Genomic DNA, 55,173 nt, shown 5'->3' on the forward strand with positions numbered 1-55,173 from the left:
AACCCCCTTGAGATTTCAGATTTCATATATTTAAGTTGATTTTTAACAGACTTCAAAAAAGGAGGAGGTTCTCAATTCGACTGAATGTTTTTTTTTTTATTTATTTATTTTTTTTTTTTTTGTATGTATGTTACTCGATATCTCCGAGAATCGTGGACCGATTTTCAAAATTTTTTTTTTGATCGAACCGGTATAACCCCGAGATGGTCCCATTGGCACCAAGTCAGGGTCTGATGATGGGATCCTGGAGAAATCGAGGGAACTCTTCAAATGTTATAGGCACATGTAATGTTTTTAGTCTATTTTTCAAAGGTACACCAGTATTTACGTCTGATGGTAATAATTTTATGTGGCTGAGCTGATGATGGAAGGTCAACTCCTCAATGGTTAGGAGTTAAAGGATAATTCTTTCACTACTGTACATGTATTCGGACTGATACATATAATATCACTAGGAACCACTAAAAATCAACAAATAAATAAACTTTTTAACAAAAAATAAAACCGCCTTCAAAAATAAGCGCGTTACAAAACACGCAGAAACTAAAAAGCCAAAAATAATAAACCTTTCAATTCAGATTTCTTATCGTATTGCAATAAGCTAAACATCCAAATTATAAACAAATCAATTATTTTTGGAGTCGGTACCAGCCTGTGTATGGTTGGGTGGGGCAAACAGGCAATAGCAAGGCGACGAATAGGTCTGGTACCGACTACAAAAATAATTGATTTGTTTATAATTTGGATGTTTAGCTTATTGCAATACGATAAGAAATCTGAATTGAAAGGTTTATTATTTTTGGCTTTTTAGTTTCTGCGTGTTTTGTAACGCGCTTATTTTTGAAGGCGGTTTTATTTTTCGGTTAAAAACCTCTACTATAAAGGGAGTTACAATATAATATCATAATGAAAAAATAAAACAATTGTTTTTATAATAGTGTATTTTTGTAACGATATTGTATAAAACTATCACATTTAGGGAATTATAAATTTCTGTACATATTTTTTTATACTTCCTAATTAAATTCATGAATATTACCTATTTATAAGCTATATAAAAAAACCGGTCAAGTGCGAGTTGGACTCGCCCACCGAGGGTTCCGTACAAACTTTCAAACTCCCCAGTTAAAATAATCTCATGTTTTCACATAACTCTAACGACTTGACTAGAAGACAAAAGCATAGGTACTAATGAGCATTATTGTGTACAGCGCCATCTCTCGGTGAATTCGCTAACTAATTTGCGCGACCATAGTATGTTGGTTTTTTAGGGACTATTCTTTATAATGTTAACCGATTTAAACAATTTTTACTTTATTGGAAAGAAGATGATTTACATAACATCTCGTATTAATTTGAAGTACTATATACATCCGCAAAGGTGGGTAAATTAAAAGTAAAAATGTGAAAAGTTTTTTGTGAATTAAAAAAAAAGTTTTCAAGATACAAACACGATTATATTTTTCCTGTAATATTTAGCATAAAACCAATGTTTCCTAAAATTTTCATAATTTTTCGTTGGTAAACTTCGGAGATAAGGGGGGGGGAACGGTATTTTTTTTACATTTTCCTTCAAAATTCTTTTTTTTTCCACAACAAAAAAATTATAAAAAATAGTTTATTTACGTTCAATTTAAGCTCTTTCTAACGATACCCCACTTGACCTAGTAACTTGAAATTTACAGTTTGCCCCCCTTTCATTTTGGCCATTTTCTACAATTAAAATTCATAAATTTAAAAAAATTATACCTTCTATTTGTAGAGGTTCACAATGTTCACAACTATTCCAAATTTCAAGTTGATAGCATTAGTAGTTCTCGAGATATTTAGGAATGTGACAGACGGACAGAGTCGCACCATAAGGGTTCCTGTTGTACCTTTTTGGTACGGAACCCTAAAAACTAAGCACGTTCGTGTTCTTACAACGCCTATATTGGCCAGGAAAACATTCTCAGTCCTCGTAATTAAGATTATATCATTCCATTATACTAGTAGTTTGGTGTTAAGTGTCACTTTCGACATAGATTTAATTTAAGGCTCGAAAGTGACGCCAATCTAGGTACTAGTAATCGATGGCAACAAGGCATTTTTTTTTGGTGGCGCCATCTACTTTTCACACGTCTTTAGGCAGTCGCATTTTAATGTATGGGTTGTATCTTCTTATATTTGGGCCATTTTTTTCAAAGTTGTCCACCCCACTTTTTTTGGATTTAGAATTTTTTATGTGGTTTTCCACTCAGAATCGTGAGCTCTTTCAATTCTAATAGGAGAAAAAGTGTCCCAGGGTTCTTTTCCCATTCCGTTACCATTTTTTCATACATTTTGTATGGCGGTAACGGAATGGAAAGTTCGAAATAATAATAATCTTGGGACATTTTTTTTCTCCTATCAGGATCGAAAGAGCTCGCGATTCTGAGTATTAATCGCGTAAAAAATACCCATGTTACAAAAAAAGTGGGGTGGACAACTTTGAAAAAAATGGCCCATTTAATTTATGTCCTCGTGTACAATTTTTTGTATACATATTCCAAAATTTATTTGGAATTTTTATTGAGTAGGTAACAGTAACAAATTCAAAAACAAAACAAATACACTGGTCAAAAAGAGAAATAAAAAAACAAAGTGTGATGTAAAGCTGCATTTTTGATATGTTATTTGGGGTCCTTGGGGGAATATAGGACTATATTTTGCAAGCAAAAAAATGGTGTGCTAACTTCGTAATTTAAAAAAAAAAGTAAAAAAATCAGACTTTTTTTGGTTTTTGCCGTTTTATTAAAAAACTATGCATTTTTGGTCAAAAGTTGCTATGTAATGTTGAAAGCACATTAAATTTCAAACAGTTGGACATCTTTTTTATCAATGTCCGTCAAATATTTTTTGAGATATGAAGCGTCAAAAAAAGAGCATTTTTCCCCTTTCTATGAAAATATTCGTTTTGCTAATATTTTGAGACAGATATCAGCAAAACAACTCAGGCTATTACATAAATTGTAAAATAAAAATGTAGGAAATTTTACTAGCTTTCATTTAAGACCAAAAGAGTGCCAGTTATTTAAAAAAAATAGGATTATATCATAAGTCTAACTGGATCAGAAATAATCGGTGGATGGTAATGGCCAAATGGGATAGTTTTATGTAAACTTACAGGAGGCGTAGCGGAGAACGAATTATTATTATTTGGGGGCTGTTCAAGTATTACTCAGACACATATTTGCGTATATCAAATCAACATTTATTAAGTAAGTTAAGTTTACGGTCAGAAAGACCTCAGGATCGCCGCTTGGCGGAAAAAAATATTTACGAGTAGAAAACCCTCATTAATTGAATCAGATTGTTCCGAAATTGTTCTTGTATGGACTGGTTTTTAAAGCATATCAGTCATATCACTGAGGGTCAATAACATCGATGCAATCTCACGAGCGTTGTCGTTGTCGAATCATAGTATTCTTCGTTTAACGAAATATCAGTACATAGTATGTGTTGTATTGCACGCGCAGGTCTCTCACCGCCGCGTAAGTGTAGTCGGACCATAACTCGACAGTTTACACGCTTGTACAAAAACTGAGGAACAGCTGTCTTTTTACGCTACATTTGGCGAATCTTCTAGCCAACATGTTTGCCCTTACTGCGGTGGCTCGCCTCTGCCTTTCTATGTCCTCCTGGTCTTTTAAACTGGACAACAAGATGTGGCCAAGATATTTGACTTCGTGTACTCTCCGCAATTGAACTCCATCAAGCAAAAGAGGTGGTACATGTGTGGGCATATGTGCTGCCTCCATGAGCATAAATTCAGACTTGTCCGGATTGTATCTCATGTTATGCTGGCTGGTGTATCTCTCGTATTCTGCAAGTAACTTACGCATAGCTCCCACAGATGGTGCTAGTAGGACCATATCGTCTGCATATGCGATGTGATTTATCATTTGCCCATTGATGGAGCAGCCAACCTCGGTACTGGTCAAAGCCTGCGACAGCCCATCCATGTATACGCTGAAGAGAGCCGGAGACATACTGCCTCCTTGTCTCACGCCACAGTTTAGCCCGCTGGCTGTGGACAGAGTTGACTTCCATCTTACTACGTTCTTCTGCTGGGAATACCACTTCTCCAGTATCTTAATAATTGGCGTGGGCGCTTTCCGTTCCCGTAGTTTATTCCACAGCAATTGGTGGTCAAATACAACTCAAGTGCATTTTCTATCACTACAGGAGTTGTGCCATCAAGATGCAGAACCAGGACCCTCAAAAAGGAAAAAGTAAAATGTAACTAATTCTGTTTTATTTTTCTAATTTACTAAACTTCAAAATTTTACTGTATTTTATTTCTTCATTAGTAATAGTCAAATCGATGCAAAGTTAGCTTTTGCATCGATTTGACTTTTTTCAGATAAACGGATATCAAGGAAAGTAAGATCGAATAGATAGCACTTTCAACCTGAAACTTTTAGCGTAAACTATTTTACCTTAACCAATCTACCAGACTCTTGGCTTCTCTATTTATAGATTTTTTTTGTTTACCAAAGTAACTATTCGACTTACTGACCTTTATTTGCACTAAAACTAAAGCAAAATAAATTTTATACAATGTTATATTGCAATATATATCATATCATGAAGTATTTTGCAGATATTTGTCTAAAAATATTGGCAAAACGCTACTTTTTATAAATGCGTCAAAAATTAACCTTTTTTGACGCTTCATATCTCGAAAACTATTTGACGGACATTGATAAAAAAGATGTCAAACTGTTTGAAATTTAATGCGCTTTTAACATTACACAGCAACTTTTGACCAAAAACGCTTAGTTTTTTAATAAAAAAATAAAAACCAAAAAAAGTCCGATTTTTTTACTTTTTTTTTTAAATTACGAAGTTAGCACACTTTTTTTTTGCTTGCAAAATATAGTCTTACATCCCCCCAAGGACTCCAAATAACATACCAAAAATCCAGCTTTACATCACACTTTGTTTTTTTAGCCGATTTTCATGTAAGATTTGACCGGTGTAAAATCTTTCCAGGACTGAGGAAGGTAAAAGGCGTAGGTTCCTCCATCTACGTGAGGGTAGTAACCTATTCCACCATTTCCACCTGACCCAGTCCTTGATTAAATGTGAATTGCGTTTCATCTAATTGCACTCTCATTGAGCAAAATGTGACGTAAATAGGTACTAATACGTATGATCAGAAATCAGACAGGTGGAATACCAGCCCAACAGCGTTGCGTGGGGGCTTTTGGAACTAAGGGTGCCTTTCCACCAGAGATGTGTGGATGCGTCTGATATCCACCAATCAGCTTAGTCAAATCCGTTCTAGCGCTATGGAACAATGAATATGATTGGTGGATATCAAACACATCCACGTAGCGCATCTCTGGTGGAAAGGCACCCTAACACGGTAGAGTTCTTTTACGTAAGTAACGGCTTTGCAAACCGAATTGATTTTCAAACCGGCTGGATTTCATACATTATAAATTTATAATTACAAATCATGCCTGTATTCCCAAAAAAAGGTAGGCGGAGCACATTATAGCTAGCTTACGTCAGTATCACTTAGAGTTGTGCCTGCTCGTTCACTGAAAAAAACGCTCTCAACTAGTACGATCTTCGAAGTGTACTAGTTCGTTCTTTTAGGACTATTAGTACAGTAGTACACCGAGAGAGCGAGAGACAAATTGTGCATATGGCGTAGCCGAGAGCTGATCGGACGTTTTCGCGCGCTCTCGGTCCGTCCGTCGGTTCTAGTTCGGTTGCGGTCGGATCACACGGATCGCTTTCCTGTCATTGTCACTCCTCGGCTCTTCGCTCACATCCTGTTGCGCGTGTGTGAGTGTACTAAATGTACTAGAGAGCAGAATCATTTGGGAGTAGTTCGGTCTAGTACAGTGAAGGGAATCGTGTCTTTTGTACTATTTGTACATGTACTACACAAGCCTAGTGTCACCCTTAGCAGTTAATAAGGGGTCGTGATAAGCAGTGATAGGTTATGAGCCCATTGCTTACAAACCCTCATACATCCCACAATCGACCTCTGCTTGGTTATATTCCAGTCGCCCATTGCGTTTGTTCAGGTACGGTGTGAGATCTAGGCTTAAAAACTGAACTGATATCGAGGGTTACTGGTGAAACCCGATAAGTTGAGCAAACTGGTTTTTGAAATTCGAACTATGTGCAATTTCCACAATGTTGTTATTTCACTATTTGGATTTCTTTCAACCCCTTTTTGCCAAGAGTGGCACTGAAACTTAGTAGTTCATGTGCTCTGCCTACCCCGCTATGGGATACAGGCGTGGTTATATGTATTTTGTTATTTCAAGGACAAATTATCTCGATTTATCGGGTTTCACCAGTAAACCCTCGATATAGGATATAGAGGTAATATCTACATATGTACGTCGGCAATGCCATATACTTAAAACTTAACCATTAAAATAAACTATAATGTCTATAATCATAAATCAACAATTTATATTAACTACTTAGTACTTATCTACTCGTAATTGAACAATACAGTGTAAACAAATTACTTCATACGTGCGAGATAAAAGCGTTCATTATAAACGTGAAGAGTTTAAAAGGCGTGGGCTTAGCATTTCACTAATATACCTAAATAATTAATGGCATGGAGGCGTCTAAAAAATATTTGGATATTTCACGTGGTATCAATGTAAATGAGGTCTGGAGAGTAGGTACTTCACAGGAATATGCCAGGGCTGGCACTTAGTTTTATAGGCATAAGTAGAGGTGACATGACGTTAGTCCTCTATGCAAGACATTTGAAAGTAAATTATGTATTCAGATTATTAGATCAGGGGTTCCCAAACTTTTTTTTTTTTTAGACACGTCTCCCTGTTGCCTAAAAGGAAATGTCCACGCCTCCCACCCCTGTGACAAGCGGACACATCACACATTACTGAACCTGAAAGTTGGCCCACGGCCCCGTACCCCTCTTATTATGCTGCTGCGCCCCACACTTTGAAAACCCCTGGTCGCGTTTAAAGCAGGACATTTACCCCATCTGCCGAAATTACTTAACATGATTGAATGTACCTTCTACCTTATCACTCGAGTATATGTTACACTGTATTGTAGTCAAAATAATAAATTCATAATAGCCATAATCATTATCCATAAAACATGATTCATTAAATAATGCTATTAACCTTTTCCAGGCCGGACGAGTCTACAAAGCTATCCGAAAATGTCCAAGTATGGTTCAATTTTATTATAATTATCACATTTCGTGCTGTGCAATCAACATGGGAGCTTGGGGTCCGATTTGGCAGCATTGCCGTAAAACCCAAGATTTGGCGTGGACACTAGTTTTTACGAGAGCGACTGCCATTTAACCTTCCAACCCAGAGGATAAAGGGTCCTATTGGGATTAGTCCGGTTTCCTCACAATCTTTTGCTTCACTTTCCTATTTAAGCCTGGATCAGGGTTTGTGATGTAAAATTCGGAATTCTCACTGTACTCTGTTCCAAAACGAATTAGTTTTTAAATTTCTGGCGTCTTCATGATCTAGCTCTTCGTCGGCATTTTTAATATCTTGTTGAATGGCTTCTATCAAGTCTTCCAAAGATTTGAAGTTCTTTTCTCCTCTCAAGTAACCAACAATACATATTTTGAGGTTTGATCCATAAAAGTCGGTGTCAAATTTGTGCATAACATGTGTTTCCTGAAATAAAGATAAATTGAATACTACTTTTATTAGACGAACTTATATCAGAGGTTGGTGGGTGATCCAAAATTAAAATGTTATCACTTTACATTTCTTTATCATCATCTCCTCCTAGCCATTTTCGGCTACGGCGACTGCGTTTTACGGTTGGGAGTTAAATTACCTAACTATTAGCAATAGGTATGCAGGTACGCAACCCTATGTGCGTGCATCCTCTATCTTTATAAATAGGTACATACAATAATAGTAAATATTTGTTATCAAAACACAATAGGTATGGCCGTAACAGTAACAAATAATTTATTATCTTGGAACAGTTCTAATTAAGATAACAATCAAGAGTATCAAGACTAAATCTTGTGTTCCAAATAACTTTATATCATAAATGTCATTGATATGAATTATTGTGTAATCTCTTATACACTTAAGTACTTACTCTTTGGTCTAATCAGCAAAAGTTAGAAGCAAACATTTATCAAAGGATGAGTTCATAAGTGTGATCATACATTTTGTGGAATGACATAGTTACCAAAAGTAAATTATAAGTATTTTACCTGGACCTTAGGACAGGAGTGACAGGAAGATAGATAATGTACTACGTTTTTTTTATGGGGACAGTAGGCCTTCTGTTATCTTGTCAACTACTTAAGCTATTTAAGTCAACATAACTATCTTAGATTATACAGCAAAGTAGTCCTCAGTTCATCAAAATTGATAGTCATGTTTGTGTGTTTGTTTGTGTGGTGTGTTTATAAAATTAGATATTTCAAATACTTACAATTGACATCTCTTTATTGTTATAAAAAGGACACCATCCGATATTGGCAACCATTTTATGGACAGAGCCAGAGTCAATCTGAGCCCACCCATAGTAAACACCAGGTTGAGTTCCGTTTGGTAAAGATTTTACTACATCTAAGGAAAAATTTGCTGAAAATGAAAAGTAGGATTATTTACAGGGTTCGAAAATATCCGATATTTATAATAAATATCAAAATATCGAATATTTATGATATATATATATCAACTTTGATATATATCCATTTTGTATGGAAGGCATATTATTGTTTTGTTGCATTATTTATGAATACTACTTTAGATAAGGAAAAATCTACATACTAATAAAAAACATAACATTCAGTAGAAAAACAGTAATAAAAACTTATATTTTTAACGATGTCATATTTTTTTAACCATTTTTGTATTGCAATAATTATAAAAAACCGGCCAAGTGCGAGTCGGACTCGCCCACCGAGGGTTCCGTACAAACTTTCTTTTAAACTACCTAGTAAAAATAATCTCATATTTTCATATAACTCTAATGACTTGACTAGAAGACAAAAGTATAGGCACTAATGAGTATTATAGTGTATAGCGCCATCTCCCGGTCAATTTGCTAACTAATTTGCGCGACCTGGTTTTTCAGGGATAATTCTTTATAATGTTAACCGATTTAAACAGTTTTTACTTTATTGGACAGAAGATGGTTTACGTAACATCTCGTATTAATTTTAAGTACGATATACATCCGCAAGGGTGGGTAAATTGAAAGTAAAAATCTGAAAAGTTTTTTGTGAATTAAAAAAAAAGTATTCAAAATACAAACACGATTATATTTTTCCTGTAATATATAGCTGTACAGCCACACGCTAAGGCCGAGTACCTGGATTACTAAATGGACTGAAATGATATGGAATCAAATGGTACTTAGGCGTTGCATGTGCCTGCACAGACTGCATAAAATAAGGTGGGAGGCGATAGCAAGGGATCCTATTGGCCTAAGTCCCTACTTCCCTAGCCCTAACTTATTCTATGACAAGGATGTCTGTACCGGGAGACCTATCGGTAACAGACGGATTCCCTACGGGGGGGGATCAAGGTGGTTGGATGGATACTTGCTGCCGATCGCCCAGGCTCAGACGACCGATTAAGGCTAAAGGAGTCTTATGCCACAGCAAGGGTACCTGTAAAAAGGTGATGGATGGGAGTCTCTACTCTCAGAGTGTCGCCCTGAGCAAGCAGAGGTTTTAGGTATGGAGGTAGTGAAACACCAACGGACAATTGGTATCTGATTTATTTACAAATTATATTTCCTTATATACACAATATTACCTATAGCACACATATGTACATCTTATTTGTATTCCATCCGTGTAAAGTGCAACTACTACACTATGTTTGTGCTGGCTTATGCCCTAGATTGATTTGCGCGGATCAGCGCGATGCGCTGACGAAATCTGTTGTCTAAACAATAGCATAAAACCAATATTTACTAAAATTTTCATAATTTTTCGTTGGTACACTTCGGAGATAAGGGGGGGGAACGGTATTTTTTTTTACATTTTCCTTCAAAATTCTTTTTTTTTCCACAACAAAAAAATTATAAAAAATAGTTTATTTACGTTCAATTTGAGCTCTTTCCAACGATACCCCACTTGACCTAGTAACTTGAAATTTACAGTTTGCCCCCCTTTCATTTTGGCCATTTTCTACAATTAAAATTAATATATTTAAAAAAATTATACTTTCTATTTGTAGAGGTTTACAATGTTCACAACTATTCCAAATTTCAAGTTGATAGCATTAGTAGTTCTCGAGATATTTAGGAATGTGACAGACGGACAGACAGACGGACAGAGTCGCACCATAAGGGTTCCTGTTGTACCTTATTGGTACGGAACCCTAAAAATGATATACATATATCGGATATTTATATCCATTGATATATATCGTCGAACTCAGCTGGATATATATCGGATATATATCTTGATATATATCTGTTGATATATATCCTCGAACCCTGATTATTTATTTACAATAATACTCTGGCTCACCCTCTTTGTCAGTAGAAAAATATGGCAAATTAAAAATAATAATTTCAATATTTCTACTGACTAATGTAAGTGTCTCTGAGAATATGAAATAGTTGTTTTTGAAATAGGTACAAACATTTCTACACAAGGACTGAGGAGGATAAAGATCAAAAAGTTATTATGATTTTTTTTTTCTTGAATGTTTTTGCTTTGCTTACTTCATTGAAAAATTTGCATGTAATACAATTTTATTATATTCATTGCAATTAATTAGTATATGTGAACAGGAAAAAGAAATATGGGTGACTATTAGCCTGGTCAGGTAGCTACATGTATTAATACGAAATAAAATGCGTTTATGCAGGACAGCTCATGGAATGCACCGTTAACGAAACATTATTATGAATAAGTAGTATCACAAAATAGGGAATGGATATTATTCATTTTGACAAGAAAAAGCTTTCTTAGGTAAATATTAAAGGGTAGGATATTTATAATAATGTGGTAGCCTAAGATTCAAACTAAATAATGAGAATAATAATGTGGTAATAATATTGCACATCAGTTAAAATTAATTCAAGATAAAAAAAATGACACTTACCTGTTGGACATCCTAAGTCTTTAGATCCTCTTCCAAAACCTTTGATAACTTCGCCTTCAATGAACAGTGGCAATTGTGACGTCATTCTTCTTCCCGTACTTATTTTAATGACTGAATTTAGAAATCGAGGTAAATACATTAGTTGAAGATACCTTGAAGTAATATTATTTAGTACACACTAAAATAATAGTAGTTAAAGCACATTTAACGTGGGTGAATATATTCGATCTATTAGTAACGTGACCTTTGAAAAGTATACACGTGTACTAAATATTCTTAAAAGTTATTTGTCAATTTCGTTCTGGTTTAAAATTTACCTGAGCCAAGAACACAACTCCTCTGATGAAGATGAACATTAAACTGCTACGTGACAGTGACATTGACAGCTTATGTATTTTAAGGTTGGTTCCAAAACATGTTATTGAAAATAGTTTCCGTACTGTAAATGCGTAATCTTAGTATCTTCTTAGTAGTCTGTGTGCAGAATCAGATAAAATAAAAATCCTATCGTTATCTCTCTCGTTATAGAATGCTAAGTTGATTCGACGAATAAAATTATGATGTTCTAGATCCCAATTTGAAACCAATACATGTATCAAAAGTTTATGCTTTTTAATAGTTTTTGAACAATGCGTTTAGGGTGGCCGAGATTGGTTGGACCAAAACATTTTTTGTATTATGGCAATTGCAAAATTTTAGTCTTTTCTGTGTCTGAAATTAGTATCGTATTTGACCAGAATAATGAAAATAAATATAGTAAAATTAAGAAAATCATGCGTAATTCACATATAATCAATGTGTAAAATATCAAAAACAGTGCAAAAATACTTTTTCTAAAATGTCTGTTGACACTCGTCTGCTGTAATAAGTCGTCAGTGTACAACTTATTATGACGATATAATTACAACCGATCAAAAATGACTGAAAAGGGTTACGAAGGTGAGCAATCGAGTCCCGTGTGGGACATGCCCGGCCCGTCATCGCTGGCCGCTATTTTGGACACGGCGTTTACTTCTTCAGCGTCTGACAACCCATCGAGGCATGGTAAATAAATAGTAAACATACATAGCATATTGTTATTTATTAGTCGTTTCGTTCTAACTCTCTATTCATGCTTTTGTATATTTGTAGAAGAAATGGAATGCGAAGCGTTGTTCGCCGAAAGCGACGACGACGTGGAAGTGTTGCCGGCGCCTTCAGAGCCCATGTCATCTGGCAGAAGCGATCATGCCCCCAAACGTGTCATATCATCAAATTACGTTAATTCAACATCACCTGCTCAAGCGTTTCAAGTAAACGTCACGCCATTGCCGCATCCCGCCTCAGCGCGTACACCCATTCCTGATGAGTACCAGCCTCTGCCAGATAGCTCCAGCTCACTAGATTATATGCTCGGGGTTACTGGGGCTGATGGTGCTCACCCCATGACGTCTATTGGCCATGGAAGGATACCAGATCTCAACATGAGGTACCAGCCCAAGCCTGTGCCTCTGAACCAACAAAGAGGGTTTTATTTTCCCACCTACTCTCATTATGGTCATAGTGTGCGGCCCACTCGAGACTATGTAGTTGGCCCATACAACTCTAACAATGTCATTGTGGTCAGTGATGACAGAAATTTCTCAAATCACCCAATAAACTATACGGTTCCTGTTGCTGATCCTCCTCCACGGGATCCTATTCCTCATATGACATATCAAACTTTACAACCTGCTGTTGAAAATATTTTTGACACACATGAGTCTGCAGCCTCTAATCTTTTAGATGCTACCTCTAGTAGTTTGGAGAGACCAAGCCGTAAGCTGAATATTTCTCCCAGGAGGAGACAATCTAAAGAAAATGAGGTCAATCCAAACTTGATTGAAGTAAGCTCAGAAGAAGAAGACAATTCTTCAGCCCCAAGGAAACGACAGAGTGATAACAGTGTGGAGCAGCAACAAGCTTCAGACTCAGAATACCCCGCCCACAGTGCCCATGTTGCTTCTGGTAGTGGAAATGGTGCATTAGATCTGGCCTCTCCTCAGATAAAGAGGGAACCAACTGACGTTGCCACACAAGCAGCTGGGGATGCAGAAATGACAAGACATAGCCAGCCGGGGCATGTGTGTGCGGGAAGACTTGGGAATGGGCATTACATCACACCAACACAGCCCACACACTATGTGCACAACAACCATGTCAAACAAGAAAATCGAACTTGTGCCAATGCTCATGGACCTCATTGCTCCTGTTCTATGAACCATGTCCATGGCAATTGCATGCACACTCACTCGGGGCACCATCGAGACTTTTGTCACAACAATCCTTCCCACATAGAAGCACAAAACATACAACACCACCACCATCACCATCACAGAATCAGGCCTTGTGTTCATAATAATGCTGGCAACTTGAATCCATCCACATCGCGAGTCAAGGAGGAGCCGGTTGCCCAGGTAGCTGTCAAACAAGAAGCAGGTGTTTCAGCCACAGCCAATAATGAACCAATTCCAGTACAGGCTCCAGTTACTAAAGTGGAATCTCAACAAACTCAAGTCAAAAGTGAGCCAGGACAGTCAAGTTCTCAAAGCAGCAGGGAGCAAGTGAGCGTGAAAGCGGAGGGTGACGTGCAGCGGCGGCGCGACGTGGACGCCGCGGGCGACCGCCACGAGCCCTCGCCGCAGCCGGGCCCCAGCTCTGGAAGAGGTGCACCAGATTTAGAGAGTAAACCTATAAATGTTGATAATAAGGTACATACTATTTATTATTACATATTATCCCAGCTTTATATGTTGGAACACATGTTTGGTTACCAACACAGTCGTAAATTTGTGTATTGCAAAACTCTAATACACCCATATTTTTTGTAGGAAGAAAGTTCCACATCAACTGGGAATGAAACATTGTTAGCTCCAGATTTGCAGTTGGACTGGGTGTCAGACTCAAGTTCAGATGATGATGTTCAAGTGTTGGAAGAAGACCCCAGTTTTGTAAGTCCAGATATCTTTATACATATAAACATACATATAATAAAATATACTATTGTCCCGGATTTGTAAGAACCTCTTTTTGACACATTTCTATTGAAATTTGTAGAGATGTGGCTAAGACGAATCGTTTGCAAAATCTAGTGATTATTCACGAATTGTTTGAATCGATTGTATGATGGGATATAATTGAAAATATAATTGAAATTGTATACTAGAAACGGTTATATTAAAACTAAAATTAACAAAGCACTGATTGCTAAAATATTGTCACTGAAATAAGCCGCGAATTTCAAATTTTCTATGGGACGATAAACCTTCGCCGTACAACTTCAATATGTTTTCATTGATATCATGATATGACTGACTCGTCGATGATTCCGCCAACGGGTAATTTTTTGTCTATGTTCGTAATGAGGCTAAACTTCTTAGCTTAGGGCCCTCCCACATCTAGCGTCTCACGAGCGTAGCGTCGGGCCAACTGTATGGGAGAGCCTGACGCCGCGTCGACGTCGCGTCTTTTTCCATACAGGTGGCCCAACGCTACGCTCGCGAGACGCGAGATGTACGCTTACTTATAGCCTCAAAAATCGAAGTTAGCAAAGTTAGTGTTAGTAATAAACCTGTTTTCATCTTATTTAATTTTATTGTATTTTTTACTTCTTTAAAGTATCGTATATTATAATAAAATATTCGATTTCTATCAACTGACGGAAATGTCATTTGAATCGAAATGATAGACTCTGCTACAGCACTAGTTTAAAAATAATAAAAACCGGCCAGGGAGCGTGTCGGGCCACGCTCAGTGTAGGGTTCCGTAGTTTTCCGTATTTTTCTCAAAAACTACTGAAGCTATCAAGTTCAAAACAATTTTCCTAGAAAGTCTTTATAAAGTTCTACTTTTGTGATTTTTTTCATGTTTTTTAAACATATGGTTCAAAAGTTAGAGGGGGGGGGGACGCACTTTTTTTTCCTTTAGCGATTATTTCCGAAAATATTAATATTATCAAAAAACGACCTTAGTAAACCCTTATTCATTTTTAAATACCTATCCAACAATATATCACACGTTGGGGTTGGAATGAAAAAAAAAATCTGCCCCCACTTTACATGTAGGGGGGGTACCCTAATAAAACATTTTTTCCATTTTTTATTTTTGCACTTTGTTGGCGTGATTGATATACATATTGGTACCAAATTTCAGCTTTCTAGTGCTAACGGTTACTGAGATTATCCGCGGAAGGACGGACGGACGGACAGACAGACAGACATGGCGAAACTATAAGGGTTCCTAGTTGACTACGGAACCCTAAAAATGAACGATAAATGACATTATAAGTAAATGCTGTGTGATAAATTAATATCGTAAAATACTCACGAACGAAGATCCGCAAAAATGTAACGTGTGTTAGATTATGTTTAAAGTAAGCGAAATATTGTTTTCGAGTACTTTATTAACCGCCTTCCAAATCTCAAGGGAAGGGGTTCTCAATTCGTCTGTATTTTTGACGTGATAACGTCTAATAACTCGTTACTACGGGCAGCATGCACGAAAAAGATGACGTCATTGTCCCGTTTCCCAAGAGAGCGGAAGCGTCATCTATTGGCGCGCGTAGGAACTAAGCGGCTGATCGATGCGCTCGGTATGGTTGTAGCGTGTGGCCTGAGTAAAGCACCGCAGCTGCGACAGATGGCGCGCCCGTGGTCGTTCGGTGTTGTTCTCGTTACAAAATTAATTATTTTAATTTATACGACTTTTTGACAGAACATATCCCGTCTGAACTCATCATAGATTTAGAATTATTAAACTAGATTGTGTAGTTAGGTCAAAAAGTATTTCCACGTGTGTTAAGTTCGAAACGAGTGGCGATAAATTAAAACACGACCTGCGAATTTCCTTTTCGCACGTGTATCGTACTTCGGAGGGCCATCTGTACTGAAAAACGTCGTTCGATACACGTGCGAAAAGGAAATTCGTAACTCGTGTCGGTTTACCTACATATAGAACACGTTTAAATAAGGATGTTTTGTTATATAAACTTTTTCTTTTCCATTAATATTTACTGAGATATTAGGGTTCTAAGATTAGTAAATGGCACTAGCACTTTAATAAAATTAACGCGTGTCTCGCAAACGGTCTAGGATACAAAATGACAGGTTCGTTAGGTATCTTCAAACGGCCGAAGGCCAAACTGCACAGAATAGGAGCCCCGCGTAAGCGGTGCTCCGTCGATATCGCTTTCTGTCTCTGGCGCCTTAGTAATGCTACGGGAAAATTTTGCAACTTTGCACCACTCTAACTCCTAAATTAGTAGGTTTTTAAAAAAACTTTAATTTATAAAAGATGCTTATTTTAATGCATTCTTTCAAATAAGAACAAAAAAAACGTGAAAAAAGTCCCAGAATCGGGCCCCTTTTGCTATACTCTGACCGCCCCTCTATACTACTGTAAGTGACCGGCCACACCAGAGCGTCGCGTGTCTCGGGGCGCGCATCGGGCGTCCGCGCCACGCCGCTTCAGTGTAATTCAAAAAACGCCTCCTCAGTACATTTTGTATAGGAAAGACGTAAGACGCGCCCCAGGTGGCGTGGCGGCGGCGGGGCGCGCGCCGCGCCGCTTGGCGGCGCGCCTTACGTCCTTCCTATACAAAATGTACTGAGGAGACGCTTTTTGAATTACACTCAGGTGGCGTGGCGCGGACGCCCTTTGCGCGCCCCGAGACACGCGACGCATAAGTGGGAACGCTGCCTAATGTTTGACGTTATAACGTTAAACTACCGTCCGTAAACCGACTTTACAGACAACCAATTTTTTAATTTTTAATTTTTTTTAATGTTTTTTCCTCGATATTTCCGTCGTTACTGGACCGATTTTGAAAAATTTTTTTTGATTGAATGTATATGCATACAGATTGGTCCCATTTTTCTCAGAACCCAGTTCTGGTGGTGGGATCTTGGAGAAATCGAGGGAACTCCTCAAATCTGAAAGGCATACATATGGTGATTTTTGTGTTTTAAAGGAACAGCATGCATTTACGTACGGAACAGTGACATTTGGTGTAGTGGAACTCCTGATGATGGTCAGAATGGAACTCCTCAAATCTGAACGGCACACTTATAGTGACTTTGGTATTTTTATAAGAACAGCATGCACTTACGTCCAGAATAGTGGCATTTGGTGCAGTGGAACTGATGATGATGGTCAGAACGGAACTCCTCAAATCTGAACGGCACACTTATAGTGACTTTGGTATTTTTATAAGAACAGCATGCACTTACGTCCAGAACAGTGACATTTGGTGCAGTGGAACTGCTGATGAAGAGTGAGCCGCCCCTGGTTAGAGTTCCGTTCTGATAATCATTCTCATCTGTAAGTACTTCAGAATCATCCAAATTTCAAAATTGGTTCAGAAATGACGGAGATATCGAATAACAAACATTAAAAAATATACAGACGAATTGATAACATAATCCAACATTTAAAAGTATTTTTTTTTCTTAAAAATTATTTTTTAAAATATCATTGCAGGATTTTATGTAAAATTTCATGAGGTTGCACGAGTTTCCATTTTGTGGACGCTGTCATGTGTCAAAAAGAGGTTCTTACAAATCCGGGACAATAGATGAGAAATGGTTACTCTAGGCCAGCCATTCTCAAAGTGTGCTCCGCGGAGCCCTAGGGCTCCGCAAAACCTCTCTGGGGGCTCCGTGTGAATTTTAGCTGACTGATATGCAATTTCAACTCTCTTATATAAAACCTTGCTATAAACTATTTTTTATTTATTTATTTAATTTAAGGGTTCCATCAGATATTTTGCTTTCCAAAAGGGTTCCATGAGAAAATAAGTTTGAGAACCGCTGCTTTAGGCATTCTATGAAATGGACTTGTAGTTTTACTATATCTACATAGTCTCCTTGCAATGTTTCATTTACACAAGAAGTTCGTGCAGTAATGTACAGTCAGCCAAAAAAGTGGTTTACCACTTTTCGACCTTATGTGTTTCAAATAGAGTCGAAAAGCGGTAAACCACTTTCTTGGCTGACCGTACCAGGGTATTAAATAAGTACCTCCTACCTATATTTTCGCTAAAGCGTAAGCACTAAATACATGTTATTCGTCCATAATTGTGAAGTTCATATTTTGTATTCTTTAAGGGCCGGTTGCACCAAACCGTCTGTCTCCGTTAAAGCGTTCGTTAAATTTTATTCTATGGGAAGTTCCATAGACGTCTGCTGCGTGACGATGATGTGTCGGTCAAATGTGGTTGATGCAACTGGCCCTAAATAAAATTAAATAAACGCTTAGTATAAGTAGATGATTGAAAGTTCCTTATCACTAGTGACGTGATTGTCGGAGTGTGGTCGACATTAGTCACGGCCGCGCTGCGCGTCGGTAATGGGCCGCTCTGTGCGTGAACTGATAACACGGCATGTGTATTCTACGATTACTGCACTTTCAATAATTAATACGCTATGCTATTGACAAAATTAAATATGAATATCCTTCAGGTATATTTCAGAATTCGATTTTTTTTTCAAAAACAAGATCCGTCCAGATCACATTTGCCAGATCTGGTCTATGATTATTAAGCAATTCCCTTCAATCAGACTCAAGAATGACTGTTTTCGGTTTTGAGGAACTCATACCTAGGTACCTATAAATAGATAAAGCTATCGGAATAGCCTACTTCCTCAAACATTCTAAACATGCGCTATATACCCATTTTTTTAATCCTTGACTGCTCAGATGTAAGTATCTGACAGTGTGTACTCCAGTGGCGTTGAGAGCGTTTTGTTTGCAGCGCGAGGTGATCGACCTGACGTCGCCGCGCGCTCCGAGCCCGGCGCCGGCGCCGGCCGCCTGCTTCCCGCAGCCGCGCCCCGACCTGCTGCTACAGGCGCCGCCCGCGCAGCACTTCATGCGCACTAGGTTAGTTAGCCTGGCTCTAGGTGACCGACCTGACTCGTGACGTCACAGTTCGGTGTCAGCTACTTGCTTCCGCAGCCGCGCCCCGACCTGCTGCTACAGGCGCCGCCCGCGCAGCACTTCATGCGCACTAGGTTAGTTAGCCTGGCTCTAGGTGACCGACCTGACTCGTGACGTCACAGTTCGGTGTCAGCTACTTGCTTCCCGCAGCCGCGCCCCGACCTGCTGCTACAGGCGCCGCCCGCGCAGCACTTCATGCGCACTAGGTTAGTTAGCCTGGCTCTAGGTGACCGACCTGACTCGTGACGTCACAGTTCGGTGTCAGCTACTTGCTTCCCTCAGTCGCGCCCCGAGGCCCCGACCTGTTGATATGACCATTAGGGTGGAGCGAAAAAACACTTTTCTGGAATTAGCAAACGTAATAGTTATCATTCAATGCCCCTTAGTCTATGAAACCTATGTGCAAAATTTCAGCTTTTTAAATCAACATCTTCAGCCTCCGCATTAGGTTTGAAATTTTGAAAATCTCATACAAACCTGAAAATTCAACTTCCAGATAAAAATTTTTTTTCGGCAACATTATGTTCAGTATACATTATTGATACATATTATTACAAGAAACTACCAAAAGTTGCGAAAATAGCGTTAAAAATCGCCAATTTTCAGTATTTTAGCGGCTATTTTACCTATATATACTTGTAACACCTACTGTATCATGCACATGACTACAATGAAATAAAGAATAAAGAATATTTTGGCCAATGTACTGAAACTAGGCAAACTTGGGCGATTTTTGACGCTATTTTCGCAACTTTTAGTAATTTCTTGTAATAATATGTATCAATAATGTATACTGAACATAATACTGTCGAAAAAATTTTTTTATCTGAAAGTTGAATTTTCAGGTTTGTATGAGTTTTTCAAAATTTCAAACCTAATGCGGAGGCTGAAGATGTTGATTTAAAAAGCTGAAAATTTGCACAAAGGCTTCATAGACTAAGGGGCATTGATTGATAACTATTAGATTTGCTAATTCCAGAAAAGTGTTTTTTCGCTCCACCCTAATGACCATCCATTGTAAATAAAATACCATGTAATGTCATGGTTCGTATTTACTAAATTACTAGCTTTTGCCCGCGGCTTTGCTTGCGTTTGAAAGAGACAAAAAGTAGCCTATGTCACTCTCCATCCCTTCAACTATCTCCACTTAAAAAATCACGTCAATTCGTCGCTCCGTTTTGCCGTGAAAGACGGACAAACAAACAGACACACACACTTTCCCATTTATAATATTAGTATGGATGATATGATTAATTGATTATTATTGGGGGTCAAGTGGTAGGTATTGTCTTAACCGCTGTGTGTTGCAGGGTACGCGTGGGCGGCTGCGTGGTGGCGTGCCGCGGCTGTTGTTGCGCGCCGCACGCGCCGCACGCGCACGCGCCGCTCGTGCGCGCCCCGCGCGCGCACCACGCGCCGCACCTGCACCGTGAGTACCTAATACTATAGCTGGTTTTACTCTCACGCTGCCCGTCGACACTGACAGACCGCTCGGCCCGGGGAATGGTCAGCTTGACACTAAAACCGGCCTATACTTGCAGTCGGTAACCACGGCTCATGTACTGCACACGACTCGTTGGAAGTACAATTGCGTTTCTCTTGAGAATTCTTTGACCTTGAAATCAACATTTGCTGCTGTTGGCTCTTTTTCTCATAGGTTTGCTGACCTCTGAGGCTCTGACCTATCAGACACTGCCCGTCATTCGTAAATCTTATGGAGGCGTCAAACGGATACGAACTACTAATTGTCAGAATCTTACAAACTTTGTTTTGGTATATACACAGATGTATTAAAGGTGTGCAGTTCACACAAAATGTTCGGATTTTATGCTCCAGTGTTTCTATTAAAACTCCTTCTTCTCTTTCTCCTTCATAAAGAGTTAACGAGAATCTATATTGTTTTACAGCTCTTCGCGACGTACCGGCTCCACCGTACCGCGTGCACGAGCAGCTGTGGCATAGCCAACGGCATATGCTGGTAAATTATTTTTCCTTAACTAATCCCCGTAAATTTAAATGTAACACAAGTCAGTTAATTAATAATACTTTAATATTATCCAGTGGACTAAATAACATTATGCAGAAGGAATGAAAACCGTAGTAATTACCATTGATCAAATTCTTATTACTTGTGGGTACCCCTAGGAAATGCAGCGACGGAGCATGGCGCGCGAGTCCGCGGGCGGCGGGCTGGCGCACTTCCCGCCGCCGCCCACCACTGTGCTCGGGGTGAGTCCCCCCCCTGTCCCCGCAGGAGATGTAGCGGGCGGCCGGCTGGCGCACTTCCCGCCGCCGCCCACCACTGTGCTCGGGGTGAGTCCCTCCCCTGTTCCCACAGGAGATGTAGCGGGCGGCCGGCTGGCGCACTTCCCGCCGCCGCCCACCACTGTGCTCGGGGTGAGTCCCCCCTGTTCCCACAGGAGATGTAGCGGGCGGCCGGCTGGCGCACTTCCCGCCGCCGCCCACCACTGTGCTCGGGGTGAGTCCCTCCCCTGTTCCCACAGGAGATGTAGCGGGCGGCCGGCTGGCGCACTTCCCGCCGCCGCCCACCACTGTGCTCGGGGTGAGTCCCCCCCCTGTCCCCGCAGGAGATGTAGCGGGCGGCCGGCTGGCGCACTTCCCGCCGCCGCCCACCACTGTGCTCGGGGTGAGTCCCCCCTGTCCCCGCAGGAGATGTAGCGGGCGGCCGGCTGGCGCACTTCCCGCCGCCGCCCACCACTGTGCTCGGGGTGAGTCCCCCCCCTGACACCGCAGGAGATGTAGCGGGCGGCCGGCTGGCGCACTTCCCGCCGCCGCCCACCACTGCTCGGGGTGAGTCCCCCCCCTGACACCGCAGGAGATGTAGCGGGCGGCCGGCTGGCGCACTTCCCGCCGCCGCCCACCACTGTGCTCGGGGTGAGTCCCCCCCCCTGTCCCCGCAGGAGATGTAGCGGGCGGCCGGCTGGCGCACTTCCCGCCGCCGCCCACCACTGTGCTCGGGGTGAGTCCCTCCCCTGTTCCCACAGGAGATGTAGCGGGCGGCCGGCTGGCGCACTTCCCGCCGCCGCCCACCACTGTGCTCGGGGTGAGTCCCCCCTGACACCGCAGGAGATGTAGCGGGCGGCCGGCTGGCGCACTTCCCGCCGCCGCCCACCACTGTGCTCGGGGTGAGTCCCCCCCCTGACCCCGCAGGAGATGTAGCGGGCGGCCGGCTGGCGCACTTCCCGCCGCCGCCCACCACTGTGCTCGGGGTGAGTCCCCCCCCCTGTTCCCGCAGGAGATGTAGGGGGCGGCCGGCTGGCGCACTTCCCGCCGCCGCCCACCACTGTGCTCGGGGTGAGTCCCTCCCCTGTTCCCACAGGAGATGTAGCGGGCGGCCGGCTGGCGCACTTCCCGCCGCCGCCCACCACTGTGCTCGGGGTGAGTCCCTCCCCTGTTCCCACAGGAGATGTAGCGGGCGGCCGGCTGGCGCACTTCCCGCCGCCGCCCACCACTGTGCTCGGGGTGAGTCCCTCCCCTGTTCCCACAGGAGATGTAGCGGGCGGCCGGCTGGCGCACTTCCCGCCGCCGCCCACCACTGTGCTCGGGGTGAGTCCCCCCCCCTGTTCCCGCAGGAGATGTAGGGGGCGGCCGGCTGGCGCACGTCCCGCCGCCGCCCACCACTACCACTGTGAGATGGTTAACTACTTTACTTGTCTCTGATTCAATCATTATTTCCTCTTTCTCTAATTGAATCTTAAATATAAATATGTAGGTACCAATATCATGTAATGCAAGCCTAAATTGAATAATAAACTCATTCTATCAATAGAGATTTTTCATAATTCTTATCAAAGATATTGGTTTATACTTGGTTTGAATGAAATACTTCTTCGTGGTTGAATGAAAATTAACTCTTTCATTTCAGTTTCCTGATTACTTCGAACGCCTAGACACAAACGGCCCTAATGTTGATTTCGAATCATCAAGACCCATCTTGATGTAAGTTTTTGTATTTTTTTCTTATAGTTTTAATGTAATTACCTTTATATTGTATGCAATATGCTGTCTAAGCCTTATCACAAAGAATAGCTGGGTCCACACTGGCCGCACGCCTCGCGAGGAAAACGTCCGTGCTCATGCGCGTACATTTGCCTCACTCGAGCAAATTTGTACAGCAAGATGGCGGCCCTCGGTCAGCTGTTCAAAATAATGTGGACCCACCCATTGTGTTTACATATACCACTAGACGTCAAAAGCATTTGTCCAGTAGTGTTCATTAATGATTGCAGGCAAGGTCCTCATGTGCACCACCACATGCACCACTACCTGCAGATGTACCCACCACACTTGCATATCTCCATACATCCTTCGGTAAGTGTTAATGTATCACAAAAAACATTATTTCTGAGTGTATCATCTCAGTATGTTAGACTGGGTGTACAAATAATACAAGTGGAACATTTCTTAGAAAATGCTTATAAAAAATCAGTAAATAAATAGTAGTATTTTAGTCCGCAAAGGTTGTTTTTATTATCAAGAAAGTTTGACTTCTCTTTGATTGAAAAATATTACAAACGGTAGGCTACTCGCACCGTTATACATTTGTTTTTACCAACATATGGCGGTAGGCAGAGCGTCGGACCTGCAAGTTGAGTGTGCGTTCGGCTCCTCAAGTCCTCGGTTCTATATAATATACAGGATATCGGTTCTTTATCTGATATTGGATGGGATAATGTGAAAACGCACTTACAAGTCGCCGTCAATAGGCTAGTTTCCTACTGGTCAAATCAGCTTCTTTTTAAGAACTGTCAAAACGACTTGCTAATATGGAATTACTATGAAATACTGAGGAGTGACGTCACGGTCAATTCATTTACTTTATATCCTTCTCTTTGACTTATTAAATAGAAATTATGTTCAAACATAATTCCTGTCCATATTTTTCTTCTAATTATGTGGTGCTTTATTTCGTGCACTGCATAAAATATTTTATTTTAAGTATAGGAAACTAGCCTATTATAGAATTTGTGAAGAATGTAAACAAACCTTGTAGTCAAAATGTATTTAATTTTCATTCTAACTCGTCAGATACTGGCTAAATCCATGTGTTATTTAATCAACGTGTTATTTAAGAGGCCTTACTCCTAAAGACGAGCGTTTTTTGCAAAATGGAACCTTTTTCATTCAAAATTATAAAGAAACTATAAATGATTATTAAAAAAATGATAATGTTCCTAAAAGTACATATCTTAAGCTAGAAAGTCAATTGGTACTACTTTAAAATATGTCTTTTTATACTTCCGAAAAATCAGTTTTTTCGGAAGACGTTTTCAAATTTCGTAGTGGGATAGCTCGTTTAGAATCGTGATTGTGCTGTTAAAAATGTTATTTGGGGTAAATAATGATCACAATCCTATTTGTTATATCCTGTACGAGTTAGCTAATACTTTGACATTTTAAGATTTACTTGAAATGGTGGATAAATAACCTTCCGTATCCTCCCCATTTTTTCGATAAAAAGAGGTTTACATTATGTATTTTTCCTGCGATTCCTGCATTTTTTGTAACTCTTAAATAATATTATCCTAAACTAGAACTTCTTATTGACCTATAACAAAAAAATCATACATATAAGACATACTTTTCTGTCGATAGATATGTTTTTAAAACACCTAAAATTCGAATAAAAGACACTGTGCTAACGCGAGCCCGCTCAGTCTGCGCCGAGCGCTCGAAGACAACGGACCTGCGTTTGATCGTCCGGCGCACCTAGCTTTCGTAAGCAGCTCGATAGTTCCGAGAAGTGTCGTAAACTGCGACTAAATAAATCTTGATCCTTTTTACACCTTATGCAATTTTAGCATTCGACATGCTTTTCATATGATTTTGGATTTTAAGTTATACGTGAAGTTTGTTGAGAGTTTTAATTATTATTATATTTTGGGACCAGGATGAGGTTCTGGTTCTCATGATGATGGAGTCAGGCAGGAGATGTTCAACAGAACTGCTATTCTACTTATCATAACTCCACCATGTTTGGGCTCATTAGATTTGGGCTGATGAGCACCATCGATCTAGATGAGGTCCAAGGTCTCATGATGGAGTCAGGAGGTGGTCAACAGAACTGCTATTCTCCTCATCATAACCCCATCATGTTTGGGCTCATTAGATTTGGGCTGACGAGCACCATCGAACTAGATGAGGTCCAAGGTCTCATGACGGGGTCAGGAGGTGGCCAACAGAACTGCTATTCTCCTCATCATAACCCCATCATGTTCGGACTCATTAGATTAAGGCTGACGAGCACCATCGAACTAGATGAGGTCCAAGGTCTCATGATGGAGTCAGAGGTGGTCAACAGAACAGCTATTCTCCTCATCATAACCCCATCATGTTTGGACTCATTACATTTGGGCTGACGAGCACCATCGAACTAGATGAGGTCCAAGGTCTTATGATGGAGTCAGGAGGTGGTCAACAGAACTGCTATTCTCCTCATCATAACCCCATCATGTTTGGGCTCATTAGATTTGGGCTGACGAGCACCATCGAACTAGATGAGGTCCAGGGTCTCATGATGGAGTCAGGAGGTGGCCAACAGAACTGCTATTCTCCTCATCATAACCCCATCATGTTCGGGCTCATTAGATTTGGGCTGACGAGCACCATCGAACTAGACGAGGTCCAAGTTCTCATAATGGAGTCAGGAGGTGGTCAACAGAACTGCTATTCTCCTCATCATAACCCCATCATGTTTGGGCTCATTATAAATATGTGGAAGGTCGTTAATAATAATAAATGGAAAAAATGTTTTATTAGGGTACCCCTACATGTAAAGAGGGGGCAGATATTTTTTTTTCATTTCAACCCCAACGTATGATATAGTTAGATAGGTATTTAAAAATGAATTAGGTTTTACTAACTTCGATTTTTGATAATTTTCATATTTTCGGAAATAATCGCTCCTAAAGGAAAAAAAGTGCGACCCCCCCCCTATAACTTTTAAACCATATGTTTAAAAATATGAAAAAAATCACAAAAGTAGAACTTTACAAAGACTTTCTTTGAAACTTGTTTTGAACTTTATAGGTTAGTTTTTGAGAAAAATACGGAAAACTACGGAACCCTACACTGAGCGTGGCCCGACACGCTTTTGGCCGGTTTTTATTTTATTTTAATACTTTTCTGTGCTATTCATACATAGCCACCCTAGGGGATTCAGTATTGACAGCTTCTTTTTTCTTTCTGCATATATTTCTTTCCGCTTGTAAGTTTGTTGTAAATAAGACTGCTTGCACTTACATTGACATTATAATTACATAATGCTATTAAATTAAATCTAATGAAGCGTTGTTTTATTTCCTAAATCTCAAAACCCTCTAAATCGAATATGTATAGTAATGAGCAAAAATTTTACCGCAGACTTTCCAAACCGACGATGTTTGATCAGCTACTTTTAGAACGAACATGTACATATTTTGATTTTCACCCTTTAAAATGTTTCTAAGACGCAATATTTTGCAAATTTGGTCACGTCATCCACAGTTAAACTGTGGAATGAATTGTCGCCAGCGGTATTTCCGGACCAATGCGACCTTCAAACCTTCAAGAAAAGAGTGTACATCCATCTTAAAGGCCGGCAACGCACCTCCAACACTTCTGGTGCTTCTGGTGTCCATGGGCGGCAGTGATCGCTTACCATCAGGCAGACTATCTGCTCGTTTGCCTCCTATCCCATAAAAAAACGTTTAATATTTTTTAAGAAAAAAAAAAACCGCCGCCTTTCGGGTTCTGGTGAAAGCTACTTGCGAATGTTGGATTATGTAGAAATGTGTAGGTATTTTTTAAAACTGCTTTTAATGCTTTAATTATTTGATGGCAACACAAATCAATATACGTATAACGCTAAGGTTTGAGGAGTTTCTCAATTCCTCATGAATCCGATATAAGAAATCGAAGCTTGACAAACTTTGACTTGAAAACTCAGTATGCTTAACAAACATAACTAAATAAATGTCACTGTTCTGAACTTAAATGCATGCTTTTCTTACAAGTTCAGATTTGAGGAGTTCGGTTCTGACCATCATCAGCAGTTCCACTGCACCAAATGTCACTGTTCTGGACGTAAGTGCATGCTGTTCTTATATAAATACCAAAGTCACTATAAGCGTGCCGTTCAGATTTGAGGAGTTTGGTTCTAAGTGTTCTGACCATCATCAGCAGTTCCACTGCACCAAATATCACTGTTCTGGACTGGACGTAAGTGCATGATGTTCTTATAAGAATACCAAAGTCACTATAAGTGTTCCGTTCAGATTTGAGAAGATCGGTTCTGACCATCATCAGCAGTTCCACTGCACCAAATGTCACTGTTCTGGACGAAAGTGCATGCTGTTCTTATAAAAATACCAAAGTCACTATAAGCGTGCCGTTTAGATTTGAGAAGTTCCGTTCTGGCCATCATCAGCAGTTCCACTGCACCAAATGTCACTGTTCCGTACCTAAATGCATGCTGTTCCTTTAAAAACACAAAAATCACCATACGTATGCCTTTCAGATTCGAGGAGTTCCCTCGATTACTCCAGGATCCCATCATCAGAACTGGGTTCTGAGAAAAATGGGACCAATCTGTATTCATGTACATTCAATATTTTTTTTTATCGGTCCAGTAACAACGGAGATATCGAGGAACAAACATAAAAAAATGAAAAAAAATAAACATACAGACGAATTGAGAACCTCGCCTCAAATCTCTCAGATTTGAGGCGACGGTTAAAAAGTGACACATCATGAGCAGTTCCAATGCACCAAATGTCACTGTTCTGGACGAAAGTGCATGCTGTTCTTATAAAAATACCAAAGTCACAAGCGTGCCGTTCAGATTTGAGAAGTTCCGTTCTGGCCATCATCAGCAGTTCCACTGCACCAAATGTCACTGTTCCGTACCTAAATGCATGCTGTTCCTTTAAAAACAAAAATCACCATACGTATGCCTTTCAGATTCGAGGAGTTCCCTCGATTACTCCAGGATCCCATCATCAGAACTGGGTTCTGAGAAAAATGGGACCAATCTGTATTCATGTACATTCAATATTTTTTTTTTAATCGGTCCAGTAACAACGGAGATATCGAGGAACAAACAAAAAAATGAAAAAAAAATAAACATACAGACGAATTGAGAACCTCGCCTCAAATCTCTCAGATTTGAGGCGACGGTTAAAAAGTGACACATCATGAGCAGTTCCAATGCACCAAATGTCACTGTTCTGGACGTAAGTGCATGCTGTTCTTATAAAAATATGAAAGTCACTATAACTGTGATCATTTCCGAAAATATTAATATTAATTTTTATTAAGCAGAAACGTCTGCTAACGATTCTAAACATTTTTATATTAAAGGAAAAAATGGAAAAATGTACGCTTCCGGCGGGACTTGAACCCGCACCATTTTTGCAATCCGTGCAATGCTCTTACCAATTGAGCTACGGAAGCCACGCCGGACTTCGCAAATCTTTCCATGCCTATCCTTTTGTACACACGTCTTGGGGTGACGTCTAGCGCCATCTACCGACAGACTATTACATCTTGTTGTTGTTACAAAAGGATAGGCATGGAAAGATTTGCGAAGTCCGGCGTGGCTTCCGTAGTTCAATTGGTAAGAGCATTGCACGGATTGCAAAAATGGTGCGGGTTCAAGTCCCGCCGGAAGCGTAAATTTTTCCATTTTTTCCTTTAATATAAAAATATTAATATTATCAAAAAACGATCTTAGTAAACCCTTATTCATTTTTAAATACCTATCCAACAATATATCACACGTTGGGGTTGAAATGAAAAAAAAATCAGCCCCCACTTTACATGTAGGAGGGGTACCCTAATAAAACATTTTTTTCCATTTTTTATTTTTGCACTTTGTTGGCGTGATTGATATACATATTGTTACTAAATTTCAGCTTTCTAGTGCTTACGGTTACTGAGATTATCCGCGGACGGACGGACGGACACAGACATGGCGAAACTATAGGGGTTCCTAGTTGACTACGGAACCCTAAAAAACAGAAACCACTATTAAACTATTCTCTAATTTCAAGTTCCTAACTAAAATTTTCCTAATAAAAAAAAAACAAATTGATCCCGCTACAAACTTTCACTCCCTTTTTCCCTCTACTAGGGGTGTAAATTTTCATAATCGATTCTTATCTCTTCGAAATTGTGTTAATGCAATCTATACAAATTTCGACTTTCTAGCTTTCGTAGTTTTGGCTCAGCGGTGTTGGTTGTTGAATCAATAAATTAGGAAACCTGAATTTATATATGTATATGTAGACTAATACTATACTTTTACTACATTCATATACCTTATTTACTACTACCATACCATGAATATGAAATTAAATAAAGAGTCCCCATATAAAATTGAAAATTATGTTATTAGCAATTTAATTCAAAACTATCAAGATTATTCGTGTCTGCGTTGAAACGCGCGTTGAGTTGCCGGTGCTCACGTACCGAGCGCCAACGCCATCTATCGATGGCCGTTTCGTGAAATTGATGAGCGCTCTAAGGAATAAGGAGTCTTAACGTAAATCAGTTAGTTATAAGTTGTTGTTAGGTACACAATTACTTGAGACTTGAGAGGTATTCTCAAATGTTTTCAATTTTGTTGGTACAATTTATTTAATTATAGAGGTAAACATGTTTATTAATTTAATCAATTCATATCACATTATGATCCTCAACCTTTAAAATAATAAAATTGTGCTAGAATATTGATATTTTATAGAATGGTTTGATTGGTTTGTTTACATTGTTGACAATTTCTATTGACGGCGATTTTACACTAACCGAGGACTCAAGGAGCGGAACGCACGCTCAACTTGCAGGTTTGGAGCTCTGCTTACGCTGCGCCATACGTTAAAAAAAGGCTCTAGATCCGATACGGGATCGGATAATGTCTGTAACCGACGTGGTGGTGGTCGTGCGCATGCGCAGGGCTACGGGTCGCTCCCGGAGGCGTGGTCGCGCGAGGCGGCGGTGGCGCGGCGCGCGGCGCGGGGCGCGTCGCTGGCGGTGATCGAGCGCAACACGTACCGCCACGCCTACCGCAGCCACCCCGGCATGCCCGACGAGAAGTGCACCATCTGCCTCTCCATCTTCGAGGTCGACTCGCACTGCAGGTGACGCGCGTATTTTCATACACCGTAAAACCGGGCAACTCACGTAAAATTGTCGATGATCGCTCGACATGTTTCGCTCCGTAACGAGGAGCATTTTCATTGAGCACGCGCGATCACGATGGTATCCCGACGCAGACTGCAGACCGCAGCTCGCTGCAACCGTTGACTCGGCGCGGGGGTCGGCATCGCTCGTGCTCAATGAAAATGCTGCTCGTTACGGAGCGAAACATGTCAAGCGATCTTCGACAATTTTACGTGAGTTACCCGGTTTTACATGTTTAATATGTCAGTGTTGAGACACGATAGTTTTATTAAGTCTTCGGTAGCGTAAGGCATCCCTAAAGGTTTCCTCTATTCTTATATTATCTTATTTATATAATATCTCATTTAACTGTCCCATTTTCCAAAGACGAGTGAATACTGACTGGTTTTCTTAAAGTTAAGAACATTTTGTAAAAACAAAATATGCCGCATCAATTTAATTTTTAAACAGCCGGGTCCACACAGAGAGAGGCACGTCGCGAGGCATGTTCTCACGCAGCAAATGCCCAGTGTAGACGTAGTACGGCCGTGGCAGCGCACACGTTTTGTTCGGCCGAGTAGTCATAGGGCTTACGGCGAAATTATGGTCAAAAGCTGCACTTTATGCAGAAAGCAAGCCACTTTGCACAGTGATACTAGGGACCAATACAAATGATTTCATTCGAGGAAACACGATTTTCATCCACTAGAATTCAAGATGGCGGACATTTTCCAAAATGGCGGCCGCATATTTTTAAAAATTTATAGAATCATAACGGTTGCACCGATTTTGATGGTTGAGGTGTGTATCAGTTCGTATTGAAGAGTTTATTAATATAAAAAATTAAAGTCATAAAAAAATTAAGATGGCGGCCGAATAATAAGAAAAATATGAAATTTTCAAACTTTTTTTTTCATTCTCGTGAAATTTACCAATAAATTTTCTATGACATGGCCACATTTTTATGTATTTAAATTAAACCTGATAATATTATCTACATAATAAAGTAAACATCATGAAAATCCGTTGAGAAGTTTTTGAACTGTACCCATTTCAAATGGAGCGCGCGGATTTAAAAGACGTTTTTGCACGTGATGTAAAAAATTTTGGAATCATAACGGCTGCACCGATTTTAATGGTTGGGGTGGCTATCAGTTTGTATTAAAACTTTTATTAGTATAAAAATTAAAATCATTTAAAAAATTAAAGATGGCGGCCGAATAATAAGAAAAATATGAACTTTTCAAATTTTTTTTTGTATACTCACGAAATTTACAAATAGTTTTTCTACGATATGGTCACATTTTTATTTATTGAAATAAAATCTGATAATATCACCTGCAAAATAAAACAAAAAATATCAAAATCCGTTCAGTAGTTTTTGAACTATACGCATTGCAAATGAAGCGCGCGGGTTTGAAAGACGTCTTTGCACTTGATGTGATGCATCGTATCGTTTGGTACCGCTATACACGCAAGACTGATTATTTATTTTGGTCACAACTTACTATATTACTGTTCAGAATCAATGGTTTTAGTATTTATATACATTATTAGTTTTTATTCCGAGTTTAGGTATATTTGTCTGTGGTCAAGAGTAAGCCCATTTATAATAAAAAAAAAAAAAATTTAGATAACCCCCGTAAACTTTGATGGTCATAATTCTTATTTTAATACATAAAAGAACTTCAATAGGTACACATAACATTTGTATCACTTCTCCTTTTCAAGGCTAGAGATAATCTCCGACAACTTCTGTAGCGGGCTACGGAAACATATATTAATACAAAACTTATTTTTTGCTTCTCGTCTAGGTTATACTGAAAGATAAAAGTCATACAAAATAATATCAAAATACAAGGAAATAATGAATAAATAATAATTTATAATATCATTTTTGCAATATACTTTTTTTCGGCAGCTGCCTTTGCAAATGTTACATTGCATTATTTGCATTGCGCAGGGTAGACCCACAACACGTACAGCGTATTGTTTCGCAGCCTTTTTCACACCCGCAATTGACCAAGTATACCCATTCATACCATATCTCCCTGTTTTCAGACCACTGCAGTACTCAACTATCATTGTACGAATGTACGTCTTCCAACCCCAGGATGATGGCATAGGCATATATAAGTAATATCCAGAATATGGGGCGTTGTTGTTGTTATACGACACGGAGCGCAAGTGCCGATGTTGGTTACTAATTTATTTTTGGTGGTAAACAGTTTCTTGCTCACCAAGTTCAGGTGAAATTTTCAATCATGGCGATTATTCCTCCAGGAAGACTTTGTAGTTACTGCGATGTTTCTATCAAAGCTGGTATAACTTCAGGGCGTGCAAACAATGTTTTAGAATATGATTTTTTCTTTTTGTATTGAAAAAAGAAGTGGTGTCATACGTAAAGGGGTAAAAACCACGAAGAGCAGTCGGTCTTCCAGTGTCCAAAGTGTTGGCTATTTTATAACTTATACTCTGGCAGGTTATTCTCCTTTGAAATATTAAGAAAATATACTAGACAAGACTAAAATTTCCCAATATAATGAGCTCCATAGATCCCATGCTTAAATGCCAAATTGGGACCGTTCTTAACACATATTTTAGTGAGCAAGCGTGAACTTTGCCACCCTGAACTCACTCCAGGCCATTTCATGAGGAAAAGACCTTTCGAGGCTCTAAGCTAGGTCCAAACCCGAATCTGGCCACTGACTTTACATCTATCCTTCACCCGTACTTCAGAGTTCAGTAGTTTTTATTTAAATACCAAGACATCTGTATCGGAAGATCTGATGATACGCGTGAGTCCCTGAGATACAATGAGGCTATCGGCTTCTTCCGGTTACGTTCCTAATATGGTTTACCCTGAAATAGCAGAGCAAATGTACTCTGAGAAAGTAAATTGTTTAGACAAACAATTCACCACACTAATAACATCAACAGGCTACAGTTTCTGGAAAAAGCCTTGTTGGTTGTCAGTGTATTCCTGGAGGAATAATGGCCAAGCTTGAAAAGTTCACCTGCGGCCTATATATGATCCTTTATCGGTGAACTTGGTGCGCAAGGAACTGTTTCCAACCAAAATTAATAACCAGCATCCCACCAACATCGTCAGCACTACAATAACATAGGCTCCTTGTCGTATAACAAGCAGACCATCTCCAAACGTAGGCTAAGTAGACGAGAAAAGAAAATAAGTTATTTTATACATAGATATTTCTGTAGCCCCCTACAGAAGTTGTCGAGAATTATCTCTGGAGTTCTCGGAAAGGAAATTGCTATTAATACAAATGTTATGTTATTTGCATTTAAGTTCTTTTAGGTTTTGCCCGTGCGGTGACGGGTTAAGAATTTCACCACCCCTTTCTTCCCGTGGGTGTCGTAGAAGGCGACTGTGGGATATGGGTTAAATTGTGGTGCAGGCGAGAGGCTGGCAACCTGTCACTGCAATGTCACAGTTTCGTTTTCTTTCAACCCCTTATTTGCCAAGAGTGGCACTGAAACCTGAGTAGTTTCATGTGCTTTGCCTACCCCTTCATGGGACACAGGCGTGATTGTATGTATGTATGTAGTTCTTTTAGGTAGGTGTTAAAATAAAAATTATGATCATCAAAGTTTACGGGGGTTATCTAAATATACCTAAACTCGGAATAAAAAACTAATAATGTATATAAATACTAAAACCATTGATTCTGAACAGTAATATAGTAAGTTGTGACCAAAATAAATAATCAGTCTTGCGTGTATAGCGGTACCAAACGATACGATGCATCACATCAAGTGCAAAGACGTCTTTTAAACCCGCGCGCTTCATTTGCAATGCGTATAGTTCAAAAACTACTGAACGGATTTTAATGTTTTTTGTTTTATTTTGCAGATGATATTATCAGATTTTATTTCAATAAATAAAAATGTGACCATATCGTAGAAAAACTATTCGTAAATTTCGTGAGAATACAAAAAAAATTGAAAATTTCATATTTTTCTTATTATTCGGCCGCCATCTTTAATGTTTTAAATGATTTTAATTTTTATATTAATAAACGTTTTAATACAAACTGATAGCCACCCCAACCATTAAAATCGGTGCAGCCGTTATAATTCCAATTTTTTTTACATCACGTGCAAAAACGTCTTTCAAATCCACGCGCTCCATTTGAAATGGGTATAGTTCAAAAACTACTCAACAGATGTTCATGATTTTTATTATTTTATGTAGGTAATATTATCAGGTTTAATTAAAAGACATAAAAATGTAGCCATGTCATAGAAAATTTATCGGTAAATTTCACGAGAATGAAAAAAAAAGTTTGAAAATTTCATATTTTTCTTATTATTAGGCCGCTATCTTAAATTGTTTTATGACTTTAATTTTTTATATTAATAAACTCTTTAATACGAACTGATAGACACCTCAACCATCAAAATCGGTGCAACCGTTATGATTCTATAAATTTTTTAAAATATGCGGCCGCCATTTTGGAAAATGTCCGCCATCTTGAATTCTAGTGGATGAAAATCGTGTTTCCTCGGATGAAATCATTTGTATTGGTCCCTAGTATCACTGTGCAAAGTGGTTTGCTTTCTGCATAAAATGCAGTTTTTTTCCGTAAGCCCTATGACTAGAGGCACGTCTACATTGAACATTTGCCGCGCGGCACGTTGCCCCACCCTGTGTAGACCCGGCTAACAAATATTGGTAATCTCGCAGGCGACTCCCCTGCATGCACCTGTTCCATATGGAGTGCGTGGACCAGTGGCTCAGCACCAACAAGCACTGCCCCATCTGCCGCGTCGACATCGAGACGCACCTCAACAAGGATGCCGCCTTCTAAACAAGGTACCTACTTTATTACTCAATTTGTAAAACCTTTTAATACCATTGCACGCCAATGTCTCTGGCATAAACTAACAAATATAAATTGTACTGAAAATGTTTAGGTTACATTGACAATGTACGTTATAGCACTTATAAGCGTTCTTGATGGTGCTTTTCTTTTGGCGCCGTGCTCGCGGCGGCAAACGTCCACTGTAAACTTGCCTCGGCCGAGGCAGGTTGATCGGCTGAGCTAAATGCGCGAACTTCTTCGGACAAGGCGCGTCTACGTAGCACAACTGGCGCGCGAGGATATTGCCTAGCGACGACGTGCTTCATTGTGTGGTCCCGGCCCGGCTATTGGCTAAACCGCTAATATCAGTACCCACTCAGCGGGTTCTTCGGCATCTGAGCAAAGTTTACGAGTCACCAGGCGGGTTCTTGGTTACGAAAGTGTTAAATAAAACCGGTAGTCAGAATACTGGTAACGATCCCAGAATTGAAGTAATTTGTTGACTCTTATAAAGATGTCTAGACAGGTTAGACTTATTATAGTATTTTATGCAACAGGCGTTTAAAGGAGGTCAAAAAAGACGAGTGGCGTGGGTAACAATTTGAGGCGAAGCCGAAAATTGTTATTGAGACGACACGAGTATTTTTTTGACTCAGTTAACACTTTCGAAACCGGGCTCTACGCGGCGCTACGACATTTTCGCTACATACGGGGAAACCCATGTAATCGGCTACGCTTCTACGAGCGGTATGCCCGACAGTCGGGTTCTTGGTAGCGAAAGTGTTAAACACCGTTGCATACAATACTTTTTCTACGACCATGCACTTAGTTTTTAATAGTTTTCTTGAATAACTTTCGTGAAATTCACACTGCTTCCTGTATTTTGACGCAAAGGTTTGCACTGTCAGCTCAGCTGCTCAAAGCCTTTCTGCGCACTCGCGCAGTGTCGTTATAAGGCGTTGCCATGGTTACAGAGCCAAACAATGCGTTTTCAGTTTTTTCGATACTGCGCGCATGCGCGGAAAGCCGGCGGACGCTGGCTTTGGGGAATAGACCTTTATGTAGGGTTTTAAAGATCTATGCACGACCGTGTAAATGACGTATAACAGTTCGGGAGTAGAAAAAGTTATTAAGTATACCCCAAGAGCTATCCGGTCTTGCTACTACTGGGAAAATAACTTAATTCTATAACAGTACTTTTTATGTCACCAAAAATTAAGTTTGGTAATTTGGTATAGTTTTTTTAGTTAAGCCACCAAAATTTGTGACAAGAAACGTATAATAGATTTAAAAAAAGTTTATTTTAATTCACTAAAAATCAGGCGAAAATAGTATCAGGACTTTTGTTTTAAATTCGACTACTTTAATTTATGACCTTAATAACACATTAAGAAACCACCTATTTTTGTGAATGATACTTCGTAGTAACAAGAAGCGGAGTAATTAAATTAGTTATGACACAAGCAATAATAGGACAAGTGAAGTTATGGTTGTTTTGTATCTACATTATGTGTTGAAACACTATTTCTGCTGAAACCACCCTAAAAACAAAACGGAAGTTCAGTATTTTACTAGCTCGGAATAACATTCAGGGCAAAAATTATATCAGCAAAAAAATTGGAACAGACTTTTCGTTAAGATCAAAATAAAGAAGAATAAAAAATAATCCACCTTTAAATGCACGCCAAGAAGCGCTAAAACCTGTACTGAAAGAAGTATTTTCATATTTTTCATTTACCTACAAACTCTACTATTGACGATGTCATTTTCTGCATTATTTCAAAAGTTAGTTATTCATTCGTATTTTCATTACATCGCGGTAAAATAATATATTTCACCACCTTTACTATCGCTTAAATAGCTCAGTTATAGTAGCGTAAGACGATGGGCGCGCTCCTGACCTGACGTTGTGGGTTCGATCCTCGGCAGTGGAAATCTTTTATTTCTTGTTATTATTTTTGTAATCTTTTATACCCTTATCAAACCTCTTTTAAATATTGTTTTTTTTTAGTATTAGATTTACAACCCATTTCATTGAAATTTTGTTAGACACATGTAATGCAATAAGTTTAAAAATTTTCTTTCAGTATTAGTATTGATTGAAGGTAACCTAAGGTTCAACATCGTTCCTACTAACCGCAATACTCTGTCTTAGCTAACCATCGCTAGACGTTATGCCCTTGTAATAAGGATTACAAATGTACAGTGACAGTTGTCCGGTATGACTCATAGATTTATATATTATTAAGCTAGATTGAGTTGTTAGGCCAAAAAGTGTGTCCACATGAGAGGGTAAAGTTGGGGCTGGTGTCCCTCTCGCACTTATTGCCACTGTCAAAATTATTTGAATGACGTCATCACTGTCATTATTTGGGGATACCAGTCAATATTCAAAGTTACTACCAAATCTACTAATACCGAATTAAAGGTTTTTTTTTTAATTGCGCAAATTTTTGGTTTTATGGCTTCATAATAATGACTTACCAATTCGTTACAAGGTATTAATATCCTTGCCTCGATATAATACAAAAATCATTTAAGAAGTTTATAAACTTAGTTATCATACAGGTAAAAATACTACTACTATAGTAATCTCTTTAACACTGGTCACACGTGCGAGAGGGACACCAGCCCCAACTTTGACCCTCTCATGTGGACACACTTTTACTAGTCTGATAAGAACGCCTTTCTGCACCGGTGATAAAGTTCAATTTAGTATGGCAAAAAAAGTGTGAGCTCAGTCCCTATTGAAAATCCATGGTATGACTCAATGAAAAATTGGCTAAATAGTAATCAGAAAACAAGCAAAAAGGGTAGAATATATTTCTATAAGTTATTTCTTTGGATTACATTACAAAATGAATGTATTATAATGCATTATAATACTCGTTGTAATTGTATAGATTTAAATAAATAATTTTATTAGTTCAAATTAATGACCGTCAAGGAACAAAAACTATTGAGTCGCTATTAGACCGTATTCACATTATCCGATCCGATAACGGATGTCGGAAGGATATCAATAGAAGAATCCAAGATTCCGCCTGTAATGTATCGGTCCGACATCCGATATCGGATCGGATAATGTGAAAACGCACTTAGGTCTACATTTTACACTTTTTAAAACCAAGATTAATTAGAGTCAGTTGTATGGTCGGTAAGGTGGATGTACTAGTGCTCGACGCGGTACTAGTACTCGTCACCCATGGTTTAAATAGCGATTAATAAGATAAGATTACCGTTACATTCATCGCAATTAGATTTATTAGATGAGAAATGTTTGTAGCCTTCACATTTCATACGCCATATTATAAAATATAGAAACTTTTTTCAATTAATGAATAATATATGTGATGACATTGTCATGAGCAATCAATCTCTCAATTTTGTTAGCGATTTGGTTAAGCTTTGCTCGTATTTGCTGACTTATTTAAAATACTTTCACGGTAAGTTGTGAACATATTCTATAATTGTGTTGGTGCTAGAATGTGCGGGAAGATATTTAAGTAATTAAATGTCGATTTCGTTCATTGTTACTGTGATAAACAAGCGTGTCATTTATTAGGACTGAAAACCGTCGCAAGTCTAAAACTCGACACGGCTGGCATTTATTGGGACTGTTACGTTATTTTCCAAGTCCCAATGTTTGTCGAGCCGTTTTTTCATGATATCACGATTAAAGTAGCCAAAACGAATCGTTTACAGTTTCATATTATCAGCATATTTTTCTGTAAGTCACATTAACTTTACTGAAAAAAACAAATTACATGCACATAGACAGTTTTTTGTATATCTTTTACGGTTTTATTGATATGTTTTCTCGTTAAATGTAGTGAAATCTGTATAATTTCTTTGGGTAGTGCTTGACATGTCATTTTTCACAAAACATTTTCCTGGATCTGTTCTTCGTGATGCTTCCAGATACAGAGGTGGATTTAAACGACGAAGAAGTGGAGCCGGCAAAGTATTGCAGAACCTGTGGAATACAATTTTTATTTTGGGGGAATCCCTATTTTAGTTCATTACATAATTTATTTTGCTCAAAATGCGGAGCCGACTTATTCTATTTTATTACATATATGTAACACGTAAAAAGTAAATGTTATCAACAGAATACGTTTTTTTTTATTAAATTATTTAATTTTGTAGTAAATTTTAACCCAAAACACTTGTTTTTTACTGTTTTTCCTGAATCATACTTAGATGTCATCTATTAGGACTGCCAGCAAAAGCACCTGTCAGTTATTCGGACAAGCGTATTGACTTACGTTTTATTTAATTTTAAGATTTTTTTATATTATCACTGTATGAAACTAATTGCATTTAACAAAGTTAAAGGTCACATCTCCCAAAAAAGATGGATATGTTTTGTATAGATGGGTAAATTATCGTAATATCACGAAACACATAAATATTTTCCCTTAACCTGTCGAGCAGTGGTACATCCACCTTATGTAGTGTAAATAAAAAGTCGAAAAGTCGTAGGTCCTTTCTATACTTTTTGCTATGTATTTTATATTTCAATAGGTAGGCTTTTGTACCCATATTACAGTACTTTCAATATGTGCTATCCTATAATTAAATTTGAACACTCGCGTAGACACTTCTAATATTATTTGAATGACATTACCAACATTAAATCTCCTTTTCAAAATAAATTTTAAAGAATATCCCACTATCAGATCAGAGCCACTGGTATTTAATTTAAAACAAATGCCTATAATAAATAAATCCGATTACCCCTTTGGGTTGTATGCTGTCGAATTTAATTATTTTCATAGAAAATATTTTAATTTGTATCTTTCCAGCTCGAGATTCTTGGAAGCCCTGTAAATTTTTCTTTGTGACAACAAGATATGACATTTATTTCAGGAAATTTACACATACAAACACTACATACATTTATTGTAATAAACGGAGTACAAGTGACCAAGATAAAGATGATACAGTAGGGTATTTTTAAAGTTTATGTAATGAAGAAGTAAAATTGCGGCCTTTTTAGGTATTTCTATTTATGGAATAAATTGGAAATATCTAATACATACATACTTATTATATATTGGTAGCGGCTCCATTCGTTCAATATTCGTTCGCAATTCATTTTGACATATAAGTCATTTGAGCATATTATGACAAAAGGTATTTTGATAAAGAGTTTTTAGTGTGTCGCAGTTCCATTTGCAATTTTGATACCTTGGTCTAGATACACTAAGTTGGTTATGGTATGAATGATTTTTTCCTAAGCAGATAAGAATTTAACGTTATTAGCATCAACAAGAATGTTATAAATGCAATTTAGACCCAGATTTTTAAAACATTTTTGTTATGAATTGTGCGTCCTTGTATTTAATGTCATTGCAGTAGCTTGTGCTCATCAACTTATAATATAAATAAAACAGTAAAAAATGAATTAAAAAAGCTGTAATATCTACGTATGCGACGACTGAGATTTGAACTCGTGACCTGTGGCTTGTAAGTCTAACGATAATCGCCGGGGCTATACCTGGCCGTGACATATGGGTCGAAATTAGACTTTGCATAGCTTTCGCGTGTTTGTAACAAGCGTTGCTTCAACGATTCTGAAGAATTGAAAAATACATTTCACAAGATGACGGAGATCTGTCAAATGGTAGAAGAGAAAAACGTGAGATAGATGTATGTACTGACAAGTATATACTCTTTTCGACGACTGTCAAATCGCATGCCTAAAATAAATATGTAATTTTTTCAATTACTTTGGACTTTATTATCGGTGGGAAACGTCTGTTTTTAATCTACCTAAAATATTACTTATGTAGAAACAGGCATGTAATGAGGAGGAACACTCAAAGGATATGACAGATGGCGCCACCCTATTAGTCCGTGAGAAGTGAGAGCGAGAAGCTGATAAATTATGTTTTTTCTCTCTCTCACACATGAATGACAGTGACATGCCTAGACTCTTGCATAGGCGCCGCCTGGCGGGGTAAAATGTCAGTGTGCCTCCTCATTTACGTTAATGTGTAATAGAAGAACAGAATAAAAAGCATGCGACACGGCTCATCACCTACTCTCGGCCCAGCTCCACTGGCGTGGTGGTTTGCCATTCCTAAATGTAAGACACTAAGGTCCAAACCAAACCACGCAAAAAAAGTAAATATATTATTAAATTAAAGTATTAAATAAAGGTCAAACTTATTGGGTGGATTATCATGCTGTTAATATTGTTAAATAGGGACAATAAAAGTCAACCTCGTACTATTATCTGTTTCGAATTTGCCCGGTCAAATATTTAGATTTTTTTATTTCCATATAAATATGTTGGTGGTTTTTATATGTTAAATATCTGAAAAATTATGTGCTATTAATTTCCGCTTAAAAATATCTGTTATTATATCAGCTCTAGAGCACGTTAGACAAAATTAAAAAAATCTATATCAATAAAAATAGTCTTATTTCCCGTCATATGTATAGGTGGCTTCGGGTTGTAAACCTTAAAACGGATTTTTTTCTACAGGTTTCCACCATTAAATTACTGTTAGGTATTTTGCTGAAAGAAAACGCTTATTTTCTGGGCGTAGTTTTTTTTAATATCTTCCATTCCAAACTATTGGTGGATTCGAAAATATAGGTTTTTTAAATTGCGATTAAGCGCTGTATATGAAATAAAACTACTGTTATAGAATTATTTTCAAAAATATCGTACCGGTCTTAGGCTAGTACCTGACACATAAAACAGACATTAGCACACTAATGAGGAGGCACACTGTTTATCCCGCCAGGCGGCGCCTGTGCAATTCACTGTCATTCATATGTGAGAGAGAGAGAAAAAAAAAATCTTCTCGCTCTCACGTATGAAATTTTTTATCTGTGCAATGGACTAATAAGGTGGAGCCATCTGTTATAACCTTTGAGTGTGCCTCCTCATTACTGGCCACTCATTTTTGTTTTCGGATAGAAATGCAATGGGCACTATGGGCAGGGCGTTAATTCACAGGGTACCGGGCAAATTAAAAGCTTTAATTTGTTAACATGTTCAATTATTTTAATTTATTTACATGGTGAAGCATTAGTTTTTTAACAAATATTTTCTAAGTATTCTTTTTTAAAACTAATCTGCCAGTAAACTGATTGACATACCTATACGAGGGACGTTCAAAAAGTAATGAGAATGGATATGTTCCTGTATCTTGATTTAATTTTTCTTAACTTGTCCATGTAGCAGTACTCATTAAAATGAAATTGCATAATTCAAATTTTTACTACTTTCATTTGTTTTTCTTTGATATGTAAATAATTGACACAAGGTGGGGGATGAAAATTTTCAGTAAAATAAGAGCATGTTTTCATGAATATTTGACATGTCGTGAGTTCATTTCTGACATGAATATCAAAAATAATCATACTTTAAATTAAAGCTGGGTTTATCCTTTGTTAAGTAACATCAATAAAAAAGTTCGTATAGATACATTTTTAAAACGGTATGGTATCCAAAAAAACTCTAGGTGCTGTTTTGGGTCATGTTCACGATTTTTACAGATTATCACGAAAATTGAGAATATAGATTGGAAACAAAATTACGTTAGTATTAAAGAAGAACATACAATCATTTTAATATTTAAAAAATGATTAGTTACAATAAGAACATTTTAAACAAACAAATAATAATGTTTTTGGCCTTCAAATTGACAGTCGACAGGGCCGAACCCTCAAATTGCCGAGGGTGCTGCTCAAGTTACTGTATTTAAAGCTACAAGTGACATACCTAATATTGAAGGTAATATAAGGATCATTAATATTTTATACCCAACCTTTAAATAAAATTGTAAAATAATCGCTACTCTGAAGTATAATGAAGTGAAGTGCTTACTGACATGGTATTTAGACTATCGTTAAGATTTTAATTTTTAAAGGGGGCAAAAAAATTATAATTGAAAAAATTAAATATGTAAATAAATCACAAAAGAGTTACTTTTAATTATAAAAATATAAGGATACTTACATTCTTATGTTTTAATACTCATTATCATTACTTATTGAACGCCCCTCGTATGTAGCTAAAAGTAATGATAACTTCTGTAATTTGTGTTTATCAAGATTGAAAACATAAACCCCCTGATTCATAAACGTTCACTAAAGTTATCAAGCCAATAAAGTTCGTTTGTCCCTTTTTATCACGTCAATACGTCGGACAGGGACAAACGAACTTTATCGGCTTGATAGCTTTAGTGAACATTTATGATATGAATAAGGGGAAAGTGTTTAAGTATCACTTTTTAACAGCTTGTGTGGGTTGTTCAACCAGTTTCTGTTGTAGCTGCGGGGCGGCGGCGATGGCCTGCTGCTGCACCTCCAGCGACTCCTGCTGCAGTTCCTGCGTCTGCTGCTTCAGCGCTGCAGCTCCTGCACACAAACAATACTACTGCCACCTTGTACATATGCATACTTAATACAATACACACACACTTTATTCACTAACTATAAGTTTATAATTGTTATATTTTTAAATCTTATTACAATGTTGAGAGCCAGAGAAGTGGCTCATGTTGATTTTCATTAAGATATAATAAAAGGCAATTTCACTTAGTTTTGCAAAGAAATAATTTGTTATTTTGATTAACTTGATATTAAATAAGAAAATATAGTTGAACTTTATTGATAATGTTAGTATAAAAGTATATTATGCTTTAATAAAGGTTTTTATACAATACGTGATTTTGTTGGACCTGATGTTGGATGGATAAACACTTACCTGCATGCATGATCTATTCTCTCACAAATGGCATCTGATGCTGCAATGTTACCAGATAAGTAAGATATTTCTGCAGCAACTGTTGCTAGTTTTTCTGCATAGTCCATATAACCTAAAGAGTAAAATTATTTACTAAGTATAAAACTTATAATATTTGTGTGTATTAACTACTATTAAAAAGGAATAATACATATATTAAGTTATGAGTCTAACAATAAGGAGGCACAGAGAGAAGTGCTTGGAACACAATTTTTTTTCCCCTCACTAGCTCGGAAACACGTGTTTTGTCCTTTAATACCAGCGGGTAAAAACGCATTTTATCCACTAGTGGGTAAAGTAATTTGACCTTGAATAAAGTCAAATTAACTGCTTTAAAATTGATAAAAGTAGGTGAATCTAGTAATAAAGATGATTTACCACCTGTGAAACTACTGGAAGCAGTGATAAACGCATTTTTTGCGTTGTAGTTTCCTCACTGTAGTGAGGGGAAAAGTTTTGTGTTACACTCGGGTGCAAAGGTCTTTTTACTCGCTTCGCTCGTGGTTCAACTATAGAATCCTTTTACTTGCTCGTTTTTCAATTTCACACTCGGTGTTAAAATACAACTTTGCTCCCTAGTATAACAAATAACTATTACTTTGGCTAGACTTCGACTTCTAGTTAGGAGATAAACATTTTAAAAGATTTCGGCCCTACTCCATAAGCCAGGGGGAAGAGGAGAGTTTGGAGGTCTAAATAGCTTCGTAGATATCCATGTAAAACCGAAAAATTGAACCTCCAACCACCATCTGATATGTACATCCTGTATGTAGTCCAAACAAAGATACAAAGTCAAAAATGTGTGTTCAATGTGTTTGCCTATACCTTTTTTTTGGGCATTATTGTCCTGAAGATTGGTCAATATTTATATACTGTCTAGAAAAAACACCAAACATGAAATTATGCTTACTTATAAGCACCCTCAGATTATGTTTTAAGTCACAAAGAGTCCCTCGCACTGCAACCAGCTGATCCCAGTGTTGAGGAGGAGTGCCATCTTCTCCCCACTCTATTGCTTGCTTTACTAAGCAGATCTCTTTGGACAGTGCTTCCCTTAATCTGGAATGTAACATTTTTTTTTTTTCAATTATAGCTTACTAATGCAACAGGTACAGATTTTTTTTAAGGTATTTTATGAATTAGGTTTTATAATTTCCTCATGCCAAATGGCTCTAATGTGTTGCAGAAGCTGTGTAAAAACATTCACACATATCTTATGGTATTAAGAAGAGACTGGAGTCAGGTTTACTTGTATTTTGAAATATAAAACAAAACTATCTAACCTCTCACTCGTGTCCTGTATAGCGACCATAGTTACAGTGAGCAGTTGGGTGGCAGCATTCACATTGACGGTAGTTGCCTGGCGAATGAGAAATTCATGACCCAATTTCTCTTCATCCCAAATGTCTTGTTGCTCATCTTTTTGGTTTGTTTCACAGGAGACTTGCGTAAGAAAGGGTAATGTTACCGGTGAAACTACACGTAGCCTAAGTTGAATGCGCCTATGGGCCCTACAAATTGTTTTTATAGTATTTAGGAGTCTACGTGTAAACATTTTACTTAGTTGGTATTTAACTGGTTTTAATGAAATGCTTATATTCCATTGTTGTGTTTTTGGGAGGAATCTGCAGAGGATTGTTTGGTTTGTATTAGTGGTCAGGTCAGGATATAGAAATTGATTTGACAGCTGACAGCTGTCAAGAGTTTGTTTCAGTCACAGTTTTAAACGCTCTGGTCTAAGAGTTTTAAATGATTCACGGTTAGTTTCATTCAAAGACTTTACAGGGGACAGCGGAATCACATTTTTTGCCATACTAAATTGAACCTTATCACTGAGGTAGAAAGGTGATCGTATCAGACTAGCGAAAACGGTCCACATGAGAGGGTATTGTTTGGGCTGGTGTCAGCTAGGAACATACTACGCGGACGTCCGTCGTAAATTGACCGCGACCGCGACCGATCAGTGTGCACGGAACAAAACATCCAGCGAGCCAGATTTCGATCGGACGTCCATGCGCTCAAGGCCACGTCCACGTCCGTCGACCGACAGTTTGCACGGTTAAGCAAGGAACATACTACGCGGACGTCCGTCGTAAATCGACCGCGGACGGGGATCTGGACAATGAATATACACGTAACCGTGCAAACTATCGGTCGACGGACGTGGACGTGGCCTTGAGCGCATGGACGTCCGATCGAAATCTGGCTCGCTGGATGTTTTGTTCCGTGCACACTGATCGGTCGCGGTCGCGGTCGATTTACGACGGACGTCCGCGTAGTATGTTCCTAGCTTTAAGTGTATATATTCATTGTCCAGATCCCCGTCCGCGGTCGATCGACGACGGACGTCCGCGTAGTATGTTCCTAGCTAAAATGTTGACATTGTCAGTAAGTGCGAGAGGGATACCAGCCCAAACAATGCCCTCTCATGTGGACACACTTTTTGACCTAACTACTCATTCTGCACGGGTAGCATGGTCGCGCGATAGACGATAAAATATCAGCACTTACTAATAGTGCGATAGGGACGGCCAGATGTTTTATCATTTATCGCGCGACCATAATTGCCTGCCTGGTTTAACTGTATCAAAAAGGGATATAAACCGTGATTACCTTTCTGAATTTTATTGATGTCCCGATATTTCGACGCAGTTGCATGCATCATGATCACGGAAAACCAAAGAGTAGTTTAATATGTACGGAAAACTCAATAATCGGACAGCATATATTAGATCAGGTGCATCACAAGACACAAGTGCATCAGGACATTGACGTGCACGTATCAGCTTTAAGCTGCCTGTGCATTAGCAAATAATAATAATGGGTGAATCAACTTTTCTTTGCCAGGAAAATTTCGCATACTTCGACTACATGTGGTCAGAAAATTTAATTGGGATTTAGTCTAATTAATGTATAATTATTATATTAAAGACAAATATAATAGCTATGCAATACAACATGTAATTATAGGATTTCCTATTTTATAACTTTGTTTCGAGCAGTGACCCAGTGGACATAGCTGTCCCTCACTTTTGTATGAAAAAAGTGTCTCTTCCACTGGGTCACATATTGTTTTTCATCACATTTGCTGTTTAAAGGTATCATTACGTCTACGTGTACTGAAGCATAATGTACTATTTTATTCCCAAGGGAATAATGGATTTAGTTTTAAAAATTAATACAATCCGTACAATACTTCAGGCAAAGGAGGTTTCAATCTGCCAAGGATTTTTTCATCACACCCGAACTTTAAATGTGGTATTGCACGCAGGCGGACCGTGAGTTATAGAAAAATCGTTCTCCCAAGGGAATAATGTAATTTCTTGTACCGTACTTAACTTTTTTACATCTATTTACGTATTTTTTACATTGCGAGTGTGATGAAAAACATTGTGTGTAACTCGGGGAGTATGAATATTACTAACTCGAGTCTTTAAATCGCTCCGGCAAGTCGTTAGTAATATTCAACTTCCTCCCCTTGTTGCACAATGTACTATTATTGCACAACAAAAATTTGACTATTAAGCTATAAAATATATTATACGGTATGAAAAATGCATTTTATTTATGTTTTACAATTATTTCAGTGTGTTTTGCATTTATTTCGTAAAATTTGACTCAGATAAATTGTTATAATTTACAATCTGACAATTACTCTCTACTCGCGCTTGACCGCGGGCGTGCGCGAGGCACCCACCGTTGCCTAGCAACGGAGAGTACAACATAAAATTAAGTACAATTTTAGTTCAATTATTATGATTTATATGCTTTTATGAACGTTGCATTTAATTTATATGCAGTATTTTCGTGTTTGTTTTCGTTCAAAAAGTGTTTGTTACCAAAAACAATGGATTTAATATGAATAATCTAATTTAGATCAAGATACACTACTGATCGCAAGTCGCTACGCCGCCGGTTGAAGGTTTTGCCTTATGACTGTTTCCTCTGTATTTTTCTCTCAAATGTGATGAAAAATATTGTGTGTAACTCGGGGAGTATGAATATTACTAACTCGAGTCTTTAAATCGCTCCGGCAAGCCGTCGCGATTTAACTTACTCTCGTTAGTAATATTCAACTTCCTCCCCTTGTTGCACAATGTACTATTAATTAAAAATGAATCGTTTTTAAATTTTTCCGTAATTGGTATACGTGAAATAAGGATCTTTATTCACGATGGTAAGGTTAAAAATCACAAAAGTAGACCTAATAATAAGTAAGGTAATTCTTGCAAAAAGCAAGAAAAAGTTGATTCACCCTAATACTATATAGATGCATAGGCGATAGAAGACACAAAATTCAAATGAGGAGGCTTGCTTTATAAATGAATGTTAGTTTCTCGAATAAATAATCACTCCAATTTTGCTTAGCAAATAATGAGATGATGTGGTTGATATACCTACGGGTGCAATTAAAAATAACTAATATTGACCTGTTATGTTATTGTTCTGGTTAAATTCTTTAGGTACATCTATTGTCCTAAGAAGATAGGTTGACGACGACTGCTTCTTAGTTTACCAAATTTCTAATTCGAAAAAAAACGAGGTATAGATAAAATAATTTTATTAATTTATTGAATACCCTATTCGATTTTTTTTTATAAACCCAATTCAGTTTTATTAAGCAATCTTAAAATCGAAAGAAGAATAATCTCGTTGTCTCCTTTTATCAGCCCATATATTGAAGTTTAAACTGACAAGGTTGAGGTCCGTTGCTGCTATAAGCCTAGTTGAGTCGAAGTCCAAACTGTATACAGGCGAGGGTCTCTTAGAAGTGAAGTACATCTGAAAAAAGATGTAGAAAAAGTATCTTTATTTAAGAAATTTTTGAACACCTATTGAATGACTATTTTATATTACAAGCAATAGTAGACTTTATTTTAATGGTATAAGGTATAAATTATATTAAATATTTGTTGGAAAGTGTAGGTACCCACAAAAACGTGATTTTCTTTAAGGTCATATTTTGCTCGTCAACATAATGGACCTCTGACCTCTGGACATAACATCCAATTCGAATGTGTTTGAGAACCTTGCAAAAATTGCAAATACAACATTGGTGTGACTGCTGAGGCGTGTAAAAGCGCCCACAGGCAACTTCAACTTTGTCTCCTCAACTATTTTGTCTTTTCGCATACAATGTATGAAAAGTCGCGTCGCTATGTGTGCAGACTTTTATACTAGCCTATATAGTTGTGACAGACAGAATAGTTGCGGCGACAAAGTTGCCCGTGGGCGCCCATCATAACCAGCCACAGTGTGTGAAATTGCCTTAGTTGCGGCCATGCCTATTTTATGTGGTTTTTGGATGAACAATGACCAAAAAAATCTTATTTTGAAACTTCCATGGTTCTAAATACCATAGTTTTTAAGATATCAAAAAAATCGAGAAAAGTCCTGGGAAACCATAGAAACGCTTTTTATACTAGTTCAAAGCAGATTAATCAATTAATGTTATCTGGTATACTAAACATAGTTTGGGACGCTACGTGCGTAAGCACTTTTGCTGCGTCGCATATTGGCCGTACCGTAAGGACAGCTGGGGCTGCTGCTGAGGTGGCGGCTCTGAGGAAGCGAGAGAAGTATGCGGGGTTGGAGGGTTACTTGTTTGTGCCTCTGGCGGTGGAAACGACAGGCTGTTGGTGTGCAGAGGCAATTGAGTTTTTTAAAGAGGTTGGGAACCGTTTGAGGGATAGGGGCCTAGATCTCCGCTTCGGGTCATTCCTGGTGCAGAGGTTGTCCATCGCGATTCAGCGTGGCAATGCTGCGAGCATGTTGGGCACCTTTGCACCGGGGATGACGCGGGGGGGGGGGGGATTTTTGACTGATAGTTAGTTAAGTAAGTTAAGAATAGATTAGTTAAGAATAGATTGGTGTTTTGCTTTGTGTACTTTATGTGTTACTTAATATATCTAGGTTAAGTTAGGTTTAGTTTTTTTTTTGACGTGTAATTTTTATTGTGTAATATGTTAATGTAATTAATATTTCAATAAATTCCATTCTTTTTATGTTTAAAAGAACCAATTTATCTATATAAACATAAAGATATACACTCATTTAGTCGTCAAATAATGAATTTCTATGATATGGAAAATCTTTTTTTTCTGGCGATTCTCTTCACGGTCGCGTTTTTTTTATACACAAAAGTTAAGCACAATTATGATTATTATCACAAAAAAATACAAGCGCAACAAACGCAGGAATAAGGAGATATGATTTTTTGAAATTTTAGGTTAGGGTTGTCACTTCCGAAAAATTAAATGTGATATTATAGTGTAACATGGGCTTTATTTGTTAACAATTATAACAACGATAAAAACAGCACTGGCTAAAGTGCGACAACATTTGCGCATAGTGATTTGTCAAAATAGGTCGTCGAACTGTAGACCAGAGTGCAACTAAGCTCCTTTCTAGATATCATCTATTAGAGTTTCAATAAAATCAATCTTCGATTCTTCGATGTTAGTTATTGTGTGAAATTGGGAACACGACCGTACATAATATCTGGAGAAGCGGGGAGGTTATCATGGAGCCGTTAAAGGTCCATGGCAATGGCACTTCTTTGCCTCAGCAGATAGACATTGACCCGTCCTGCTAGGGATTCTTCGTCTGCTGAGTTATGTATTCTGTAACAGTTAGCCTAAAAGCCTTGATGCGATTGAATTTGACACCTACATTAAGTGCTTCTAATTGCTTTACACCTCCAAATATCTGGAACCTTTTACTTTTACGGGAACTTACAAAACAAATGTTTGTATTTTGGATGTGCTTCTCAGCCCCGACCAGAGAACTTAATGCTAGGGGCACCAACCCTCAGTCAGCGAGTGACAACTAGGGTATGCAAAAACCGGTTAACTTAAAAAACCGGTTAATAACCGAGACTTTTCCTTCAAAACCGGTTAACAGGTTATTAACCGGTTTTGAGGATTTTTAGTAAATGGCCGTACTACGCAATAATTACCATTACCTTTAAGAATTCAGATGTTGATGATATCGTAGCAGGTATTGCTTGCACGATGAAGATCATTTTTATCCAGTTAATTCCAGTTTTTGCAAATTTGGTAAATGAGGAAATTGCTAAAAAAGGCTTGTGTGGTTTGAATGTGATTCGTCAGTTTTGCGTTTTCTAGGCATGTCGCGAAGGTCTACAGCTCCCAGAGCCCCTAGTAATACAAGCAATTGATGTAAGAAAACCAAGATCTCCATTTTACGTTTCTTTTAAAAAATATAGTTTAAAATATACGGTAGACTCCGGTTACAACGACGCTCAAGGGACCGCTGATATTACGTCGTACTAACCGGATGTCGTACAAAACGAATTTCATTTCTTTTAATTAAAAGTAATATCTACATCTCTATTACTAAAAAATTTCAATCAATAGGTTTATTTACATTACAGGGTATTATTATCATAGTATTTATACCTTATTTTATTGTGACTGTATTTATACCTTATTTTATTTTATTGTGGGATATGGGTTAAATTGTGGCGTAGGCGAGAGGCTGGCAACCTGTCACTGCAATGTCACAGTTTCGTTTTATTTCAACCCCTTATTTGCCAAGAGTGGCACTGAAGCTTTAGTAGTTTCATGTGTTCTGCCTACCCCTTTATGGGATACAGGCGTGATTGTATGTTGTTGTTGTTGTTTATTGTGACTTGTTTAGTTAGAAAAGTCCTTTTTAGTATGCGTGCTTGCTCATCATTTGTAAGTAAAGCTAGTTTGTACGCAATCGAAAAATACAAATTGGGTTCTATTTAGCTTATAAGATTAGACCCGAGGCGAACAAATTGTTAAAATTTTAAAAGAAATACTTCAAAAAGTTACATGGCCACAATGTAATCTTGCTACTTGTTGTAGGCAAGACAGGGGGCCGTGCTCGGGTGGAAGTAGCTTTGTTTCCTCAATTTACTAGTAAAACTAAAAACGTTGTCGCTCGTCGTTGCAACCGGACTTGACGGACGGATTCTGTGTAAAATGTGTCGTAAAAAGCGGCTGGTCGTTAAAATCGGAGTCGTAATAAACGGATGTACTTTCATACTATCACATACGAAAACCAAATAAATACCTGTGCTTATGTCGTTGTAAGAGGTTGGACGTTAGGTCTATGCGGAGTCGTAATACTAACCGGACTCTACTGTATTGTATAAAATGTATAATTGAGTAGACTCGGGACTAATTTTTAAAATAAAATCATTACAGATAATAATGTTGTCAATGAAAAGTTAATGAATAAATCTTTATTATTACAAAACATTAACCTTATTTGAACCTTTTAATGCCTAATTTTCCAAATTTTGAGAAATAAATAATGTTTCGATTATTAACCGGTTAGAGACTATAAAAACCGAGGACACTTTAACAGAGGCCAAAAAGTCTCGGTTAACCAGTTTTTCGGTTAACCGGTTAACCGGTTTGCACACCCTAGTGACAACTCCAACAAACGATCAAATAATATGGATCAAAAGAAATCGCCCACAAAATTAGAAATTTAGTTCTAGTAGATAAAGCTCAATCTTGATTAGGGTTGCCAACTTTTTTTTAGGAAAATATAGTATTTTAGAAAATTCCATCTATAAAATATAGTACAGTACAGATAATCGATAACCGAGTCGTTTGGCCTTTTTTTTTAAATTAAATTTGCATGTTGTCGAATGTTTTACTTGGCGGAATATACAACTAGTTGTGGATGATGTTAGAAATTAATTGAGTCAAATACATAATATTATTGGTGTCAATGATATAAAATGTAACATAAATTAAATCTATACAAAATAAATAAGGTAGGTCCTACACTAAAACTAAAATATTCCTCCCTGGATCGTACCCGGCTCAAAAGTCCCCATTACTCCCGCTGCATTACCCCGCTGGACGGCAATGAAGACCTGTTGGACCAGATACGACCCAGAACGAGGATCGCAGCCCCTCTCCCGCAAACGACGCCCTAACTCTTTGAAAAAGGAGCGAACCTCTGAGCCCCAAGGCCCCGCCGTCTCAATCGCCACCGGTACAAAGTCGTAAGCCGACTCCAACGCGGAGTACTTTGCGTGCTTAGCCTTTGCCGCGGACTCCGCTGCCGAGCCAGCACAACCTATAGTCTGCCTCAAATGGGATGCAGCGTAAGTGCTGACACAAGTTGCATCCCATATAAGGCAGCGCCCTCTCTGCCACGGGACCAAGGTCAGCCCGTCAGGCCTTTTACCATCGGTGCGACTCAACCCTGGCGGTTCCAAGACGCACGGAACATTAGCCGACACTAAGGCTCGGCGCACGATCTCATTAATAGAGTGATGCCTCGGGAATCGGCCGGCACACCTCTGACAACTAAGGCCGTGGTGCCCATCTTCCCCCACCAATATTCCACAACGGCACCGATGAACCTCGCACACCCTCGCCCCCAACCTGAGAGCCGTCGAGATTCTCAAAGAGTCATTGTCTAAGAGCGTTCCAAGCTGAGGCGAAGGCAGGGCGTGTAGCCACGCCCCAGATTCCGGTCGCTCTAGAGCTTTAAGACGTGCCAGGTCCGAACCCGATGCAGAAATTATTAGAAATTATTAAATTATTTGTAACTTGCCTAATGTTTCGTTGCGAAACGTTATTAATTTGTCCAAGAGTTGTTCGAGTAAGTGAAACATTTGAAAAATGACAAGTATGCCAAAAGTCTATATGGATTTTAATAACCTGCTTTACAATAATTCTACCAATTGCATTTTTATGCAAGAGCGATTTTAATTTGAAACTAATAACCAGTTTTGGTCCTAGAATAGTTCAACTTTGATGCTAAATATCACAGAATCAATGAGCTGTGAAGTAATTATGGGATACTAGTTTGCTTAAAGACGATGCTGTTAATATGATAGCCTTTAGATACTATTATAATATTCATAAAACCAATGGATTCAAATCGAAGCTCATCGGAGTAGAGAATCCCCTTAAGAAATGCCGTTATTTAATATATCGTGGAAAAAATACAAATGTTTGCAAGCAACGGTGGCTTTATATATTTGTAACTGTAATAATTTCATGTTAGAACGAAGTAATGAAATGGCAAATGGAGGCCAAATAGAAATGACAGCGTAGCGAGCGCGAAATTTTTTTCATTATAAAAACGCCGCCCCTGGCGGTTCGACTCTAGTGTAAATTCGCCACTGGCAAGGACCCCAAAAATATAGTACTTTTGCGTACTATATTTTTGTCATATAGAATATAGTACGCTCGGCCAAAATATAGTACAATACTATATTATATAGTACGGTTGGCAACCCTAATCTTGATAGTGACGAACGACATGTTCTGTGCAACCTTACTGTACTAAACGCTTTATACCCAAGTTATTTTAGATTTGTTGCACAGAGCCTTAGAATCGCTTGACCCTTATCTGTCTTCCACCAGTTCACGAAACAATAAAGAACACGTTTGCCTATACCTAACAAAGTAGTTCACATCCTAAAAGTAACTTCAGATAATGTACATTTCATTTGGTACAATGCACCGAACATTAATACCGATGACATTTAATTAAGTCAAAAGACGAAATCATAACATATATCCTCATAAACAATGAATTAAATACTCAATCGGTATATCGAGAAATAATGGACTCAAGTTTAATTATTTTTTTGTGACAACCCTATTTCCATAGAAATCAGAGAAAAACTTAGAAACGCGATTTCTCCGAGTTCCTGCAAGATATATTAATAGAATTTTCACAGTTTTTAGGTACATATATTTAATTAATTTTGCGAGTAAAAATACGTGCGACCCTTTTATAGTTTATTATTTATTTCAACTTTCTTGAAAATTTAAATTTTATTTTTATTCTTTTTTTTCAAGCCGTCAGAGTGCTGAAACTTTAATAACGTAACTATTTTAAACTGACAATCATTATGTATTTCATTTGAAGCGGTAGTGTTTTATATTTTAGAAGATTTCAATAGAAATAGGTTTTACAAAGGTCATTGACCTTTCAGAAAAAAAATTATAATTACGAAATTAAGTCAAATATTGCAACGGGAGTTTCGTACTAGGCTTTATTACAATAAAACACGTCATAATAGAAAATAAACTAGAGATGTCCGCAACTAAGGCAATTTCACACACTGTGCCAGGCCTGGGTGCCCTCTATTTCGCCTATCATTAATTCGCATAACAGATTTGGCATAACATAATTGTTCATAACATTGAATAAGCATAATATTAAAAATGCATAATTCTTATTTCGCATAACAATGAATCTGCATAATTGAAATTTGCATACTATTATTTCGTATAACTTTAATTATCCTAAAATGAATTGCCATACTTAAGGTGGATGTACTAGTGCTCGACGCGGTACTAGTACTCGTCACCCATGGTTTAAATAGCGATTAATAAGATAA

At 38.3% G+C, this 55,173-nt stretch overlaps 4 protein-coding genes across 7 annotated transcripts in view; 1 reads left to right on the plus strand and 3 right to left on the minus strand.

Annotated features, from left to right (window-relative positions):
* Positions 1-6,236: 6,236 nt before the first annotated feature.
* LOC125225562 (putative riboflavin kinase) lies at positions 6,237-11,488 on the minus strand. 4 transcript variants are annotated; one of them, XM_048129342.1, is made up of 4 exons: positions 11,408-11,488; positions 11,091-11,201; positions 8,455-8,606; positions 6,237-7,673 (listed from the first exon to the last, which is right to left on the minus strand). In XM_048129342.1, exons 2-4 carry the CDS (start codon positions 11,173-11,175, stop codon positions 7,461-7,463), a joined length of 450 nt encoding a protein of 149 aa, XP_047985299.1. In that variant the 5' UTR covers positions 11,176-11,201; positions 11,408-11,488; the 3' UTR covers positions 6,237-7,460. The 4 variants fall into 4 exon arrangements, with proteins under 4 accessions (XP_047985299.1, XP_047985295.1, XP_047985287.1 ...); XM_048129338.1 differs by having other exon boundaries at positions 11,428-11,462; XM_048129330.1 differs by having other exon boundaries at positions 11,091-11,242; positions 11,408-11,412.
* Positions 11,489-11,769: 281 nt separating this feature from the next.
* On the plus strand, positions 11,770-43,713 carry LOC125225544 (E3 ubiquitin-protein ligase arkadia-A-like). Its single transcript, XM_048129306.1, has 12 exons — positions 11,770-12,134; positions 12,222-13,819; positions 13,940-14,059; positions 18,859-18,986; positions 20,354-20,472; positions 20,951-21,021; positions 21,189-21,272; positions 22,930-23,003; positions 23,294-23,375; positions 29,997-30,181; positions 34,912-35,040; positions 43,326-43,713. Exons 1-11 carry the CDS (start codon positions 12,008-12,010, stop codon positions 35,033-35,035), a joined length of 2,712 nt encoding a protein of 903 aa, XP_047985263.1. The 5' UTR covers positions 11,770-12,007; the 3' UTR covers positions 35,036-35,040; positions 43,326-43,713.
* LOC125225555 lies at positions 42,927-45,479 on the minus strand. The gene is made up of 4 exons (XM_048129315.1): positions 45,083-45,479; positions 44,710-44,858; positions 43,761-43,872; positions 42,927-43,411 (listed from the first exon to the last, which is right to left on the minus strand). Exons 1-4 carry the CDS (start codon positions 45,352-45,354, stop codon positions 43,306-43,308), a joined length of 639 nt encoding a protein of 212 aa, XP_047985272.1. The 5' UTR covers positions 45,355-45,479; the 3' UTR covers positions 42,927-43,305.
* A 2,864-nt stretch (positions 45,480-48,343) lies between these two features.
* Positions 48,344-55,173, minus strand: part of LOC125226774 (F-box/WD repeat-containing protein 4) — an 11,564-nt gene continuing 4,734 nt past the window's right edge. The window contains exon 8 of the mRNA XM_048130852.1: positions 48,344-48,581. Coding sequence (XP_047986809.1) covers positions 48,417-48,581 — 165 coding nt within the window. The 3' untranslated portion in view covers positions 48,344-48,416. The remainder of the gene's footprint in view (positions 48,582-55,173) is intronic.

Source organism: Leguminivora glycinivorella, chromosome 1 (assembly GCF_023078275.1).
Source record: "Leguminivora glycinivorella isolate SPB_JAAS2020 chromosome 1, LegGlyc_1.1, whole genome shotgun sequence".
Taxonomy (NCBI): domain Eukaryota; kingdom Metazoa; phylum Arthropoda; class Insecta; order Lepidoptera; family Tortricidae; genus Leguminivora; species Leguminivora glycinivorella.

Excerpts from the sequence above, each read along its gene's own strand:
- LOC125225544 (XM_048129306.1), top strand. The coding sequence starts at position 12,008 with ATGACTGAAAAGGGTTACGAAGGTGAGCAATCGAGTCCCGTGTGGGAC. Across the intron at positions 14,060-18,858 it reads TGGAAGAAGACCCCAGTTTT|CGCGAGGTGATCGACCTGAC; the intron begins GTAAGTCCAGAT and ends TTTTGTTTGCAG. Across the intron at positions 20,473-20,950 it reads CCACGCGCCGCACCTGCACC|CTCTTCGCGACGTACCGGCT; the intron begins GTGAGTACCTAA and ends ATTGTTTTACAG.
- LOC125225562 (XM_048129321.1), bottom strand. The coding sequence starts at position 11,229 with ATGTATTTACCTCGATTTCTAAATTCAGTCATTAAAATAAGTACGGGA. Across the intron at positions 8,607-11,090 it reads AGACTTAGGATGTCCAACAG|CAAATTTTTCCTTAGATGTA; the intron begins GTAAGTGTCATT and ends TTTCATTTTCAG. Across the intron at positions 7,674-8,454 it reads ACAATAAAGAGATGTCAATT|GAAACACATGTTATGCACAA; the intron begins GTAAGTATTTGA and ends TCTTTATTTCAG.
- LOC125225555 (XM_048129315.1), bottom strand. The coding sequence starts at position 45,354 with ATGTTTACACGTAGACTCCTAAATACTATAAAAACAATTTGTAGGGCC. Across the intron at positions 44,859-45,082 it reads ATACAGGACACGAGTGAGAG|ATTAAGGGAAGCACTGTCCA; the intron begins GTTAGATAGTTT and ends GTTACATTCCAG. Across the intron at positions 43,873-44,709 it reads TAATCTGAGGGTGCTTATAA|GTTATATGGACTATGCAGAA; the intron begins GTAAGCATAATT and ends TTTACTCTTTAG.